This window comes from Oncorhynchus keta, unplaced genomic scaffold (assembly GCF_023373465.1).
Source record: "Oncorhynchus keta strain PuntledgeMale-10-30-2019 unplaced genomic scaffold, Oket_V2 Un_contig_255_pilon_pilon, whole genome shotgun sequence".
NCBI classification, from domain to species: domain Eukaryota; kingdom Metazoa; phylum Chordata; class Actinopteri; order Salmoniformes; family Salmonidae; genus Oncorhynchus; species Oncorhynchus keta.
The window spans coordinates 29,606-100,205 of NW_026284534.1; the positions used below are offsets into that span (position 1 = coordinate 29,606).

The window sequence follows — 70,600 nt, forward strand, 5'->3', positions numbered from 1 at the left end:
GCCTCACTTCCTCCCCAAACCCTATTCAATACTTCCTGAAGGCCTCACTTCCTCCCCAAACCCTATTCAATACTTCCTGAAGGCCTCACTTCCTCCCCAAACCCTATTCAATACTTCCTGAAGGCCTCACTTCCTCCTGTACTGTATGGATACGCCCCAAACCCTATTCAATACTTCCTGAAGGCCTCACTTCCTCCCCAAACCCTATTCAATACTTCCTGAAGGCCTCACTTCCTCCTGTCCTGTATGGATACGCCCCATGCCCTATTCAATACTTCCTGAAGGCCTCACTTCCTCCTGTACTGTATGGATACGCCCCATGCCCTATTCAATACTTCCTGAAGGCCTCACTTCCTCCTTACTGTATGGATACGCCCCAAACCCTATTCAATACTTCCTGAAGGACTCACTTCCTCCTGTCCTGTATGGATACGCCCCAAACCCTATTCAATACTTCCTGAAGGCCTCACTTCCTCCTGTACTGTATGGATACGCCCCAAACCCTATTCAATACTTCCTGAAGGCCTCACTTCCTCCCCAAACCCTATTCAATACTTCCTGAAGGCCTCACTTCCTCCCCAAACCCTATTCAATACTTCCTGAAGGCCTCACTTCCTCCTTACTGTATGGATACGCCCCAAACCCTATTCAATACTTCCTGAAGGCCTCACTTCCTCCTGTACTGTATGGATACGCCCCAAACCCTATTCAATACTTCCTGAAGGCCTCACTTCCTCCTGTACTGTATGGATACGCCCCAAACCCTATTCAATACTTCCTGAAGGCCTCACTTCCTCCTGTCCTGTATGGATACGCCCCAAACCCTATTCAATACTTCCTGAAGGCCTCACTTCCTCCCCAAACCCTATTCAATACTTCCTGAAGGTCTCACTTCCTCCTGTACTGTATGGATACGCCCCAAACCCTATTCAATACTTCCTGAAGGCCTCACTTCCTCCTGTACTGTATGGATACGCCCCAAACCCTATTCAATACTTCCTGAAGGCCTCACTTCCTCCTGTACTGTATGGATACGCCCCAAACCCTATTCAATACTTCCTGAAGGCCTCACTTCCTCCTTACTGTATGGATACGCCCCAAACCCTATTCAATACTTCCTGAAGGCCTCACTTCCTCCTGTCCTGTATGGATACGCCCCAAACCCTATTCAATACTTCCTGAAGGCCTCACTTCCTCCTTACTGTATGGATACGCCCCAAACCCTATTCAATACTTCCTGAAGGCCTCACTTCCTCCTGTCCTGTATGGATACGCCCAAACCCTATTCAATACTTCCTGAAGGCCTCACTTCCTCCTGTACTGTATGGATACTCCCAAACCCTATTCAATACTTCCTGAAGGCCTCACTTCCTCCCCAAACCCTATTCAATACTTCCTGAAGGCCTCACTTCCTCCCCAAACCCTATTCAATACTTCCTGAAGGCCTCACTTCCTCCTTACTGTATGGATACGCCCCAAACCCTATTCAATACTTCCTGAAGGCCTCACTTCCTCCTGTACTGTATGGATACGCCCCAAACCCTATTCAATACTTCCTGAAGGCCTCACTTCCTCCCCAAACCCTATTCAATACTTCCTGAAGGCCTCACTTCCTCCTGTCCTGTATGGATACGCCCATGCCCTATTCAATACTTCCTGAAGGCCTCACTTCCTCCTGTACTGTATGGATACGCCCCAAACCCTATTCAATACTTCCTGAAGGCCTCACTTCCTCCCCAAACCCTATTCAATACTTCCTGAAGGCCTCACTTCCTCCCCAAACCCTATTCAATACTTCCTGAAGGCCTCACTTCCTCCTTACTGTATGGATACGCCCAAACCCTATTCAATACTTCCTGAAGGCCTCACTTCCTCCTGTACTGTATGGATACGCCCCAAACCCTATTCAATACTTCCTGAAGGCCTCACTTCCTCCTGTCCTGTATGGATACGCCCCATGCCCTATTCAATACTTCCTGAAGGCCTCACTTCCTCCCCAAACCCTATTCAATACTTCCTGAAGGCCTCACTTCCTCCTGTACTGTATGGATACGCCCCAAACCCTATTCAATACTTCCTGAAGGCCTCACTTCCTCCCCAAACCCTATTCAATACTTCCTGAAGGCCTCACTTCCTCCTGTACTGTATGGATACGCCCCAAACCCTATTCAATACTTCCTGAAGGCCTCACTTCCTCCCCAAACCCTATTCAATACTTCCTGAAGGCCTCACTTCCTCCCCAAACCCTATTCAATACTTCCTGAAGGCCTCACTTCCTCCTGTACTGTATGGATACGCCCCCAAACCCTATTCAATACTTCCTGAAGGCCTCACTTCCTCCTGTACTGTATGGATACGCCCCAAACCCTATTCAATACTTCCTGAAGGCCTCACTTCCTCCTGTACTGTATGGATACGCCCCAAACCCTATTCAATACTTCCTGAAGGCCACACTTCCTCCTGTACTGTATGGATACGCCCCAAACCCTATTCAATACTTCCTGAAGGCCTCACTTCCTCCTGTACTGTATGGATACGCCCCCAAACCCTATTCAATACTTCCTGAAGGCCTCACTTCCTCCTGTCCTGTATGGATACGCCCCAAACCCTATTCAATACTTCCTGAAGGCCTCACTTCCTCCCCAAACCCTATTCAATACTTCCTGAAGGCCTCACTTCCTCCTGTACTGTATGGATACGCCCCAAACCCTATTCAATACTTCCTGAAGGCCTCACTTCCTCCTGTACTGTATGGATACGCCCCAAAACCTATTCAATACTTCCTGAAGGCCTCACTTCCTCCTGTACTGTATGGATACGCCCCAAACCCTATTCAATACTTCCTGAAGGCCTCACTTCCTCCTGTACTGTATGGATACGCCCCAAACCCTATTCAATACTTCCTGAAGGCCTCACTTCCTCCTGTACTGTATGGATACGCCCAAACCCTATTCAATACTTCCTGAAGGCCTCACTTCCTCCCCAAACCCTATTCAATACTTCCTGAAGGCCTCACTTCCTCCTGTACTGTATGGATACGCCCCAAACCCTATTCAATACTTCCTGAAGGCCTCACTTCCTCCCCAAACCCTATTCAATACTTCCTGAAGGCCTCACTTCCTCCTTACTGTATGGATACGCCCCAAACCCTATTCAATACTTCCTGAAGGCCTCACTTCCTCCTGTACTGTATGGATACGCCCCAAACCCTATTCAATACTTCCTGAAGGCCTCACTTCCTCCCCAAACCCTATTCAATACTTCCTGAAGGCCTCACTTCCTCCTGTCCTGTATGGATACGCCCCCATGCCCTATTCAATACTTCCTGAAGGCCTCACTTCCTCCTGTACTGTATGGATATGCCCCAAACCCTATTCAATACTTCCTGAAGGCCTCACTTCCTCCCCAAACCCTATTCAATACTTCCTGAAGGCCTCACTTCCTCCCCAAACCCTATTCAATACTTCCTGAAGGCCTCACTTCCTCCTTACTGTATGGATACGCCCCAAACCCTATTCAATACTTCCTGAAGGCCTCACTTCCTCCTGTACTGTATGGATACGCCCCAAACCCTATTCAATACTTCCTGAAGGCCTCACTTCCTCCCCAAACCCTATTCAATACTTCCTGAAGGCCTCACTTCCTCCTGTCCTGTATGGATACGCCCCATGCCCTATTCAATACTTCCTGAAGGCCTCACTTCCTCCCCAAACCCTATTAAATACTTCCTGAAGGCCTCAATTCCTCCTGTACTGTATGGATACGCCCCAAACCCTATTCAATACTTCCTGAAGGCCTCACTTCCTCCCCAAACCCTATTCAATACTTCCTGAAGGCCTCACTTCCTCCTGTCCTGTATGGATACGCCCCAAACCCTATTCAATACTTCCTGAAGGCCTCACTTCCTCCCCAAACCCTATTCAATACTTCCTGAAGGCCTCACTTCCGCCCCCAAACCCTATTCAATACTTCCTGAAGGCCTCACTTCCTCCTGTACTGTATGGATACGCCCAAACCCTATTCAATACTTCCTGAAGGCCTCACTTCCTCCTGTCCTGTATGGATACGCCCCAAACCCTATTCAATACTTCCTGAAGGCCTCACTTCCTCCCCAAACCCTATTCAATACTTCCTGAAGGCCTCACTTCCTCCTGTACTGTATGGATACGCCCCAAACCCTATTCAATACTTCCTGAAGGCCTCACTTCCTCCTGTACTGTATGGATACGCCCCAAACCCTATTCAATACTTCCTGAAGGCCTCACTTCCTCCTGTACTGTATGGATACGCCCCAAACCCTATTCAATACTTCCTGAAGGCCTCACTTCCTCCTGTACTGTATGGATACGCCCCAAACCCTATTCAATACTTCCTGAAGGCCTCACTTCCTCCTGTCCTGTATGGATACGCCCCAAACCCTATTCAATACTTCCTGAAGGCCTCACTTCCTCCCCAAACCCTATTCAATACTTCCTGAAGGCCTCACTTCCTCCTGTACTGTATGGATACGCCCCAAACCCTATTCAATACTTCCTGAAGGCCTCACTTCCTCCTGTACTGTATGGATACGCCCCAAACCCTATTCAATACTTCCTGAAGGCCTCACTTCCTCCTGTACTGTATGGATACGCCCCAAACCCTATTCAATACTTCCTGAAGGCCTCACTTCCTCCCCAAACCCTATTCAATACTTCCTGAAGGCCTCACTTCCTCCTGTACTGTATGGATACGCCCCAAACCCTATTCAATACTTCCTGAAGGCCTCACTTCCTCCTGTCCTGTATGGATACGCCCAAACCCTATTCAATACTTCCTGAAGGCCTCACTTCCTCCCCAAACCCTATTCAATACTTCCTGAAGGCCTCACTTCCTCCTGTACTGTATGGATACGCCCCAAACCCTATTCAATACTTCCTGAAGGCCTCACTTCCTCCTTACTGTATGGATACGCCCCAAACCCTATTCAATACTTCCTGAAGGCCTCACTTCCTCCCCAAACCCTATTCAATACTTCCTGAAGGCCTCACTTCCTCCTGTCCTGTATGGATACGCCCCATGCCCTATTCAATACTTCCTGAAGGCCTCACTTCCTCCCCAAACCCTATTCAATACTTCCTGAAGGCCTCACTTCCTCCTGTACTGTATGGATACGCCCCAAACCCTATTCAATACTTCCTGAAGGCCTCACTTCCTCCTGTCCTGTATGGATACGCCCCAAACCCTATTCAATACTTCCTGAAGGCCTCACTTCCTCCCCAAACCCTATTCAATACTTCCTGAAGGCCTCACTTCCGCCCCAAACCCTATTCAATACTTCCTGAAGGCCTCACTTCCTCCTGTACTGTATGGATACGCCCCAAACCCTATTCAATACTTCCTGAAGGCCTCACTTCCTCCTGTCCTGTATGGATACGCCCCAAACCCTATTCAATACTTCCTGAAGGCCTCACTTCCTCCCCAAACCCTATTCAATACTTCCTGAAGGCCTCACTTCCTCCTGTACTGTATGGATACGCCCCAAACCCTATTCAATACTTCCTGAAGGCCTCACTTCCTCCTGTACTGTATGGATACGCCCCAAACCCTATTCAATACTTCCCGAAGGCCTCACTTCCTCCTGTACTGTATGGATACGCCCCAAACCCTATTCAATACTTCCTGAAGGCCTCACTTCCTCCTGTACTGTATGGATACGCCCCAAACCCTATTCAATACTTCCTGAAGGCCTCACTTCCTCCTGTCCTGTATGGATACGCCCCAAACCCTATTCAATACTTCCTGAAGGCCTCACTTCCTCCCCAAACCCTATTCAATACTTCCTGAAGGCCTCACTTCCTCCTGTACTGTATGGATACGCCCCAAACCCTATTCAATACTTCCTGAAGGCCTCACTTCCTCCTGTACTGTATGGATACGCCCCAAACCCTATTCAATACTTCCTGAAGGCCTCACTTCCTCCTGTACTGTATGGATACGCCCCAAACCCTATTCAATACTTCCTGAAGGCCTCACTTCCTCCTGTACTGTATGGATACGCCCCAAACCCTATTCAATACTTCCTGAAGGCCTCACTTCCTCCTGTCCTGTATGGATACGCCCCAAACCCTATTCAATACTTCCTGAAGGCCTCACTTCCTCCCCAAACCCTATTCAATACTTCCTGAAGGCCTCACTTCCTCCTGTACTGTATGGATACGCCCCAAACCCTATTCAATACTTCCTGAAGGCCTCACTTCCTCCTGTACTGTATGGATACGCCCCAAACCCTATTCAATACTTCCTGAAGGCCTCACTTCCTCCTGTACTGTATGGATACGCCCCAAACCCTATTCAATACTTCCTGAAGGCCTCACTTCCTCCTGTACTGTATGGATACGCCCCAAACCCTATTCAATACTTCCTGAAGGCCTCACTTCCTCCTGTACTGTATGGATACGCCCCAAACCCTATTCAATACTTCCTGAAGGCCTCACTTCCTCCTGTACTGTATGGATACGCCCCAAACCCTATTCAATACTTCCTGAAGGCCTCACTTCCTCCCCAAACCCTATTCAATACTTCCTGAAGGCCTCACTTCCTCCTGTACTGTATGGATACGCCCCCAAACCCTATTCAATACTTCCTGAAGGCTTCACTTCCTCCCCAAACCCTATTCAATACTTCCTGAAGGCCTCACTTCCTCCTGTACTGTATGGATACGCCCAAACCCTATTCAATACTTCCTGAAGGCCTCACTTCCTCCTGTACTGTATGGATACGCCCCAAACCCTATTCAATACTTCCTGAAGGCCTCACTTCCTCCTGTACTGTATGGATACGCCCCAAACCCTATTCAATACTTCCTGAAGGCCTCACTTCCTCCCCAAACCCTATTCAATACTTCCTGAAGGCCTCACTTCCTCCTGTACTGTATGGATACGCCCAAACCCTATTCAATACTTCCTGAAGGCCTCACTTCCTCCTGTCCTGTATGGATACGCCCCAAACCCTATTCAATACTTCCTGAAGGCCTCACTTCCTCCCCAAACCCTATTCAATACTTCCTGAAGGCCTCACTTCCTCCTGTACTGTATGGATACGCCCCAAACCCTATTCAATACTTCCTGAAGGCCTCACTTCCTCCCCAAACCCTATTCAATACTTCCTGAAGGCCTCACTTCCTCCTGTACTGTATGGATACGCCCCAAACTCACCCTATTCAATACTTCCTGAAGGCCTCACTTCCTCCTGTCCTGTATGGATACGCCCCAAACCCTATTCAATACTTCCTGAAGGCCTCACTTCCTCCCCAAACCCTATTCAATACTTCCTGAAGGCCTCACTTCCTCCTGTACTGTATGGATACGCCCCAAACCCTATTCAATACTTCCTGAAGGCCTCACTTCCTCCTGTACTGTATGGATACGCCCCAAACCCTATTCAATACTTCCTGAAGGCCTCACTTCCTCCTGTACTGTATGGATACGCCCCAAACCCTATTCAATACTTCCTGAAGGCCTCACTTCCTCCTGTACTGTATGGATACGCCCCAAACCCTATTCAATACTTCCTGAAGGCCTCACTTCCTCCTGTCCTGTATGGATACTTCCCCCAAACCCTATTCAATACTTCCTGAAGGCCTCACTTCCTACTGTATGGATACCCCAAACCCTATTCAATACTTCCTGAAGGCCTCACTTCCTCCTGTACTGTATGGATACGCCCCAAACCCTATTCAATACTTCCTGAAGGCCTCACTTCCTCCTGTACTGTATGGATACGCCCCAAACCCTATTCAATACTTCCTGAAGGCCTCACTTCCTCCTGTACTGTATGGATACGCCCCAAACCCTATTCAATACTTCCTGAAGGCCTCACTTCCTCCCCAAACCCTATTCCTGAAGGCCTCACTTCCTCCTGTACTGTATGGATACGCCCCAAACCCTATTCAATACTTCCTGAAGGCCTCACTTCCTCCTGTCCTGTATGGATACGCCCCAAACCCTATTCAATACTTCCTGAAGGCCTCACTTCCTCCCCAAACCCTATTCAATACTTCCTGAAGGCCTCACTTCCTCCTGTACTGTATGGATACGCCCCAAACCCTATTCAATACTTCCTGAAGGCCTCACTTCCTCCTGTCCTGTATGGATACGCCCCAAACCCTATTCAATACTTCCTGAAGGCCTCACTTCCTCAAACCCTATTCAATACTTCCTGAAGGCCTCACTTCCTCCTGTACTGTATGGATACGCCCAAACCCTATTCAATACTTCCTGAAGGCCTCACTTCCTCCTGTACTGTATGGATGCCCCAAACCCTATTCAATACTTCCTGAAGGCCTCACTTCCTCCTGTCCTGTATGGATACGCCCCAAACCCTATTCAATACTTCCTGAAGGCCTCACTCCTCCTCCCCAAACCCTATTCAATACTTCCTGAAGGCCTCACTTCCTCCTGTACTGTATGGATACGCCCCAAACCCTATTCAATACTTCCTGAAGGCCTCACTTCCTCCTGTACTGTATGGATACGCCCCAAACCCTATTCAATACTTCCTGAAGGCCTCACTTCCTCCTGTACTGTATGGATACGCCCCAAACCCTATTCAATACTTCCTGAAGGCCTCACATCCTCCTGTACTGTATGGATACGCCCCAAACCCTATTCAATACTTCCTGAAGGCCTCACTTCCTCCTGTACTGTATGGATACGCCCCAAACCCTATTCAATACTTCCTGAAGGCCTCACTTCCTCCTGTCCTGTATGGATACGCCCCAAACCCTATTCAATACTTCCTGAAGGCCTCACTTCCTCCCCAAACCCTATTCAATACTTCCTGAAGGCCTCACTTCCTCCTGTACTGTATGGATACGCCCCAAACCCTATTCAATACTTCCTGAAGGCCTCACTTCCTCCCCAAACCCTATTCAATACTTCCTGAAGGCCTCACTTCCTCCCCAAACCCTATTCAATACTTCCTGAAGGCCTCACCCTACATAGTGCACTACTTCTGACCAGGGCACATAGGAACCATAGGGCTCTGGTCTAAATTAGTGCACTATATAGGATGGCATAGGGCTCTGGTCTAAAGTAGTGCACTATATAGGATGGCATAGGGTTCTGGTCTATAGTAGTGCATATGTGTGGTGTACCACAGGGCAGCTCTCTAGGCCCTCTACTCTGGTCAAAATAGAAATGACCTGCCGCTGGCATTAAACAAAGCATGTGTGTAAATGTATGCTGATGATTCAACCATATTCGCGTCAGCAACCACCGCTAATGAAGTCACTGAAACCATTAACAAAGAGGTTGCAGTCTGTTTTGGAATGGGTGGACAGCAATAAACTGGTCCTGGTTCACACTCCAGTCCAGTTGGTGGTGGTAAAACACCTTAAAGTTGGTTGCCAACCTCCATATAAAGAAGCCTGGAGGAGAGATCACTAGAAACAAACTCGGTTTCCCCTTTTATCTTTGGATTAGTTGTCGGAGTAGAGAACACACAATGTTTTGTGACTCAAAATGGGTAAAAAGTCTACAAAGATAAAGAAAAAAAAGGACTGCATTTCAGGTAAAAGAACAACCCAGTGTTTATTTTTGGGGCAGCAGGTAGCCTAGTGGTTAGAGGAGGCAGGTGGCCTAGTGGTTAGAGGAGGCAGGTGGCCTAGTGGTTAGAGGAGGCAGGTGGCCTAGTGGTTAGAGGAGGCAGGTGGCCTAGTGGTTAGAGGAGGCAGGTGGCCTAGTGGTTAGAGGAGGCAGGTGGCCTAGTGGTTAGAGGAGGCAGGTGGCCTAGTGGTTAGAGGAGGCAGGTGGCCTAGTGGTTAGAGGAGGCAGGTGGCCTAGTGGTTAGAGGAGGCAGGTGGCCTAGTGGTTAGAGGAGGCAGGTGGCCTAGTGGTTAGAGGAGGCAGGTGGCCTAGTGGTTAGAGGAGGCAGGTGGCCCAGGTGGTTAGAGGAGGCAGGTGGCCTAGTGGTTATTTTATTTTTATTTATTTCACCTTTATTTAACCAGGTAGGCTAGTTGAGAACAAGTTCTCATTTGCAACTGCGACCTGGCCAAGATAAAGCATAGCAGTGTGAACAGACAACACAGAGTTACACATGGAGTAAACAATTAACTAGTCAATAACACAGTAGAAAAAAATGGGCAATCTATATACAATGTGTGCAAAAGGCATGAGGAGGTAGGCGAATAATACAATTTTGCAGATTAACACTGGAGTGATAAATGATCAGATGCGCATGTACAGGTAGAGATATTGGTGTGCAAAAGAGCAGAAAAGTAAATAAATAAAAACAGTATAAAAACAGTATGGGAATGAGGTAGGTGAAAAGGGTGAGCTATTTACCTATAGACTATGTACAGCTGCAGCGTCGGTTAGCTGCTCGGATAGCTGATGTTTGAAGTTGGTGAGGGAGATAAAAGTCTCCAACTTCAGCGATTTTGCAATTCGTTCCAGTCACAGGCAGCAGAGTACTGGAACGAAAGGCGGCCAAATGAGGTGTTGGCTTTAGGGATGATCAGCGAGATACACCTGCTGGAGCGCGTGCTACGGATGGGTGTTGCCATCGTGACCAGTGAACTGAGATAAGGCGGAGCTTTACCTAGCATGGACTTGTAGATGACCTGGAGCCAGTGGGTCTGGCGACGAATATGTAGTGAGGGCCAGCCGACTAGAGCATACAAGTCGCAGTGGTGGGTGGTATAAGGGGCTTTAGTAACAAAACGGATGGCACTGTGATAGACTGCATCCAGTTTGCTGAGTAGAGTGTTGGAAGCCATTTTGTAGATGACGTCGCCAAAGTCGAGGATCGGTAGGATAGTCAGTTTTACAAGGGTAAGGTTGGCGGCGTGAGTGAAGGAGGCTTTGTTGCGGAATAGAAAGCCGACTCTGGATTTGATTTTTGATTGGAGATGTTTGATGTGAGTCTGGAAGGAGAGTTTGCAGTCTAGCCAGACACCTAGGTACTTATAGATGTCCACATATTCAAGGTTGGAACCATCCAGGGTGGTGATGCTAGTCGGGCATGCGGGTGCAGGCAGCGATCGGTTGAAAAGCATGCATTTGGTTTTACTCGCGTTTAAGAGCAGTTGGAGGCCACGGAAGGAGTGCTGTATGGCATTGAAGCTCGTTTGGAGGTTTGATAGCACAGTGTCCAATGACGGGCCGAAAGTATATAGAATGGTGTCGTCTGCGTAGAGGTGGATCAGGGAATCGCCCGCAGCAAGAGCAACATCATTGATATATACAGAGAAAAGAGTCGGCCCGAGAATTGAACCCTGTGGCACCCCCATAGAGACTGCCAAAGGACCGGACAGCATGCCCTCTGATTTGACACACTGAACTCTGTCTGCAAAGTAATTGGTGAACCAGGCAAGGCAGTCATCCGAAAAACCGAGGCTGTTGAGTCTGCCGATAAGAATTTGGTGATTGACAGAGTCGAAAGCCTTGGCGAGGTCAATGGAGACGGCTGCACAGTACTGTCTTTTATCGATGGCGGTTATGATATCGTTTAGGACCTTGACCGTGGCTGAGGTGCACCCGTGACCGGCTCGAAACCAGATTGCACAGCGGAGAAGGTACGGTGGGATTCGAGATGGTCAGTGACCTGTTTGTTGACTTGGCTTTCGAAGACCTTAGATAGTAATAAAGAATTTGTTCGTAACTGACTTGCCTAGTTAAAGAAATTATATAATTAAATAAATGTTTTTAAAAATATCCCAGGACACATTAGCTAGGAACAGCAAGCAAGCTAGCTAAATGTTCGAGAATGTGTTTTGACCTGTCCCCATATAAATATAGTTGGTTCAGAGTTGTTATTTCCATCTGCATGTCCTTATCACAACTGGTGTGGATGGACCAAATCAACGTGATGGCGATCTCACGCGCGTACCCGGGCTCGTCAGCATGTTAAACTGCAGACCTCAACAGAGCGGCACATTTTTTGCTCTTCATTTATCACAGGGCTGATATTCATAAGTCTCTCTTGGCTAAGAGTTGAGGAAAGACTTACTGCGTCACTTCTGGTTTTTATAAGAAACATTGTGTTGGAAATTACAAATTAATGTAAATGTACAGTATTGTACAGAACCACGAGTGAATGTAGCTCCCATCTCATATTGCTGAAATGAACAGCAAACCTGGTTGGCGGTCCTAATACATCTCGGGTATTATCCTCTTGAAGAAGTCCTAATACATCTCGGGTATTATCCTCTTGAAGAAGTCCTAATACATCTCAGGTATTATCCTCTTGAAGAAGTCCTAATACATCTCAGGTATTATCTCTAAATCAAACAGACAACGTGTGACTTCGTCTCAAGGAGTGAAATGTTCCAACCTCCCCGAGGAGGAGTGAAATGTTCCAACCTCCCTGAGGAGGAGGGAAATGTTCAACCTCCCCCCGAGGAGGAGTGAAATGTTCCAACCTCCCGAGGAGGAGTGAAATGTTCCAACCTCCCCGAGGAGGAGTGAAATGTTCCAACCTCCCCGAGGAAGAGTGAAATGTTCCAACCTCCCGAGGAAGAGTGAAATGTTCCAACCTCCCCGAGGAAGAGTGAAATGTTCCAACCTCCCCGAGGAGGAGTGAATGTTCCAACCTCCCCGAGGAGGAGTGAAATGTTCCAACCTCCCCGAGGAGGAGTGAAATGTTCCAACCTCCCCGAGGAGGAGTGAATGTTCCAACCTCCCGAGGAGGAGTGAAATGTTCCAACCTCCCGAGGAGGAGTGAAATGTTCCAACCTCCCCGAGGAGGAGTGAATGTTCCAACCTCCCGAGGAGGAGTGAAATGTTCCAACCTCCCCGAGGAGGAGTGAAATGTTCCAACCTCCCCGAGGAGGAGTGAATGTTCCAACCTCCCCCGAGGAGGAGTGAAATGTTCCAACCTCCCGAGGAGGAGTGAAATGTTCCAACCTCCCCGAGGAGGAGTGAAATGTTCCAACCTCCCGAGGAGGAGTGAATGTTCCAACCTCCCGAGGAGGAGTGAAATGTTCCAACCTCCCGAGGAGGAGTGAAATGTTCCAACCTCCCCGAGGAGGAGTGAAATGTTCCAACCTCCCCGAGGAGGAGTGAAATGTTCCAACCTCCCGAGGAGGAGTGAATGTTCCAACCTCCCCGAGGAGGAGTGAAATGTTCCAACCTCCCGAGGAGGAGTGAAATGTTCCAACCTCCCCGAGGAGGAGTGAATGTTCCAACCTCCCGAGGAGGAGTGAATGTTCCAACCTCCCCGAGGAGGAGTGAATGTTCCAACCTCCCCGAGGAGGAGTGAATGTTCCAACCTCCCGAGGAGGGAGTGAAATGTTCCAACCTCCCCGAGGAGGAGTGAAATGTTCCAACCTCCCCGAGGAGGAGTGAAATGTTCCAACCTCCCGAGGAGGAGTGAATGTTCCAACCTCCCGAGGAGGAGTGAAATGTTCCAACCTCCCGAGGAGGAGTGAAATGTTCCAACCTCCCCGAGGAGGAGTGAAATGTTCCAACCTCCCCCGAGGAGGAGGAAATGTTCCAACCTCCCCGAGGAGGAGTGAAATGTTCCAACCTCCCCGAGGAGGAGTGAAATGTTCCAACCTCCCCGAGGAGGAGTGAAATGTTCCAACCTCCCCGAGGAGGAGTGAAATGTTCCAACCTCCCCGAGGAGGAGTGAAATGTTCCAACCTCCCCGAGGAGGAGTGAAATGTTCCAACCTCCCCGAGGAGGAGTGAAATGTTCCAACCTCCCCGAGGAGGAGTGAAATGTTCCAACCTCCCCCGAGGAGGGTGAAATGTTCCAACCTCCCCGAGGAGGAGTGAAATGTTCCTCCCCGAGGAGGAGTGAAATGTCCTCCCGAGGAGGAGTGAAATGTTCCTCCCCGAGGAGGAGTGAAATGTTCCAACCCCCGAGGAGGAGTGAAATGTTCCAACCTCCCCGAGGAGGGGTGAAATGTTCCAACCTCCCCGAGGAGGGGTGAAATGTTCCAACCTCCCGAGGAGGGTGATGTTCTCCCCGAGGAGGGGTGAAACCTCCCCGAGGAGGGTGAAATGTTCCAACCTCCCCGAGGAGGGTGAAATGTTCCTCCCCGAGGAGGGGTGAAATGTTCCAACCTCCCGAGGAGGGTGAAATGTTCCAACCTCCCCGAGGAGGGGTGAAATGTTCCAACCTCCCCCGAGGAGGGGTGAAATGTTCCAACCTCCCCGAGGAGGGTGAATGTTCCAACCTCCCCGAGGAGGGGTGAAATGTTCCAACCTCCCGAGGAGGGGTGAAATGTTCCAACCTCCCCGAGGAGGGGTGAAATGTTCCAACCTCCCCGAGGAGGGTGAAATGTTCCAACCTCCCCGAGGAGGGTGAAATGTTCCAACCTCCCCGAGGAGGAGTGAAATGTTCCAACCTCCCCGAGGAGGGTGAAATGTTCCAACCTCCCCGAGGAGGGGTGAAATGTTCCAACCTCCCGAGGAGGAGTGAAATGTTCCAACCTCCCCGAGGAGGGGTGAAATGTTCCAACCTCCCGAGGAGGGTGAAATGTTCCAACCTCCCGAGGAGGAGTGAAATGTTCCAACCTCCCGAGGAGGAGTGAATGTTCCAACCTCCCGAGGAGGAGTGAAATGTTCCAACCTCCCGAGGAGGAGTGAAATGTTCCAACCTCCCCGAGGAGGTGAAATGTTCCAACCTCCCCGAGGAGGGTGAAATGTTCCAACCTCCCCGAGGAGGGGTGAAATGTTCCAACCTCCCCGAGGAGGGGTGAAATGTTCCAACCTCCCCGAGGAGGGGTGAAATGTTCCTCCCCAAGGAGTGAGGGAGTGAAATGTTCCAACCTCCCGAGGAGGAGTGAAATGTTCCAACCTCCCCAAGGAGGAGTGAAATGTTCCAACCTCCCCAAGGAGGAGTGAAATGTTCCTCCCCGAGGAGGGGTGAAATGTTCCTCCCTGAGGAGGAGTGAATGTTCCAACCTCCCCGAGGAGGGGTGAATGTTCCAACCTCCCCGAGGAGGGGTGAAATGTTCCTCCCCAAGGAGGAGTGAAATGTTCCTCCCAAGGAGGAGTGAAATGTTCCTCCCCAAGGAGGAGTGAAATGTTCCTCCCCAAGGAGGAGTGAAATGTTCCAACCTCCCCAAGGAGGGAAATGTGAAATGTTCCTCCCCAAGGAGGAGTGAAATGTTCCAACCTCCCAAGGAGGAGTGAAATGTTCCAACCTCCCCAAGGAGGAGTGAAATGTTCCAACCTCCCCAAGGAGGAGTGAAATGTTCCAACCTCCCCAAGGAGGAGTGAATGTTCCAACCTCCCCAAGGAGGAGTGAAATGTTCCAACCTCCCCAAGGAGGGGTGAAATGTTCCAACCTCCCCAAGGAGGGGTGAAATGTTCCAACCTCCCCAAGGAGGGGTGAAATGTTCCAACCTCCCCAAGGAGGGGTGAAATGTTCCAACCTCCCCAAGGAGGTGAAATGTTCCAACCTCCCCAAGGAGGGGTGAAATGTTCCAACCTCCCCAAGGAGGGGGTGAAATGTTCCTCCCCAAGGAGGAGTGAAATGTTCCTCCCCAAGGAGGAGTGAAATGTTCCTCCCAAAGGAGGAGTGAAATGTTCCAACCTCCCCAAGGAGGAGTGAATGTTCCAACCTCCCCAAGGAGGAGTGAAATGTTCCAACCTCCCCAAGGAGGAGTGAATGTTCCAACCTCCCCAAGGAGGGGTGAAATGTTCCAACCTCCCCAAGGAGGGGTGAAATGTTCCAACCTCCCCAAGGAGGGTGAAATGTTCCAACCTCCCAAGGAGGGTGAAATGTTCCAACCTCCCCAAGGAGGGGTGAAATGTTCCAACCTCCCCAAGGAGGGTGAAATGTTCCTCCCCAAGGAGGAGTGAAATGTTCCAACCTCCCCAAGGAGGAGTGAAATGTTCCAACCTCCCCAAGGAGGAGTGAAATGTTCCAACCTCCCCAAGGAGGAGTGAAATGTTCCAACCTCCCCAAGGAGGGGTGAAATGTTCCTCCCCAAGGAGGAGTGAAATGTTCCAACCTCCCAAGGAGGGGTGAAATGTTCCAACCTCCCCAAGGAGGGGTGAAAAGTTCCTCCCCAAGGAGGGGTGAAATGTTCCTCCCCAAGGAGGAGTGAAATGTTCCTCCCCAAGGAGGAGTGAAATGTTCCAACCTCCCCAAGGAGGAGTGAAATGTTCCAACCTCCCCAAGGAGGAGTGAAATGTTCCAACCTCCCCAAGGAGGGGTGAAATGTTCCAACCTCCCCAAGGAGGAGTGAAATGTTCCTCCCCAAGGAGGAGTGAAATGTTCCTCCCAAGGAGGAGTGAAATGTTCCTCCCCAAGGAGGAGTGAAATGTTCCAACCTCCCCAAGGAGGGGTGAAATGTTCCAACCTCCCCAAGGAGGTGAAATGTTCCAACCTCCCAAGGAGGGGTGAAATGTTCCTCCCCAAGGAGGAGTGAAATGTTCCAACCTCCCCAAGGAGGAGTGAAATGTTCCAACCTCCCCAAGGAGGAGTGAAATGTTCCAACCTCCCCAAGGAGGAGTGAAATGTTCCAACCTCCCAAGGAGGAGTGAAATGTTCCAACCTCCCCAAGGAGGGGTGAAATGTTCCTCCCAAGGAGGAGTGAAATGTTCCAACCTCCCCAAGGAGGAGTGAAATGTTCCAACCTCCCCAAGGAGGTGAAATGTTCCAACCTCCCCAAGGAGGGTGAAATGTTCCTCCCCAAGGAGGGGTGAAATGTTCCAACCTCCCCAAGGAGGAGTGAAATGTTCCAACCTCCCCAAGGAGGAGTGAAATGTTCCAACCTCCCCAAGGAGGAGTGAAATGTTCCAACCTCCCCAAGGAGGAGTGAAATGTTCCAACCTCCCCAAGGAGGAGTGAAATGTTCCAACCTCCCCGAGGAGGAGTGAAATGTTCCAACCTCCCCGAGGAGGAGTGAAATGTTCCAACCTCCCCAAGGAGGGGTGAAATGTTCCTCCCAAGGAGGAGTGAAATGTTCCTCCCCAAGGAGGAGTGAAATGTTCCAACCTCCCCAAGGAGGGGTGAAATGTTCCAACCTCCCCAAGGAGGGGTGAAATGTTCCAACCTCCCCAAGGAGGGGTGAAATGTTCCAACCTCCCCAAGGAGGGGTGAAATGTTCCAACCTCCCCAAGGAGGAGTGAATGTTCCAACCTCCCCAAGGAGGGTGAAATGTTCCAACCTCCCCAAGGAGGGGTGAAATGTTCCTCCCCAAGGAGGAGTGAAATGTTCCAACCTCCCCGAGGAGGAGTGAAATGTTCCAACCTCCCGAGGAGGGGTGAAATGTTCCAACCTCCCGAGGAGGGTGAAATGTTCCAACCTCCCCGAGGAGGGGTGAATGTTCCAACCTCCCCGAGGAGGAGTGAAATGTTCCAACCTCCCCGAGGAGGAGTGAAATGTTCCAACCCTCCCGAGGAGGAGTGAAATGTTCCAACCTCCCGAGGAGGAGTGAAATGTTCCAACCTCCCGAGGAGGAGTGAATGTTCCAACCTCCCCGAGGAGGAGTGAAATGTTCCAACCTCCCGAGGAGGAGTGAAATGTTCCAACCTCCCGAGGAGGAGTGAAATGTTCCAACCTCCCGAGGAGGGGTGAAATGTTCCAACCTCCCGAGGAGGGGTGAAATGTTCCAACCTCCCCGAGGAGGGGTGAAATGTTCCAACCTCCCCGAGGAGGGGTGAAATGTTCCAACCTCCCGAGGAGGAGTGAAATGTTCCAACCTCCCCGAGGAGGAGTGAAATGTTTCAACCTCCCCGAGGAGGGTGAAATGTTCCTCCCCGAGGAGGAGTGAAATGTTCCAACCTCCCCGAGGAGGAGTGAAATGTTCCAACCTCCCGAGGAGGGTGAATGTTCCAACCTCCCCGAGGAGGAGTGAAATGTTCCAACCTCCCCGAGGAGGAGTGAAATGTTCCAACCTCCCCGAGGAGGAGTGAAATGTTCCAACCTCCCCGAGGAGGAGTGAAATGTTCCAACCTCCCCGAGGAGGAGTGAAATGTTCCAACCTCCCCGAGGAGGAGTGAAATGTTCCAACCTCCCCGAGGAGGAGTGAAATGTGACATTGTCAGAAAATGCATAAATCAGAAGCTGCAACTTGGAAATAAATTAATTCTTTTGAGCATTTTGAACAAATATCAGAAGACAATTTGCCATTTTTAACACATTGTGCTACTATTCCTAACCCAGAAACATGGGTCTATTTTGTGTGTGTGTGTGTGTGTGTGTGTGTGTGTGTGTGCACGTAGCATCAAATATATCTAAAGTCTTCAAATCAAAATGTATTTGTCAAATGATTCATAAACAACAGGTGCAGACTAACCGTGAAGTGCTTACTTCTGACTCCATTTCCAACAATATAGTGACACAAGTAATGACAATAACCTGTCAAAATCACATGGCTATATACAGGAAGTACCATGGCTATATACAGGAAGTACCATGGCTATATACAGGAAGTACCATGGCTATATACAGGAAGTACCATGGCTATATACAGGAAGTACCATGGCTATATACAGGAAGTACCATGGCTATATACAGGAAGTACCATGGCTATATACAGGAAGTACCATGGCCATATACAGGAAGTACCATGGCCATATACAGGAAGTACCATGGCCATATACAGGAAGTACCATGGCCATATACAGGAAGTACCATGGCCATATACAGGAAGTACCATGGCCATATACAGGAAGTACCATGGCCATATACAGGAAGTACCATGGCCATATACAGGAAGTACCATGGCCATATACAGGAAGTACCAGGTAATAACATGGCTATAAACAGGAAGTACCAGGTAATAACATGGCTATAAACAGGAAGTACCAGATAATAACTTGGCTATAAACAGGAAGTACCAGATAATAACATGGCTATAAACAGGAAGTACCAGGTGACATGATGTTCCTTCACAAGGAATATGTATTTTATGTGACATGGTGTTGTGACTTCTCTACCTCAAACAGATTTGCCAATAACATGAATAATAACATTTGCATATTGTTTGTGTGTTTTCACACTTGACTTTAAGTTACTCAACAACTAAAACAATAATCTGCCCGCCTGCCTGCCCGGTAGATTTGTAAAAAAATCACAGTTTTTAATCAAGTGTATAAAAAATAAATACAAAATCTACAATCTAAGGGCTGGATTCAATCCGTAGCTCTGAAGAGCTGCTCTACGGCACGATGGAAGTTCAAAGGCAGTGCTCTTATGTTATCGAAGATTGTACAGTCGTGGCCAAAAGTTTTGAGAATGACACAAATATTAATTTTCACAAAGTCTGCTGCCTCAGTTTGTATGATGGCAATTTGCATGTACTCCACAAATGAATATTTGTGTCATTCTCAGAGCTTTTGGCCACGACTGTATTCACGGTAAACGGTGCTGCGTATGTAGACTCAATCTGAAATAACCTTTACCTTGAACTTCAGCGCTACAGATTGAATCTAGAGCCTTATTTTGGCGGAGTTAAGGCCTCTTGATTTTGCCTTTGGAACAATCTGTCAGTCCAATGGTTTCTGTCTGTCTCGTGGAATCAGTATATAACACAGGCTGTCTCAAATCACAAACTAAAAAAAAGTAGTGCACTATAAATAGGGAATAGGGCGCCATAGGGCTCTGGTCTAAAGTAGTGCACTATATAGGGGAATAGGGCTCTGGTCTGAAGTAGTGCACTATATAGGGAATAGGGTGCCATAGGGCTCTGGTCTAAAGTAGTGCACTATAGGGAATAGGGTGCCATAGGGCTCTGGTCTGAAGTAGTGCACTATATAGGGAATAGGGTGCCATAGGGCTCTGGTCTAAAGTAGTGCACTATATAGGGGATAGGGTGCCATAGGGCTCTGGTCTAAAGTAGTGCACTATATAGGGAATAGGGTGCCATAGGGCTCTGGTCAAAAGTAGTGCACTATATAGGGAAATAGGGTGCCATAGGGCTCTGGTCTAAAGTAGTGCACTATATAGGGAATAGGGTGCCATAGGGCTCTGGTCTAAAGTAGTGCACTATATAGGGAATAGGGTGCCATAGGGCTCTGGTCTAAAAGTAGTGCACTATATAGGGAATAGGGTGCCATAGGGCTCTGGTCTAAAGTAGTGCACTATATAGGGAATAGGGTGCCATAGGGCTCTGGTCTAAAGTAGTGCACTATATAGGGGATAGGGTGCCATAGGGCTCTGGTCTAAAGTAGTGCACTATATAGGGGATAGGGTGCCATAGGGCTCTGGTCTAAAGTAGTGCACTATATAGGGAATAGGGTGCCATAGGGCTCTGGTCAAAAGTAGTGCACTATATAGGGAATAGGGTGTCATAGGGCTCTGGTCTAAAGTAGTGCACTATATAGGGAATAGGGTGCCATAGGGCTCTGGTCTAAAGTAGTGCACTATATAGGGAATAGGGTGCCATAGGGCTCTGGTCTAAAGTAGTGCACTATATAGGGAATAGGGTGCCATAGGGCTCTGGTCTAAAGTAGTGCACTATATAGGGAATAGGGTGCCATAGGGCTCTGGTCAAAAGTAGTGCACTATATAGGGAATAGGGTGCCATAGGGCTCTGGTCAAAAGTAGTGCACTATATATAGGGAATAGGGTGCCATAGAGCTCTGGTCAGAAGTAGTGCACTATATATAGGGAATAGGGTGCCATAGAGCTCTGGTCAAAAGTAGTGCACTATATAGGGAATAGGGTGCCATAGGGCTCTGGTCAAAAGTAGTGCACTATATAGGGAATAGGGTGCCATAGGGCTCTGGTCAAAAGTAGTGCACTATATAGGGAATAGGGTGCCACTAGTTTCACCGTTCAGTCAAAACAAAATAAATGACATGAAATAAAGAGAATAATGGACAAATGTCTCACCAAGCAAAGTTCCCTCACGCCACACAACGTTCCTCCAATCAAAGTTCCTCACGCCACACAACGTTCCTCCAATCAAAGTTCCTCACGCCACACAACGTTCCTCCAATCAAAGTACCCTCACGCCACACAACGTTCCTCCAATCAAAGTACCCTCACGCCACACAACGTTCCTCCAATCAAAGTTCCCTCACGCCACACAACGTTCCTCCAATCAAAGTTCCCTCACGCCACACAACGTTCCTCCAATCAAAGTTCCCTCCACGCCACACAACGTTCCTCCAATCAAAGTTCCCTCACGCCACACAACGTTCCTCCAATCAAAGTTCCCCTCACGCCACACAACGCTCCTCCAATCAAAGTTCCCTCACGCCACACAACGTTCCTCCAATCAAACAGAACAACATGTTGTGCTACTCAACAGAAGGAATAGTGGAATGTCAGTCGAGGACCTGACCATGAACTTGGTTCAATTAATCCCACTGTCGGTAATGTTATGGATCATTATTGATAATTAACTACGGCGTTATATCTCGTTCCCCAAAGCATCACTGTCCTATACGAACACTGAGGATTACTGCAAATCACACTTCACATTGTATTCATTCAATTGGAACGGTCTGATTAAAAACCCTTAAATACTACCGATGGTTGACTCCCAAATTCTCTAAAATGGTTTCTGGAGTGGAGTGAACAAATGGAATGAGTTTCATTTCATTCTTTATAATTCTAGTTTCCATTTACTTTCACATCTCCAGTCCTGTCAGTTCAGTGGTCGTTTAAAAGTATTGGTAGACACGATAAGGTAAAACACATTTATTGATAATTTTTAACACTTCACATTGTGACTCCCGGGTGGACGCAGCGATCGAAGGCACTGCGGATTGTTCCGGGCTTTGTAACTGTCTACATCCTTGCCGTTCATCGCCGTTTCCATCTTCCCTGCGACCTGCCCTGTCAGGAACTGCGATGAGTAACAGCGTAGCCGGCGTTGCTACCATGACAATGACCATGAGGACAGTAATGTCTCTCCATCGCAGGTGAGGGGTCTTTTTAAATGAACGAAAGCAGTTTTACAACAAGAAAATATCTTAAAGTGTTTTGTCCAAATACTGCTGGAGTCAACTAATAAAAGAATGGACCTGACCAGAGAGGTCCAGAACCTGAAGAACAGGGTGCAGTTCTCCCAGGGTCAGCACGATGAGGAGAAACAGGAGAACAGCAGTTCTCCCAGGGTCAGCACGGTGAGTTGAAACAGGAGAACAGCAGTTCTCCCAGGGTCAGCTCGGTGAGTTGAAACAGGAGAACAGCAGTTCTCCCAGGGTCAGCACGATGAGGAGAAACAGGAGAACAGCAGTTCTCCCAGGGTCAGATGAGTGAGTTGAAACAGGAGAACAGCAGTTCTCCCAGGGTCAGCACGATGAGGAGAAACAGGAGAACAGCAGTTCTCCCAGGGTCAGCACGGTGAGTTGAAACAGGAGAACAGCAGTTCTCCCAGGGTCAGCACGATGAGGTGAAACAGGAGAACAGCAGTTCTCCCAGGGTCAGCACGGTGAGTTGAAACAGGAGAACAGGCAAGATGACAGCAATCTGTCAGCCATTGAGAGAGGACATCAGTTCTGTGTGTGAATCCATGATAACAATGACGGACCTCCCGGGTTAGACCCTCCCAGGGGGTAGATCGGTTAGACCCTCCCAGGGGTAGATCGGTTAGACCCTCCCGGGTTAGACCCTCCCAGGTGGTAGATCGGTTAAACCCTCCCGGGTGGTAGGTCAGTTAGACCCTCCCGGGTGTTAGATTGGTTAAACCCTCCCGGGTGGTAGATCAGTTAGACCCTCCTGGGCGGTAGATCGGTTAGACCCTCCCGGGTGGTAGATCAGTTAGACCCTCCCGGGCGGTAGATCGGTTAGACCCTCCCGTGTGGTAGATCGGTTAGACCCTCCCGGGTGGTAGATCGGTTAAATCCTCCCGGGTGGTAGATCGGTTAAATCCTCCCGGGTGGTAGATCGATTAGAGCCTCCCGGGTGGTAGATCGATTAGACCCTCCCGGGTGGTAGATTGATTAGACCCTCCCGCAAGGTCAAATGCTATTACTAGAGGGTTTGGGGTTAAGGTTATAATTAGGTTTAGGAGCTAGGATTAGTTTTAGGGTTAAGTTTAGGTTTAGGAGCTAGGATTAGTTTTAGGGTTAAGTTTAGGTTTAGGAGCTAGGATTAGTTTTAGGGTTAAGTTTAGGTTTAGGAGCTAGGATTAGTTTTAGGGTTAAGTTTAGGTTTAGGAGCTAGGATTAGTTTTAGGGTTAAGTTTAGGTTTAGGAGCTAGGATTAGTTTTAGGGTTAAGTTTAGGTTTAGGGGGTGAGAAGGATTACTTACCCTATCCTAGGTATTCCTTGAAGAGGTGGGGTTTCAGGTGTCTCCGGAAGGTGGTGATTGACTCCGCTGTCCTGGCGTCGTGAGTGAGTTTGTTCCACCATTGGGGGGCCAGAGCAGCGAACAGTTTTGACTGGGCTGAGCGGGAACTGTACTTCCTCAGTGGTAGGGAGGCGAGCAGGCCAGAGGTGGATGAACGCAGTGCCCTTGTTTGGGTGTAGGGCCTGATCAGAGCCTGGAGGTACTGAGGTGCCGTTCCCCTCACAGCTCCGTAGGCAAGCACCATGGTCTTGTAGCGGATGCGAGCTTCAACTGGAAGCCAGTGGAGAGAGCGGAGGAGCGGGGTGACGTGAGAGAACTTGGGAAGGTTGAACACCAGACGGGCTGCGGCGTTCTGGATGAGTTGTAGGGGTTTAATGGCACAGGCAGGGAGCCCAGCCAACAGCGAGTTGCAGTAATCAAGACGGAGATGACAAGTGCCTGGATTAGGACCTGCGCCGCTTCCTGTGTGAGGCAGGGTCGTACTCTGCGGATGTTGTAGAGCATGAACCTACAGGAACGGGACACCGCCTTGATGTTAGTTGAGAACGACAGGGTGTGTGTGTAACTATAAGGTAACAAAGCAAACAGGAGTTTTTTTTGTGTGCAGATGTGTGTGTCTTGCGATGGGGGCGTGTCGACACACCGTTAAGGTCCTTCAGTCCATCCAAAACTCCAGAATAATCCTGCTGCATCGTGAACGTAAAACGAAGAACTAAGAAACATCCTTACTTCCAATGGCAGTGACGGCCTTAGATTCAGGGGTTTTGGAGAAGTAGAGTACTTGTGTAACAGTACAACTTTAGACCGTCCCCTCGCCCATACCCGGGCGCGAACCAGGGACCCTCTGCACACATCAACAACAGTCACCCACGAAGCATCGTTACCAAGTTGACAAGTGACGTGACCGACTGAAACGCTATTTAGCGCGTACCTCCGCTGGCGAGCTAGCTATTTCACATCCGTTACACTTGGAACATGGAAGTCGTTGAGCAGGAGTCTGAGGAGGCGTTTACAGGATGGGTAAACGATGGTAGGTGGGTGGTGAGTTATCTCAATACCAAATCATTTCTGGGTAAAAAAAAATAAGCAGGGGCGCAACTTTGGTTTTAGAAGTGGTGGGGGGGGGGGACATCACTTTTTAATTACTATTACTTATTATTACTTAAAACACTCCAAATAGCCGACCCGACCACTCAGAGGTGTCCACATGGTCCTAAAGCACACCGTTGCCTCAATTAAAACTAGCGTCTTAGCAAAGAGCAATTTCACAAGAAAGAATTTTGCTCGGACTCTGGGAGTGGTCTGAGTGGATGGGAAAACTGAAAACTAGCTGTTATTGGCAGAGAGGTTTGGAACTCTCTTTCTTATTGGTCTATTAACTAATTTACTGCAAGGTGATGTCACAGTGGAACGCCAAAACTCCATCCCACCAAAACAGGCTGAAATGTCTGTTCTTTTCAAACAGCTCTTACACTAAATGGGCATTATCATAATGTTCATGAGTTCACAGTATTACTTCAACCTCATAGTGTGGAAATATACACTGCTCAAAAAAATGAAGGGAACACTAAAATAACACATCCTAGATCTGAATGAATGAAATATTCTTATTAAATACTTTTTTCTTTACAGTTGAATGTGCTGACAACAAAATCACACAAAAATTATCAACGTAAATCAAATGTATCAACCCATGGAGGTCTGGATTTGGAGTCACACTCAAAATTAAAGTGGAAAACCACACTACAGGCTGATCCAACTTTGATGTAATGTCCTTAAAACAAGTCAAAATGAGGCTCAGTAGTGTGTGTATGACCTCCCTACAACGCCTGGGCATGCTCCTGATGAGGTGGCGGATGGTCTGTGCCATCCTGGATGAGCTGCACTACCTGAGCCACTTGTGTGGGTTGTAGACTCCGTCTCATGCTGCCACTAGAGTGAAAGCACCGCCAGCATTCAAAAGTGACCAAAACATCAGCCAGGAAGCATAGGAACTGAGAAGTGGTCTGTGGTCCCCACCTGCTGAACCACTCCTTTATTGGGGGTGTCTTTGCTAATTGCCTATAATTTCCACCTGTTGTCTATTCCATTTGCACAACAGCATGTGAAATGTATTGTCAATCAGTGTTGCTTCCTAAGTGGACAGTTTGATTTCACAGAAGTGTGATTGACTTGGAGTTACATTGTGTTGTTTAAGTGTTCCCTTTATTTTTTTGAGCAGTGTATATGTATATATATCAATATACACACACACACTAAATAAAAAGGGGCACAGTGCATTAGGAATGGACACAGTGAACAAAACATTAAGAACACCTTCCTAATATTGTGTTGCACCCTCTTTTTCCCTCAGAACTGCCTCAATTCATCAGGGAAATGGACTCTACAAGGTGTCTAAAGCGTTCCACAGGGATGCTGGCCCATGTTGACTCTATAAGGTGTCGAAAGCGTTCCACAGGGATGCTGGTCCATGTTGACTCTATAAGGTGTCTAAAGCGTTCCACAGGGATGCTGGTCCATGATGACTCTACAAGGTGTCTAAAGCGTTCCACAGGGATGCTGGCCCATGTTGACTCTACAAGGTGTTGAAAGCGTTCCACAGGGATGCTGGCCCATGTTGACTCTACAAGGTGTGGAAAGCGTTCCACAGGGATGCTGGTCCATGTTGACTCTACAAGGTGTGGAAAGCGTTCCACAGGGATGCTGGCCCATGTTGACTCTACAAGGTGTGGAAAGCGTTCCACAGGGATGCTGGCCCATGTTGACTCTACAAGGTGTCGAAAGCGTTCCACAGGGATGCTGGCCCATGTTGACTCTACAAGGTGTCTAAAGCGTTCCACAGGGATGCTGGCCCATGTTGACTCTACAAGGTGTGGAAAGCGTTCCACAGGGATGCTGGCCCATGTTGACTCTACAAGGTGTGGAAAGCGTTCCACAGGGATGCTGGCCCATGTTGACTCTACAAGGTGTGGAAAGCGTTCCACAGGGATGCTGGCCCATGTTGACTCTACAAGGTGTGGAAAGCGTTCCACAGGGATGCTGGCCCATGTTGACTCTACAAGGTGTCTAAAGCGTTCCACAGGGATGCTGGCCCATGTTGACTCTACAAGGTGTGGAAAGCGTTCCACAGGGATGCTGGCCCATGTTGACTCTACAAGGTGTGGAAAGCGTTCCACAGGGATGCTGGCCCATGTTGACTCTACAAGGTGTGGAAAGCGTTCCACAGGGATGCTGGCCCATGTTGACTCTACAAGGTGTTGAAAGCGTTCCACAGGGATGCTGGCCCATGTTGACTCTACAAGGTGTTGAAAGCGTTCCACAGGGATGCTGGCCCATGTTGACTCTACAAGGTGTGGAAGCGTTCACAGGGATGCTGGCCCATGTTGACTCTACAAGGTGTTGAAAGCGTTCCACAGGGATGCTGGCCCATGTTGACTCTACAAGGTGTGGAAGCGTTCCACAGGGATGCTGGCCCATGTTGACTCTACAAGGTGTTGAAAGCGTTCCACAGGGATGCTGGTCCATGTTGACTCTACAAGGTGTCTAAAGCGTTCCACAGGGATGCTGGTCCATGTTGACTCTACAAGGTGTTGAAAGCGTTCCACAGGGATGCTGGTCCATGTTGACTCTACAAGGTGTCGAAAGCGTTCCACAGGGATGCTGGTCCATGTTGACTCTACAAGGTGTCTAAAGCGTTCCACAGGGATGCTGGTCCATGTTGACTCTATAAGGTGTCTAAAGCGTTCCACAGGGATGCTGGTCCATGTTGACTCTATAAGGTGTCTAAAGCGTTCCACAGGGATGCTGGCCCATGTTGACTCTATAAGGTGTCTAAAGCGTTCCACAGGGATGCTGGTCCATGTTGACTCTATAAGGTGTCTAAAGCGTTCCACAGGGATGCTGGCCCATGTTGACTCTACAAGGTGTCGAAAGCGTTCCACAGGGATGCTGGCCCATGTTGACTCTACAAGGTGTTGAAAGCGTTCCACAGGGATGCTGGCCCATGTTGACTCTACAAGGTGTTGAAAGCGTTCCACAGGGATGCTGGCCCCATGTTGACTCTACAAGGTGTCTAAAGCGTTCCACAGGGATGCTGGCCCATGTTGACTCTACAAGGTGTCTAAAGCGTTCCACAGGGATGCTGGTCCATGTTGACTCTACAAGGTGTTGAAAGCGTTCCACAGGGATGCTGGTCCATGTTGACTCTACAAGGTGTTGAAAGCGTTCCACAGGGATGCTGGTCCATGTTGACTCTACAAGGTGTTGAAAGCGTTCCACAGGGATGCTGGTCCATGTTGACTCTACAAGGTGTTGAAAGCGTTCCACAGGGATGCTGGCCCATGTTGACTCTACAAGGTGTTGAAAGCGTTCCACAGGGATGCTGGTCCATGTTGACTCTACAAGGTGTCTAAAGCGTTCCACAGGGATGCTGGCCCATGTTGACTCTACAAGGTGTCGAAAGCGTTCCACAGGGATGCTGGTCCATGTTGACTCTACAAGGTGTGGAAAGCGTTCCCACAGGGATGCTGGCCCATGTTGACTCTACAAGGTGTTGAAAGCGTTCCACAGGGATGCTGGCCCATGTTGACTCTACAAGGTGTGGAAAGCGTTCCACAGGGATGCTGGCCCATGTTGACTCTACAAGGTGTTGAAAGCGTTCCACAGGGATGCTGGCCCATGTTGACTCTACAAGGTGTGGGAAAGCGTTCCACAGGGATGCTGGTCCATGTTGACTCTACAAGGTGTCTGAAAGCGTTCCACAGGGATGCTGGCCCATGTTGACTCTACGAGGTGTTGAAAGCGTTCCACAGGGATGCTGGTCCATGTTGACTCTACGAGGTGTCTGAAAGCGTTCCACAGGGATGCTGGTCCATGTTGACTCTACAAGGTGTCTAAAGCGTTCCACAGGGATGCTGGCCCATGTTGACTCTACAAGGTATTGAAAGCGTTCCACAGGGATGCTGGTCCATGTTGACTCTATAAGGTGTCTAAAGCGTTCTACAGGGATGCTGGCCCATGTTGACTCTACAAGGTGTCCAAAGTGTTCCACAGGGATGCTGGCCCATGTTGACTCTACGAGGTGTTGAAAGCGTTCCACAGGGATGCTGGTCCATGTTGACTCTATAAGGTGTCTAAAGCGTTCCACAGGGTGCTGGCCCATGTTGACTCTACAAGGTGTTGAAAGCGTTCCACAGGGATGCTGGCCCATGTTGACTCAATGCTTCCCACAGTTGTGTCCAGTTGTCTGGATGTGTTTTGGGTGGTGGACCATTCTTGATAAACACGGGAAACTGTTGAGTGGAAAAACCCAGCAGCGTTGCAGTTCTTGACAGAACCAGTGTGCCTAGCACCTACTACCATACCTCGTTCAAAGGCACTTAAATCTTTGATCATTTACCCTCTCAAAGGCACCCATACACAATCTATGTCTCCAGGCTTAAAAAGCCTTCTTTAAACTTGTCTCCTCACCTTCATCTACACTGAATGGTCAGGGTTAATCTGCAGCATAGAAAGAGCAGGTGTTCCTAATGTTTTGTCCACTCTGTGTTTAACACAACCACAAACAGTAACAAAGAGTCATTTTTTATTTTAATAGTAAGACACTTATTTAAAAAAAAAAAAGTTTAATAAAAGGGGACATTTTCTTTAAATACAAACATTTTAATAAAATGTAAGCTGCCTTACCCTTACCCCCCTTCCCTCTAGAAAACTAAAAAAACTAAAATAGCCTGGATTCATAGCATCATTCAACCCTCCCTTTCCAAACGCTCCGGAGTGAAGGTTCCCCTATCTACAGATCCAAGCCCCCCCCCCCCCAAAAAAAAGTAAACCATTGGTAGGGAAAACCAAGCATCTAGGGGCAAATTCCCCTGATGGTCGCGTTCCAGGCAGCCTACATTGCAGATGTTCACCATCCACCAATGGTTGGGCAACAGATTGCTATAACATAAGATGTGCTTAGCGGACATGTTAAACACCTGTCCAGGTTGTTGTGAGATCCAGGCGTCTGCAGTGCAGTCGTTCTGGAACTGGGCTGTAAAGGTCTCATTTCCCAGCCTGTTGGGCCTGACGCCGCAGCAGCACGTAAATCTTCTCCTTGATCCAGTCCTTGTTGTGCGGCTGGTACGTCTGTGTGTCGGCACGGTACCTAAGGAGGAGACAGACGGAACGATTTATTAAAACATGGGCTGGTACGTCTGTGTGTCGGCACGGTACCTAAGGAGGAGACAGACGGAACGATTTATTAAAACATGGGCTGGTACGTCTGTGTGTCGGCACGGTACCTAAGGAGGAGACAGACGGAACGATTTATTAAAACATGGGCTGGTACGTCTGTGTCGGCACGGTACCTAAGGAGGAGACAGACGGAACGATTTATTAAAACATGGGCTGGTACGTCTGTGTGTCGGCACGGTACCTAAGGAGACAGACGGAACGATTTATTAAAACATGGGCTGGTACGTCTGTGTGTCGGCACGGTACCTAAGGAGGAGACAGAACGATTTATTAAAACATGGGCTGGTACGTCTGTGTCGGCACGGTACCTAAGGAGGAGACAGACGGAACGATTTATTAAAACATGGGCTGGTACGTCTGTATGTCGGCACGGTACCTAAGGAGGAGACAGACGGAACGATTTATTAAAACATGGGCTGGTACGTCTGTGTGTCGGCACGGTACCTAAGGAGACAGACGGAACGATTTATTAAAACATGGGCTGGTACGTCTGTGTCGGCACGGTACCTAAGGAGGAGACAGACGGAACGATTTATTAAAACATGGGCTGGTACGTCTGTGTGTCGGCACGGTACCTAAGGAGGAGACAGACGGAACAATTTATTAAAACATGGGCTGGTACGTCTGTGTGTCGGCACGGTACCTAAGGAGGAGACAGACGGAACGATTTATTAAAACATGGGCTGGTACGTCTGAGTCTGCACGGTACCTAGGAGGAGACAGACGGAACGATTTATTAAAACATGGGCTGGTACGTCTGTGAGTCTGCACGGTACCTAGGAGGAGACAGACGGAACGATTTATTAAAACATGGGCTGGCACGTCTGAGTCTGCACGGTACCTAGAGGAGACAGACGGAACGATTTATTAAAACATGGGCTGGTACGTCTGTGTGTCCGCTCGGTACCTAGGAGGAGACAGACGGGCGATTTATTAAAACATGGGCTGGTACGTCTGAGTCCGCACAGTACCTAGGAGGAGACAGACGGACCGATTTATTAAAACATGGGCTGGTACGTCTGTGAGTCTGCACGGTACCTAGGAGGAGACAGACGGAACGATTTATTAAAACATGGGCTGGTACGTCTGTGAGTCTGCACGGTACCTAGAGGAGACAGACGGAACGATTTATTAAAACATGGGCTGGTACGTCTGTGTGTCCGCTCGGTACCTAGGAGGAGACAGACGGAACGATTTATTAAAACATGGGCTGGTACGTCTGAGTCTGCACGGTACCTAGGAGGAGACAGACGGAACGATTTATTAAAACATGGGCTGGTACGTCTGTGAGTCTGCACGGTACCTAGAGGAGACAGACGGAACGATTTATTAAAACATGGGCTGGTACGTCTGTGTGTCCGCTCGGTACCTAGGAGGAGACAGACGGAACGATTTATTAAAACATGGGCTGGTACGTCTGTGAGTCTGCACGGTACCTAGGAGGAGACGGGCTGGTATGTCTGTGTGTCCGCACGGTACCTAGAGGAGACAGACGGAACGATTTATTAAAACATGGGCTGGTACGTCTGTGTGTCCGCTCGGTACTTAATGGAGAAAACACTAGCCTACGTCAATCTACTATCCCCCGTAGTACAAAAGTTGACCTATTATATTCTGCGTGAGAAATAAATATTCCAAACATAGTCTGGGACAGTTGTGGGATGCGATAGATCCCCAAATGAATACAACCACTAGTAGTGGTAGTGACTGGTTATAGTAGTGGTAGTGAGTGACTGGTTATAGTAGTGGTAGTGAGTGACTGGTTATAGTAGTGGTAGTGACTGGTTATAGTAGTGGTAGTGACTGGTTATAGTCAGTGGTAGTGACTGGTTATAGTTATAGTAGTGGTAGTGACTGGTTATAGTAGTGACTGGTTATAGTAGTGGTAGTGACTGGTTATAGTAGTGGTAGTGATGTTGTGTCTGTGTCCAAACATTATGCTTTATATTCAGGACAAAGTTAATAGCCACAGCCACAACATGGATAATCCTGAATGAATCGTGAATAATGACTGAGAAAGTTAGAGGGTCAAAGTTCATACCTCCAAGACATGCTAACCTCCCCTGTTATTGGTAATGGTGAGAGGTTAGATCATACCTCCAAGACATGCTAACCTCCCCTGTTATTGGTAATGGTGAGAGGTTAGATCATACCTCCAAGACATGCTAACCTCCCCTGTTATTGGTAATGATGAGAGGTTAGATCATACCTCCAAGACATGCTAACCTCCCCTGTTATTGGTAATGGTGAGAGGTTAGATCATACCTCCAAGACATGCTAACCTCCCCTGTTATTGGTAATGGTGAGAGGTTTGACCATACCTCCAAGACATGCTAACCTCCCCTGTTATTGGTAATGGTGAGAGGTTAGATCATACCTCCAAGACATGCTAACCTCCCCTGTTATTGGTAATGGTGAGAGGTTAGATCATATCTCCAAGACATGCTAACCTCCCCTGTTATTGGTAATGGTGAGAGGTTAGATCATACCTCCAAGACATGCTAACCTCCCCTGTTATTGGTAATGGTGAGAGGTTAGATCATACCTCCAAGACATGCTAACCTCCCCTGTTATTGGTAATGGTGAGAGGTTAGATCATACCTCCAAGACATGCTAACCTCCCCTGTTATTGGTAATGGTGAGGTTAGACCATACCTCCAAGACATGCTAACCTCCCCTGTTATTGGTAATGGTGAGAGGTTAGATTATACCTACAAGACATGCTAACCTCCCCTGTTATTGGTAATGGTGAGAGGTTAGACCATACCTCAAGACATGCTAACCTCCCTGTTATTGGTAATGGTGAGAGGTTAGATCATATCTCCAAGACATGCTAACCTCCCTGTTATTGGTAATGGTGAGAGGTTAGATCATACCTCCAAGACATGCTAACCTCCCCTGTTATTGGTAATGGTGAGAGGTTAGTTCATACCTCCAAGACATGCTAACCTCCTGTTATTGGTAATGATGAGAGGTTAGCTCATACCTCAAGACATGCTAACCTCCCTGTTATTGGTAACGGTGAGAGGTTAGATTATACCTCAAGACATGCTAACCTCCCTGTTATTGGTAATGGTGAGAGGTTAGATTATACCTCCAAGACATGCTAACCTCCCTGTTATTGGTAATGGTGAGAGGTTAGATTATACCTCCAAGACATGCTAACCTCCTGTTATTGGTAATGGTGAGAGGTTAGATCATACCTCCAAGACATGCTAACCTCCCCTGTTATTGGTAATGGTGAGAGGTTAGATCATACCTCCAAGACATGCTAACCTCCCCTGTTATTGGTAATGGTGAGAGGTTAGATCATACCTCCAAGACATGCTAACCTCCCCTGTTATTGGTAATGGTGAGAGGTTAGTTCATACCTCCAAGACATGCTAACCTCCCCTGTTATTGGTAATGGTGAGAGGTTAGATCATACCTCCAAGACATGCTAACCTCCCCTGTTATTGGTAATGGTGAGAGGTTAGATCATATCTCCAAGACATGCTAACCTCCCCTGTTATTGGTAATGGTGAGAGGTTAGATCATATCTCCAAGACATGCTAACCTCCCCTGTTATTGGTAATGGTGAGAGGTTTGACCATACCTCCAAGACATGCTAACCTCCCCTGTTATTGGTAATGGTGAGAGGTTAGATCATATCTCCAAGACATGCTAACCTCCCCTGTTATTGGTAATGGTGAGAGGTTAGATCATACCTCCAAGACATGCTAACCTCCCCTGTTATTGGTAATGGTGAGAGGTTAGATCATACCTCCAAGACATGCTAACCTCCCCTGTTATTGGTAATGGTGAGAGGTTAGTTCATACCTCCAAGACATGCTAACCTCCCCTGTTATTGGTAATGGTGAGAGGTTAGATCATATCTCCAAGACATGCTAACCTCCCCTGTTATTGGTAATGGTGAGAGGTTAGATCATACCTCCAAGACATGCTAACCTCCCCTGTTATTGGTAATGGTGAGAGGTTAGTTCATACCTCCAAGACATGCTAACCTCCCTGTTATTGGTAATGGTGAGAGGTTAGCTCATACCTCCAAGACATGCTAACCTCCCTTGTTATTGGTAATGATGAGAGGTTAGATCATACCTCAAGACATGCTAACCTCCCCTGTTATTGGTAATGGTGAGAGGTTAGATCATACCTCCAAGACATGCTAACCTCCCCTGTTATTGGTAATGGTGAGAGATTAGATCATATCTCCAAGACATGCTAACCTCCCCTGTTATTGGTAATGGTGAGAGGTTAGATTATATCTCCAAGACATGCTAACCTCCCCTGTTATTGGTAATGGTGAGAGGTTAGATTATACCTCCAAGACATGCTAACCTCCTGTTATTGGTGAGAGGTTAGTTCATACCTCCAAGACATGCTAACCTCCCTGTTATTGGTAATGGTGAGAGGTTAGATCATACCTCCAAGACATGCTAACCTCCCCTGTTATTGGTAATGGTGAGAGGTTAGTTCATCATAAATCACCTGTACAGCAGGTTTGAAACCTAGGACGGCTCTTAACAGAGTAATACAAACTTCGGTAAACACTTAAAAAGTCTGTGGATATAAAGCATTTTTACACGTTATACGCATAGACACACTTGCCATAATTACAATTCACAACACAATCGCAGGTTAATAATATATATTAATTCCCAGACAAAAATAAATGGATTTGATCCCGTTCAGACAGGGACCTTGTACTGTGGGGAAATACCAGGTCATCATCACTACAGCACCACACTACAGCACCACACTACACTACAGCACCACAATACAGCACCACTACACTACAGCACCACCACACTACAGCACCACCACACTACAGCACCACCACACTACAGCACCACCACACTACAGCAACCACAATACAGCACCACCACACTACAGCACCACACTACAGCACCACCACACTACAGCACCACACTCCATTCTACAGTACCACACTACAGCACCACACTACAGCACCACACTCCATTCTACAGTACCACACTACAGCACCACCACACTACAGCACCACACTACAGCACCACCACACCACCACACTCCATTCTACAGTACCACACTACAGCACCACACTACACCACCACACCACAGCACCACTCTACAGCACCACACTCCATTCTACAGTACCACACTACAGCACCACACTACAGCACCACCACACTACAGCACCACCACACTACAGCACCACCACACTACAGCACCACCACACTACAGCACCACACTACACTACAGCACCACACTACAGCACCACCACACTACAGCACCACCACACTACAGCACCACAATCCATTCTACAGCACCACACTACAGCACCACACTACAGCACCACACTCCATTCTACAGCACCACACTCCATTCTACAGCACCACACTACAGCACCACACTCCATTCTACAGCACCACACTCCATTCTACAGCACCACACTCCATTCTACAGCACCACACTCCATTCTACAGCACCACACTCCAGCACCACACTCCATTCTACAGCACCACACTCCATTCTACAGCACCACAGCCAATGATATAGAAAGTCAACATTTCACACAGTAGGGTATATGAAATACTTGTCAACCTGTTTTAAAACTGATCCTCTGTGTCTCACTGGAAACTGTTAAGTCTCGGTGTACGGTGTCCACTGTTTTACGAACGACTCCCGTTGTTGTCACCTCAGAGAGAGTGTAACGTTGGCCCGGCCCGACAGCAACGTTGGCCCGGCCCGACAGCAACGTTGGCCCGGCCCGACAGCAACGTTGGCCCGGCCCGACAGCAACGTTGGCCCGGCCCGACAGCAACGTTGGCCCGGCCCGGCAGCAACGTTAGCCCGGCCCGGCAGCAACGTTAGCCCGGCCCGGCAGCAACGTTAGCCCGGCCCGGCAGCAACGTTAGCCCGGCCCGGCAGCAACGTTAGCCCGGCCCGACAGTAACGTTAGCCCGGTGTTAAAACCTGAGCACACACCTGCTGGTGATTAAGTTTCAGCCTTGCTTAACAGATAGGTGGAGAATTGGGACGCAACCTAAAGTATGTACACGTTTTCGTATTTATTTAAACTTTTATTTAACTAGACAAGTCAGTTAAGAACAAGTTCTTATTACCAATGACGGCCTAGGAACAGTGGGTTAACTGCCCGTTCAGGGGCAGAACGACTAGGAACAGTACCTCGTTCTGCCGACAGATTTTTACCTTGTCAGCTTGGAGATTCGATCCAGCAACCTTTCGATTACTGGCCCAACGCTCTAACCACCGGGCCACCTGCCTCCTCTAACCACCGGGCCACCTGCCTCCTCTAACCACCGGGCCACCTGCCTCCTCTAACCACCGGGCCACCTGCCTCCTCTAACCACTAGGCCACCTGCCTCCTCTAACCACTAGGCCACCTGCCTCCTCTAACCACCGGGCCACCTGCCTCCTCTAACCACCGGGCCACCTGCCTCCTCTAACCACCGGGCCACCTGCCTCCTCTAACCACTAGGCCACCTGCCTCCTCTAACCACTAGGCCACCTGCCTCCTCTAACCACTAGGCCAATTTACGCTTTTAAATCTTTGACAGGGACGGCGAACTTCAGGAAAAGGTTGGAAAATCCAGACACGTCGAAATCCGTGTGAAAAACCAAGTACAGCAGTTTGACTTACACCAAGCAGCTGAGGTCAGCCAGGTCATGGATGAAGTCAAACAGTTGACTGATGTCATAGGTGATGGATGGTGTGTTGGGGTTCATTCTCTTCAGGTGCTCCTCGTACATCTTACACACGCCTGGAAGGAGAGACATACATCCGTCACAGGCATCAAAATTCACCCACAAATGACAACAGGTCTAGGCATAATTGAGAAAGTGATTAGGTCATTTTATGAATTGCCCAGCATGCAACACCATTAAAAAGAGGATTGTTAGCCTTTTGGTTACCCCACAGTGCACAATAATGAAGTCTATTCCTGCTGAAATGGTAAACCACTACTTTAAGATGAAGCACCCCCAAGCATTCAGATGGGACAAGGACTGGGTATTTAGCCTATGGGGTGGAGCTCTCAACCCTGTTCCCAGAGAGCTGCCCTCCTATAGGTTCACTCCAAGCCTGTTCCTGTAGAGCTACGATCCTATAGGTTCACTCCAAGCCTGTTCCTGTAGAGCTACGATCCTATAGGTTCACTCCAAGCCTGTTCCTGTAGAGCTACCCTCCTATAGGTTCACTCCAAGCCTGTTCCTGTAGAGCTACCCTCCTATAGGTTCACTCCAAGCCTGTTCCTGTAGAGCTACCCTCCTATAGGTTCACTCCAAGCCTGTTCCTGTAGAGCAACCCTCCTATAGGTTCACTCCAAGCCTGTTCCTGTAGAGCTACCCTCCTATAGGTTCACTCCAAGCCTGTTCCTGTAGAGCTACCCTCCTATAGGTTCACTCCAAGCCTGTTCCTGTAGAGCTACCCTCCTATAGGTTCACTCCAAGCCTGTTCCTGTAGAGCAACCCTCCTATAGGTTCACTCCAAGCCTGTTCCTGTAGAGCTACCCTCCTATAGGTTCACTCCAAGCCTGTTCCTGTAGAGCAACCCTCCTATAGGTTCACTCCAAGCCTGTTCCTGTAGAGCTACGATCCTATAGGTTCACTCCAAGCCTGTTCCTGTAGAGCTACCATCCTATAGGTTCACTCCAAGCCTGTTCCTGTAGAGCTACCATCCTATAGGTTCACTCCAAGCCTGTTCCTGTAGAGCTACCCTCCTATAGGTTCACTCCAAGCCTGTTCCTGGAGAGCTACCATCCTATAGGTTCACTCCAAGCCTGTTCCTGTAGAGCTACCATCCTGTTCACTCCAAGCCTGTTCCTGTAGAGCTACCATCCTATAGGTTCACACCAACCCTGTTCCTGTAGAGCTACCATCCTATAGGTTCACACCAACCCTGTTCCTGTAGAGCTACCGTCTATAGGTTCACTCCAAAACCAGCACACCTGGGGGCTGTCAATTTACCTTCCATGCACTCGTTGACTGATTCATAGTCAGCATACGTCCGTCCCTCTGGTCTCTTAGTGGGCTGGACCAACAGGATCGTATGAGACTGTAACAATAACAGAACGCCCAGTAGGCGTGTCAGTAACAGAACGCAGTAGGCGTGTCAGTAACAGAACGCAGTAGGCGTGTCAGTAACAGAACGCAGTAGGCGTGTCAGTAACAGAACGCAGTAGGCGTGTCAGTAACAGAACGCAGTAGGCGTGTCAGTAACAGAACGCAGTAGGCGTGTCAGTAACAGAACGCAGTAGACGTGTCAGTAACAGAACGCAGTAGACGTGTCAGTAACAGAACGCAGTAGGCGTGTCAGTAACAGAACGCAGTAGGCGTGTCAGTAACAGAACGCAGTAGGCGTGTCAGTAACAGAACGCAGTAGGCGTGTCAGTAACAGAACGCAGTAGGCGTGTCAGTAACAGAACGCAGTAGGCGTGTCAGTAACAGAACGCAGTAGGCGTGTCAGTAACAGAACGCAGTAGGCGTGTCAGTAACAGAACGCAGTAGACGTGTCAGTAACAGAACGCAGTAGACGTGTCAGTAACAGAACGCAGTAGACGTGTCAGTAACAGAACGCAGTAGACGTGTCAGTAACAGAACGCAGTAGACGTGTCAGTAACAGAACGCAGTAGACATGTCAGTTCTCAAATCAACTTTTCAGTTTCAGTAAGATTAATACAACTCAAATACCAGGTTAGTGGTATTTTATAGCATCTCTGTCAGGCAGTAGAACACGCAGCCCCGTCGAGCAGTAGAACGCGCAGCCCCGTCGAGCAGTAGAACGCGCAGCCCCGTCGAGCGCAGTAGAACGCGCAGCCCCGTCGAGCGCAGTAGAACGCGCAGCCCCGTCGAGCGCAGTAGAACGCGCAGCCCCGTCGAGCGCAGTAGAACGCGCAGCCCCGTCGACGCAGTAGAACGCGCAGCCCCGTCGAGCGCAGTAGAACGCGCAGCCCGTCGAGCGCAGTAGAACGCGCAGCCCGTCGAGCGCAGTAGAACGCGCAGCCCCGTCGGCGCAGTAGAACGCGCAGCCCCGTCGGCGCAGTAGAACGCGCAGCCCCGTCGGCGCAGTAGAACGCGCAGCCCCGTCGAGCGCAGTAGAACGCGCAGCCCCGTCGAGCGCAGTAGAACGCGCAGCCCGTCGAGCGCAGTAGAACGCGCAGCCCCGTCGAGCGCAGTAGAACGCGCAGCCCCGTCGAGCGCAGTAGAACGCGCAGCCCCGTCGAGCGCAGTAGAACGCGCAGCCCCGTCGAGCGCAGTAGAACGCGCAGCCCCGTCGGCGCAGTAGAACGCGCAGCCCGTCGAGCGCAGTAGAACGCGCAGCCCGTCGAGCGCAGTAGAACGCGCAGCCCCGTCGAGCGCAGTAGAACGCGCCAGCCCCGTCGGCGCAGTAGAACGCGCAGCCCCGTCGAGCGCAGTAGAACGCGCAGCCCCGTCGAGCGCAGTAGAACGCGCAGCCCCGTCGAGCGCAGTAGAACGCGCAGTAGAACGCGCAGCCCCGTCGAGCAGTAGAACGCGCAGCCCCGTCGAGCAGTAGAACGCGCAGCCCCGTCGGGCAGTAGAACGCGCAGCCCCGTCGGGCAGTAGAACGCGCAGCCCGTCGAGCAGTAGAACGCGCAGCCCCGTCGAGCAGTAGAACGCGCAGCCCCGTCGAGCAGTAGAACGCGCAGCCCCGTCGAGCAGTAGAACGCGCAGCCCCGTCGAGCAGTAGAACGCGCAGCCCCGTCCCGAGCAGTAGAACGCGCAGCCCCGTCGAGCAGTAGAACGCGCAGCCCCGTCGAGCAGTAGAACGCGCAGCCCGTCGAGCAGTAGAACGCGCAGCCCCGTCGAGCAGTAGAACGCGCAGCCCCGTCGAGCAGTAGAACGCGCAGCCCCGTCGAGCAGTAGAACGCGCAGCCCCGTCGAGCAGTAGAACGCGCAGCCCCGTCGAGCAGTAGAACGCGCAGCCCCGTCGAGCAGTAGAACGCGCAGCCCCGTCGAGCAGTAGAACGCGCAGCCCCGTCGAGCAGTAGAACGCGCAGCCCCGTCGAGCAGTAGAACGCGCAGCCCCGTCGAGCAGTAGAACGCGCAGCCCCGTCGAGCAGTAGAACGCGCAGCCCCGTCGAGCAGTAGAACGCGCAGCCCCGTCGAGCAGTAGAACGCGCAGCCCCGTCGAGCAGTAGAACGCGCAGCCCCGTCGAGCAGTAGAACGCGCAGCCCCGTCGAGCAGTAGAACGCGCAGCCCAGACACTGTAGCAGTTTCACACAGATCCACAAGGTGCCTCCAGTTGAGGAACCACACTTTCTCCCGAATTAGGCGTGTGTTCAGTGCATGCTCCATTACACAGGTGGCCGCCGCTGTCTGTCTTCCATAAAACATGCGCTGTAACATGGATATATGGCCGTGTGGAAACAAGGTGAGTATCTTTTTCACCTTTTTATTATTTCTCGCTGATATGAAAGAGAAGGAAGGTCCTTATGCCTCCAAACCCGTACCGTACCGCAAGCGACGCGTTTTAATGTTCAGATTGAGTTTCGGGATTTTTAACTAAACCTCCCCTTACACGAGACGCCTTTGTCCAATGACGAATGTAATGTGGAACAGAGTGATGACAAAGGGCTACAGTAACTCGGAATACAACACAGGATGACAATGACTGGTTAATTAACACGCAGACTGAACATATATAACTGAACGTTATTATAACACGATGTAATATAAGAAGCTGGTATACGACCGTCATATGTTTAAAAACGACTCACTTCATTAGCAAACTAGTTAACGTTCATCCGTTCGTTGATTGACATGTGTGCAGTTTTAAAACAAGGCTAGCTGGTAATCTACTCAATCATTTCCCCCAGGTAAACTACTCGAATGCAAATCTATTGATGTTATTTAAAAAAAATACAACTAACCATAATTCCTTCGCCGTGCTCTTGAAGTAAGTAAGATTTCTCGTGCTACGCGATTTAGATTTGATGGCACAACAAGACCGGAAGTGACTTTTGATACCGGAAGAATTACTTTCGGAACGCGAGAAGGGTTTAGTGCTATTTTCTAATCCTTGGGACGTTCCTAAACGAGTGTTACCATGTTTGCGGTTTTCAAGCTAAAATTGGACTGCTTTGAAAACGATGTCGCGGGTGAAAATGTATTGGTGGCTGTCTGCGGGCTTTGGGGCTATTTCTAACTTGCACCGCGGTCACCATGGCATTTTTCTTAAATATACACATATTTGTGTGACCTGCTGTATGTAGACTGTCAGGCACGCTGTTCCTCAGTAGCCCATTCCAGCAGGCCATTGGGAAACACAAGCACTTCTTTTCTCGAAATCGCCTCGCTATTCATGTTGAATAAATTAATCTGTTAATTTTAGCTAAGAACGCTGCTTAAATCGTTCAGTTTACATCTTGTCAAGTCTACTGTATACTATCTGAAATGAGATGTAGGCCTATCAGGGGCTGTAGGCTACCTACCTTTTATCTAAGCAAACCATGGCAAAATTGAATGACAATCATAAACCCTGATTTTTGTTAGTAGCCTATGCCTATTCAAATTACAAGTCAATCTCTGAAAATTTATAACGGTTTTTAGTCTGAACATCTGGCACATAATAACAGCAGAATTGCCAAGTGTTCATCGAAGTGTTTCTTGCTCAGAGATTGAGATCCAATGCCCAACGTTCATCACTCAAACTCTTCTGTCAGATGTACTATGGTTATGCACAATGCGCAAAGGGGATTTATTTACAAGTATAAACCTGGTTCGAAACCTTGAATACTGATTGGCTGAAAGCCGTGCTATATTTAAGAATTAAAGCCCGAGGGGGTGTGATATATGGACAATATACCACAGCTAAGGTCTGTTCTTAAGCTCGACGCAAGCGGAGTGCCTGGATACAGCCCTTAGTTGTGGTATATTGGTCATATATCCCAAATCCCGAGGTGCCTTATTGCTAATATAAACTGGTTACCAACCTACTTAGAGCAGTAAAAATGCATGTTTTGTCCTACCCGTGTTATACGGTCTGATATACTACGGCTGTCAGCCAATCAGCATTCAGGTTTCGAACCAACCAGTTTATAACAGACCATATACCACAGGTTTGACAAAACACACCGTTTTACTGTTCTAATTACGTTGGTAACCAGTATATAATAGCAATAAGGCACCCCCAGGGGCTTGTGGAAGACGTCCCTAACCCATTGAAGTTAAGAAAATATTAAAAGGTTACAGTGAGGGTTAGGTAAGGGTTAATGGTTAAGGTAGGGGGTTAAAAGGGATACTTCGAGATTCTGGCAATGAAGCCGTTTATCTACTTCCCCAGAGTCTGATGAACTCATGGATACCATCCAGTATGAAGGAAGTTTCACAAGCCAATGCTAACTAGCGTTAGCGCAATGTATGCAAGTCTATATTATCTACTATTATGCTAGCTGATACCATACACGTCCAGTCATTGCGCTAACGCTAATTAGCAATTGCGCTAACTCTTGGTGTTTTGTATTTTATTTGGAATCCCCATTAGCTGTTTCAAAAGCAGCGGTTACTCTTCCTGGGGTCCAACACAAAACATGAAACATGACATAATACAGGACATTAATAAACAAGAACAGCTCAAGGACAATACGATGTGTATTTTTTTAAAGGCACATATCAATACATAAACACAGACTATCAAGGAGGGGAGTGCCTTGAAGTGTTGCTTTCTCTGCCCTCATATCAATACATAAACACAGACTATCTAGGTCCAATAGGGGAGAGGTGTTGCTTTCTCTGCCCTCATATCAATACATAAACACAAACTATCTAGGTCCAATAGGGGAGAGGTGTTGCTTTCTCTGCCCTCATATCAATACATAAACACAAACTATCTAGGTCCAATAGGGGAGAGGTGTTGCTTTCTCTGCCCTCATATCAATACATAAACACAGACTATCTAGGTCCAATAGGGGAGTGGTGTTGCTTTCTCTGCCCTCATATCAATACATAAACACAAACTATCTAGGTCCAATAGGGGAGAGGTGTTGCTTTCTCTGCCCTCATATCAATACATAAACACAGACTATCTAGGTCCAATAGGGGAGAGGTGTTGCTTTCTCTGCCCTCATATCAATACATAAACACAGACTATCTAGGTCCAATAGGGGAGAGGTGTTGCTTTATCTGCCCTCATATCAATACATAAACAGACTATCTAGGTCCACTAGGGGAGAGGTGTTGCTTTATCTGCCCTCATATCAATACATAAACACAAACTATCTAGGTCCAATAGGGGAGAGGTGTTGCTTTCTCTGCCCTCATATCAATACATAAACACAAACTATCTAGGTCCACTAGGGGAGAGGTGTTGCTTTCTCTGCCCTCATATCAATACATAAACACAAACTATCTAGGTCCAATAGGGGAGAGGTGTTGCTTTCTCTGCCCTCATATCAAGACATAAACACAAACTATCTAGGTCCACTAGGGGAGAGGTGTTGCTTTCTCTGCCCTCATATCAATACATAAACACAGACTATCTAGGTCCAATAGGGGAGAGGTGTTGCTTTCTCTGCCCTCATATCAATACATAAACACAGACTATCTGGGTCCACTAGGGGAGAGGTGTTGCTTTCTCTGCCCTCATATCAATACATAAACAGACTATCTAGGTCCACTAGGGGAGAGGTGTTGCTTTCTCTGCCCTCATATCAATACATAAACACAAACTATCTAGGTCCACTAGGGGAGAGGTGTTGCTTTCAGGATCGTATGAGACTGGACCAACAGGATCGTATGAGACTGGACCAACAGGATCGTATGAGACTGGACCAACAGGATCGTATGAGACTGGACCAACAGGATCGTATGAGACTGGACCAACAGGATCGTATGAGACTGGACCAACAGGATCGTATGAGACTGTAACAACACCATAGTCTTAGCCAAGAGAGACTGGCAGCATAGTATTTATGTAATCTCTCTGATTACAATGAAGAGCAAGACGTGCAGCTCTGTTCTGGGCCAGCTGCAACTTAGGTCTTTCCTTGCAGCACTGGAGCACACGACTGGACAATAATCAAGATTAGATACAACTAGAGCCTGCAGGACTTGACTACAACTGGACAATAATCAAGATTAGACTAAACTAGAGCCTGCAGGACTTGACTACAACTGGACAATAATCAAGGTTAGATAAAAACTAGAGCCTGCAGGACTTGACTACGACTAGACAATAATCAAGATTAGATCAAACTAGAGCCTGCAGGACTTGACTACGACTAGACAATAATCAAGATTAGATCAAACTAGAGCCTGCAGGACTTGACTACAACTGGACAATAATCAAGGTTAGATAAAAACTAGAGCCTGCAGGACTTGACTACGACTGGATAATAATCAAGATTAGATAAAACTAGAGCCTGCAGGACTTGACTACGACTGGACAATAATCAAGATTAGATAAAACTAGAGCCTGCAGGACGTGACTACGACTAGACAATAATCAAGATTAGACAATACTAGAGCCTGCAGGACTTGACTACGACTGGACAATAATCAAGATTAGATAAAACTAGAGCCTGCAGGACTTGACTACAACTGGACAATAATCAAGATTATATAAAACGAGAGCCTGCAGGACTTGACTACGACTAGACAATAATCAAGATTAGACTAAACTAGAGCCTGCAGGACTTCCGTTTTGGAGAGTGGTGTCAGAAAAGTAGCGCATCTATTTTTCCCCATCAAGATTTACATGCTAAAATCGCTGCATTTAAAGTACACCAACATTTTTTCCCATCATTCTTTATGTCATTGATCTTGGCTTCATAATACAGTTTCTTGTTCTTCTTGTTGTTGAGTTTAGTCACATAATTTCTCAGTTTGCAGTAAATCAGCCAATCAGATGTGCAGCCAGACTTATTAGCCACTCCTTTTGCCCCCATTTCTTTCAATCATATAGTTTTTAAATTCCTCATCAATCCATGGAGCCTCAACAGTTCTAACGGTCAGTTTCTTAACAGGTTCATGTTTATCAATAACTGGAAGAAGCAATTTCAGAAGTTCATCAAGTGCAGCGTCTGGATGCTCCTCATTAATCACATCAGACCAACAAATATTTTATATGTTTAGTGAGTCCTCCAGATCAGAGGCAGTAGGGATGACCAGGGATGTTCTCTGTTTAGCGAGTCCTCCAGATCAGATGCAGTAGGGATGACCAGGGATGTTCTCTGTTTAGTGAGTCCTCCAGATCAGAGGCAGTAGGGATGACCAGGGATGTGTTCTGTTTAGCGAGTCCTCCAGATCAGAGGCAGTAGGGATGACCAGGGATGTTCTCTGTTTAGTGAGTCCTCCAGATCAGAGGCAGTAGGGATGACCAGGGATGTTCTCTGTTTAGTGAGTCCTCCAGATCAGAGGCAGTAGGGATGACCAGGGATGTTCTCTGTTTAGTGTGTCCTCCAGATCAGAGGCAGTAGGGATGACCAGGGATGTTCTCTGTTTAGCGAGTCCTCCAGATCAGAGGCAGTAGGGATGACCAGGGATGTTCTCTGTTTAGTGAGTCCACCAGATCAGAGGCAGTATGGATGACCAGGGATGTTCTCTGTTTAGCGAGTCCTCCAGATCAGAGGCAGTAGGGATGACCAGGGATGTTCTGTTTAGCGAGTCCACCAGATCAGAGGCAGTCGGGATGACCAGGGATGTTCTCTGTTTAGCGAGTCCTCCAGATCAGAGGCAGTAGGGATGACCAGGCATGTTCTCTGTTTAGCGAGTCCTCCAGATCAGAGGCAGTAGGGATGACCAGGGATGTTCTCTGTTTAGCGAGTCCTCCAGATCAGAGGCAGTAGTGATGACCAGGGATGTTCTCTGTTTAGCGAGTCCGCCAGGTCAGGAGCAGTAGGGATGACCAGGGATGTTCTCTGTTTAGTGAGTCCTCCAGATCAGAGGCAGTAGTGATGACCAGGGATGTTCTCTGTTTAGCGAGTCCGCCAGATCAGAGGCAGTAGGGATAACCAGGGATGTTCTCTGTTTAGTGAGTCCTCCAGATCAGAGGCAGTAGGGATAACCAGGGATGTTCTCTGTTTAGTGAGTCCTCCAGATCAGAGGCAGTAGGGATGACCAGGGATGTTCTCTGTTTAGTGAGTCCTCCAGATCAGAGGCAGTAGGGATGACCAGGGATGTTCTCTGTTTAGTGAGTCCTCCAGATCAGAGGCAGTAGGGATGACTAGGGATGTTCTCTGTTTAGCGAGTCCTCCAGATCAGAGGAGGTAGGGATGACCAGGGATGTTCTCTGTTTAGCGAGTCCTCCAGATCAGAGGCAGTAGGGATGACCAGGGATGTTCTCTGTTTAGTGAGTCCTCCAGATCAGAGGCAGTAGGGATGACCAGGGATGTTCTCTGTTTAGCGAGTCCTCCAGATCAGAGGCAGTAGGGATGACCAGGGATGTTCTCTGTTTAGCGAGTCCTCCAGATCAGAGACAGTCGGGGATGACCAGGGATGTTCTCTGTTTAGTTAGTCCTCCAGATCAGAGGCAGTAGGGATGACCAGGGATGTTCTCTGTTTAGCGAGTCCTCCAGATCAGAGGCAGTAGGGATGACCGGGGATGTTCTCTGTTTAGTGAGTCCTCCAGATCAGAGGCAGTAGGGATGACCAGGGATGTTCTCTCGATAAGTGTGTGAATTGGACCATTTTCCTGTCAAAATGTAACGAGTACTTTTGTGTGTCAAGAAAAATGTATGGAGTAAAAAGTACATCATTTTCTTTAGGTAATGTAGTGAACTAAAAGTACAAGTTGGTAAAAACATAAATAGTAAAGTAAATAACAGATACCCCCCAAAAAACAACTGAAGTATTACTTTCAAGTATTTTTACTTAAGTACTTTACACCACTGATATTCAGGTCCCTAAAAAGTAAGACCTCTCTGTTTCCAGAACATACTATAAGAGAGACCCAGACACGGGAGGCAGATGGTTTGAGTCTTGATATCTATTAAACAATCCAAAAGGGGGAGGCAAGAGAATGGTCGTGGACAGGTCAAAGGTCAAAACCATTTCAGAGACCAGGAGGTACAGAGTGACAGGCAGGCAGGCAGGTATGGAGTCCAGAAAACAGGTCAGGGTCAAAATTAGGAGGACTAACAAAAGAGAATAGAAGCAGGAGTACGGGAAAAACACTGGTTGACTTGAAAAACATACAAGACGAACTGGCACAGAGAGACAGGAAACACAGGGATAAATACACTGGTACAGAGAGACAGGAAACACAGGGATAAATACACTGGTACAGAGAGACAGGAAACACAGGGATAAATACACTGGTACAGAGATACAGGAAACACCTCCCCTCTAAGCATTACAGGGATATGGCTCTGAATATATACAGCAACACCTCCCCTATAAACATTACAGGGATATGGCTCTGAATATATACAGTAACACCTCCCCTATAAACATTACAGGGATATGGCTCTGAATATATACAACACCTCCCCCATAAACATTACAGGGATATAGCTCTGAATATATACAGCAACACCTCCCCTATAAACATTACAGGGATATGGCTCTGAATATATACAACACCTCCCCCATAAACATTACAGGGATATAGCTCTGAATATATACAGCAACACCTCCCCTATAAACATTACAGGGATATGGCTCTGAATATATACAGTAACACCTCCCCTATAAACATTACAGGGATATGGCTCTGAATATATACAACACCTCCCCTATAAACATTACAGGGACATGGCTCTGAATATATACAACACCTCCTCTATAAACATTACAGGGATATGGCTCTGAATATATACAACAACACCTCCCCTATAAACATTACAGGGATATAGCTCTGAATATATACAGCAACACCTCCCCTATAAACATTACAGGGATATGGCTCTGAATATATACAGTAACACCTCCCTATAAACATTACAGGGATATGGCTCTGAATATATACAACAACACCTCCCCTATAAACATTACAGGGATATGGCTCTGAATATATACAACACCTCCCCTATAAACATTACAGGGATATGGCTCTGAATATATACAACACCTCCCTATAAACATTACAGGGATATGGCTCTGAATATATACAGCAACACCTCCCCTATAAACATTACAGGGATATGGCTCTGAATATATACAGCAACACCTCCCCTATAAACATTACAGGGATATGGCTCTGAATATATACAGCAACACCTCCCCTATAAACATTACAGGGATATGGCTCTGAATATATACAGCAACACCTCCCCTATAAACATTACAGGGATATGGCTCTGAATATATACAGTAACACCTCCCCTATAAACATTACAGGGATATGGCTCTGAATATATACAACACCTCCCCCATAAACATTACAGGGATATAGCTCTGAATATATACAGCAACACCTCCCCTATAAACATTACAGGGATATGGCTCTGAATATATACAACACCTCCCCCATAAACATTACAGGGATATAGCTCTGAATATATACAGCAACACCTCCCCTATAAACATTACAGGGATATGGCTCTGAATATATACAGTAACACCTTCCCTATAAACATTACAGGGATATGGCTCTGAATATATACAACACCTCCCCTATAAACATTACAGGGACATGGCTCTGAATATATACAACACCTCCTCTATAAACATTACAGGGATATGGCTCTGAATATATACAACAACACCTCCCCTATAAACATTACAGGGATATAGCTCTGAATATATACAGCAACACCTCCCCTATAAACATTACAGAGATATGGCTCTGAATATATACAGTAACACCTCCCCTATAAACATTACAGGGATATGGCTCTGAATATATACAACAACACCTCCCCTATAAACATTACAGGGATATGGCTCTGAATATATACAACACCTCCCCTATAAACATTACAGGGATATGGCTCTGAATATATACAACACCTCCCCTATAAACATTACAGGGATATGGCTCTGAATATATACAGCAACACCTCCCCTATAAACATTACAGGGATATGGCTCTGAATATATACAGCAACACCTCCCCTATAAACATTACAGGGATATGGCTCTGAATATATACAGCAACACCTCCCCTATAAACATTACAGGGATATGGCTCTGAATATATACAGCAACACCTCCCTATAAACATTACAGGGATATGGCTCTGAATATATACAGCAACACCTCCCCTATAAACATTACAGGGATATGGCTCTGAATATATACAGCAACACCTCCCCTATAAACATTACAGGGATATGGCTCTGAATATATACAACACCTCCCCCATAAGCATTCCTGTCTCTTCTATAGATGTTATATCCTTGTATTTATACTGCTGTATCATCAAATGAATTATCCAAGTGAGTCTCAGAAATGGCTAATATATTAATGTTATCTGATGTTAGCAAGTTATTGATTTCATGAACCTTATTTCTAAGGCTACATGTATTAATATGGTCTGTTTCCGGTCCTTTCCTGGGTAGCTGATCAGAGACAGACATGATATGGACAAGAACAAAGAAAGCAAGAGAAACAGAATATTAATTCAGCAGTCCATTCATCAGTTGGTGTATGTGTGTGCTGTAGGGTTGAAGCAACGAACCCACAGGCTTGGCTCTCTCATCCCTTCCAGGCTTCCGGGGAGGGAGGGTGGACAATGAGCCTGTCATAGCGGATGTAAGCAATGTCCCCACGCGCTCTGCTCTGGCAGCTTTCATGGCTGGGATCAGTTATTTCCTCTAGTTAGAAACTTCCTTAAAACTACACACAACATGACAAATGTATCCACGAGTCTGACTCTGGGGATGTAGACAAAAAAAAAAAAGCTTAATTTCTAAAAATAAAATAAAAATCCCGATTCCCGAAGTAACCCTTTATTAATAAGGTTCGGTGTTTTTCGGTATGAACTTCCCAAACATCCCAGATAGCACTGACCATAGGGGAAAGTACGGCAGCCTAATGGTGTCTTGAACACAGAAAGGAACAACAAGGAAGACAATTACCGCGTTTCAACCGCAGAATTTCAACACATTCAACCTTTTTCTTTTAAAATTAAATCATTGAAGCAAGCAAGCAAGCCAGTACCGCCTTGTGATAGTAGGTAAGAAACAGCAGCAAAATGTGCCTGTCAGTAAACTCGACCTTCTCTAAACAAAGCAGAAACGGATGTTAGTCGAGCTAAGCTAAAATAGCTGCGAATCGGGAAGAGGAAAAGTGAATTATTTACCTAACAGTAACGTTAGCTACTGACCACGCCTTTGTTATGGAAAGGAAATGGTTGAATTCAATGCTGATTTGAGTATTTTGTGTGTCCCCCACATCTAGCTTTGGGGCTAATATAATCTAGTTTGTTATACCATGCATTATGCTAGTTACTAGCGAGACAGGAGGAGGGACGACTGGTGAATTTCTCGACCAGACGCCTTTTTTGGCGTATTGCCTCCGATCGCAATGTACATTCCACCTTGTGACAAAACAAATAAATAAACGCAGTACCATCTAACCCTGCACTTATACACTATCCCCCCCCCCAAACCCCTTCCCAGTGGCTCCCTGGGCGAACCCCGCCTTCGGTTCTGCACTACCTGTCATTTCTATTCAGATATTTTGGAACAACACAAATAAATAATCTTACCATTTAACACTATATAATATATCTATATATATACAAAAATAAGACTCGTACATATCAAAAATAAGTAGCAAAGACAAATAGAAACAAATTTGTGTTGATTTGGCACTCGAGCATTACCCATCCCCCAACACTGTCAACCAAGAGTCGAGACTAAACCCATTCACCTTGGTGCTGTGTAGACTCGTTTTATATTATTCTTAACGATTTCACACAAACCAGGAAAAAAAATTCAACAATATGTCTGTGAAACTATATATTCACAGTATTATGACTGAAGTGAAGTGTGGTTTATTTGGTAGCATTTCATAGTGTGACTGATTTTACTAATTGCATTAGTACTGTACAAAGTTAGAGGTGTGCTATTTGATAGATTCCCCCGTTCCCCCTACCCTGGGCTTCCAGTGGGGAGACCTGAGGTCAACCTACCCCCTCCCCATCTCGTACTTCTGAGTGAGAGACCTTCCCAGGCAGTAGCCTCCCTAGCTCAAAAACTAGAATCAGGGCGCCCACTCCGACAAGGTTAATTAACCCACAGTCCCAAACGGTGACAAGATATCATTGATGTGACAAGGCAAATGAACAATAGAAAACCGATCGCGCAAAATATCACCATTCCGATTTTATTGTTGTTGTTGGGCGGTTGTTCTGTTTCGCCCCCCCTGACAAGATGCCACGCTGGGTGGCTGCCCCCCTGACAAGATGCCACGCTGGGTGGCTGCCCATGTCGCTGGGTGGCTGCCCCCCTGACAAGATGCCACGCTGGGTGGCTGCCCATGTCGCTGGGTGGCTGCCCCCCTGACAAGATGCCACGCTGGGTGGCTGCCCATGTCGCTGGGTGGCTGCCCCCCTGACAAGATGCCACGCTGGGTGGCTGTCCCCCTCACAAGATGCCACGCTGGGTGGCTGCCCCCCTGACAAGATGCCACGCTGGGTGGCTGTCCCCCTGACAAGATGCCACGCTGGGTGGCTGCCCCCCTGACAAGATGCCACGCTGGGTGGCTGTCCCCCTGACAAGATGCCACGCTGGGTGGCTGTCCCCCTGACAAGATGCCACGCTGGGTGGCTGGCCCCCTGACAAGATGCCACGCTGGGTGGCTGCCCCCCTGACAAGATGCCACGCTGGGTGGCTGCCCCCCTGACAAGATGCCACGCTGGGTGGCTGCCCCCCTGATAAGATGCCACGCTGGGTGGCTGCCCCCCTGACAAGATGCCACGCTGGGTGGCTGCGCCCCTGACAAGATGCCACGCTGGGTGGCTGCCCCCCTGACAAGATGCCACGCTGGGTGGCTGCCCCCCTGACAAGATGCCACGCTGGGTGGCTGCCCCCCTGACAAGATGCCACGCTGGGTGGCTGCCCCCCTGACAAGATGCCACGCTGGGTGGCTGCCCCCCTGATAAGATACCACGCTGGGTGGCTGCCCCCCTGACAAGATGCCACGCTGGGTGGCTGCCCCCCTGACAAGATGCCACGCTGGGTGGCTGCCCCCCTGACAAGATGCCACGCTGGGTGGCTGCCCCCTGACAAGATGCCACGCTGGGTGGCTGCCCCCCTGACAAGATGCCACGCTGGGTGGCTGCCCCCCTGATAAGATGCCACGCTGGGTGGCTGCCCCCCTGACAAGATGCCACGCTGGGTGGCTGCCCCCCTGACAAGATGCCACGCTGGGTGGCTGCCCCCCTGACAAGATGCCACGCTGGGTGGCTGCGCCCCTGACAAGATGCCACGCTGGGTGGCTGCCCCCCTGACAAGATGCCACGCTGGGTGGCTGCCCCCCTGATAAGATACCACGCTGGGTGGCTGCCCCCCTGACAAGATGCCACGCTGGGTGGCTGCCCCCCTGATAAGATACCACGCTGGGTGGCTGCCCCCCTGATAAGATACCACGCTGGGTGGCTGCCCCCCTGATAAGATACCACGCTGGGTGGCTGCCCCCCTGACAAGATGCCACGCTGGGTGGCTGCCCCCCTGATAAGATACCACGCTGGGTGGCTGCCCCCCTGACAAGATGCCACGCTGGGTGGCTGCCCCCCTGATAAGATACCACGCTGGGTGGCTGCCCCCCTGACAAGATGCCACGCTGGGTGGCTGCCCCCCTGATAAGATGCCACGCTGGGTGGCTGCGCCCCTGACAAGATACCACGCTGGGTGGCTGCGCCCCTGACAAGATGCCACGCTGGGTGGCTGCCCCTCTGACAAGATGCCACGCTGGGTGGCTGCCCCCCTGACAAGATGCCACGCTGGGTGGCTGCCCCCCTGATAAGATGCCACGCTGGGTGGCTGCCCCCCTGACAAGATGCCACGCTGGGTGGCTGCCCCCCTGACAAGATGCCACGCTGGGTGGCTGCGCCCCTGACAAGATGCCACGCTGGGTGGCTGCCCCTCTGACAAGATGCCACGCTGGGTGGCTGCGCCCCTGACAAGATGCCACGCTGGGTGGCTGCCCCCCTGACAAGATGCCACGCTGGGTGGCTGCCCCTCTGACAAGATGCCACGCTGGGTGGCTGCCCCCCTGACAAGATGCCACGCTGGGTGGCTGCGCCCCTGACAAGATGCCACGCTGGGTGGCTGCCCCCCTGACAAGATGCCACGCTGGGTGGCTGCCCCTCTGACAAGATGCCACGCTGGGTGGCTGCCCCCCTGACAAGATGCCACGCTGGGTGGCTGCGCCCCTGACAAAATGCCACGCTGGGTGGCTGCGCCCCTGACAAGATGCCATGCTGGGTGGTTGCCCATGTCGCCTATGCCTAAATCCACCACTTTCCAATCCCACTACTCGGACCTAAATGATCCTACACCAGGCCGTGGGCCTGGGAGGATGGAACCCCCTTCTCTCATAACCTACTGTAGATCTTCTGGACAGAAATCTCCCAATATTTCTCTGTTGCTGCAACTACCACATATCTTGTGTGATTTCCACCTTTCTAAAACTCATCCTCTCTGGCTGTCTCATCAGGGCTACTCAACGGCGGGGCCTCCCAGTCAACTCACTCATACATGGGCTGTCCTCTACTCTCTTCACTGCCTCAGCATAGGACATTTTCTGCCCCAGCTGCATGGGGGACCCCCACAGTTGACACAGTGCTTTCTCAATCCCAACTGTACACCCCTTCTGATTATACCTGTCGCCACAAATAGACCCAGTTTATCCTGGAATGGCTCTATCTCAAATTACACCTGTCGCCACAAATAGACCCAGTTTATCCTGGAATGGCTCTATCTCAAATTACACCTGTCGCCACAAATAGACCCAGTTTATCCTGGAATGGCTCTATCTCAAATTACACCTGTCGCCACAAATAGACCCAGTTTATCCTGGAATGGCTCTATCTCAAATTACACCTGTCGCCACAAATAGACCCAGTTTATCCTGGAATGGCTCTATCTCAAATTACACCTGTCGCCACAAATAGACCCAGTTTATCCTGGAATGGCTCTATCTCAAATTACACCCGTCGCCACAAATAGACCCAGTTTATCCTGGAATGGCTCTACCTCAGAGCTCTCACTACTGCCGTCTGACACCATTTCCAGATTCTCAAGAGAGCATGAAGACCTGTAAGTCATTACCTGGTTTTGTAGTGAGGAGAACGATGTACTGTATCGCCTTCCCGCGTATCATGCATGTACAGATGCTCTAGTCTCTACTCCAAAATTAAACACATTCAGTTGGCCTACAATTATTAGTGATTTGGTATTGGATTTTGAATAGCCTCGTAATAGTTAGAACATTTGAAACGTTCCCTAATAGGCCTACAGCATTACCTCTAGCTACAGAATGTGTCACCACCGTGCGGTTCCACCTCCTCACCTCTCTTCTTCATTCCTTTCTTTTTTTTTTCGCGGGCTGTCAACAGTTGAAATGAAATATATATATATTTTTTTTTTTTTTGCGAACATGTTACTATTGATGTTCCTGAACAGATTTAACTTGACTTCCCAAATTAAGCCAAATGGTTAGCTGCAGGAAACAGGGTTGGCGCAGAGCCCATGGTATACAGAGTTCGTGCAGAATATCAGCTGTTACGCTGCAGCAAGAGGCCGCATGCTTCTCAAACAGTGGTTGAGGTGTGAACTAACCGGAGGAGCTTCCTCACAGGGGTGAACTAACCGGAGGAGCTTACCCACAGGAGTGAACTAACTGGAGGAGCTTACCCACAGGAGTGAACTAACCGGAGGAGCTTACCCACAGGAGTGAACTAACCGGAGGAGCTTACCCACAGGAGTGAACTAACCAGAGGAGCTTACCCACAGGAGTGAACTAACCAGAGTAGCTTACCCACAGGAGTGAACTAACCGGAGGAGCTTACCCACAGGAACTTACCCACAGGAGTGAACTAACTGGAGGAGCTTACCCACAGGAGTGAACTAACCGGAGGAGCTTACCCACAGGAGTGAACTAACTGGAGGAGCTTACCCACAGGAGTGAACTAACCGGAGGAGCTTACCCACAGGAGTGAACTAACCAGAGGAGCTTACCCACAGGAGTGAACTAACCAGAGTAGCTTACCCACAGGAGTGAACTAACCGGAGGAGCTTACCCACAGGAACTTACCCACAGGAGTGAACTAACCAGAGTAGCTTACCCACAGGAGTGAACTAACCGGAGGAGCTTTACCCACAGGAGTGAACTAACCGGAGGAACTTACCCACAGGAGTGAACTAACCAGAGGAGCTTACCCACAGGAGTGAACTAACCGGAGGAGCTTACCCACAGGAGTGAACTAACCGGAGGAGCTTACCCACAGGAGTGAACTAACCAGAGTAGCTTACCCACAGGAGTGAACTAACCGGAGGAGCTTTACGCACAGGAGTGAACTAACCGGAGGAACTTACCCACAGGAGTGAACTAACCAGAGGAGCTTTACCCACAGGAGTGAACTAACCGGAGGAACTTACCCACAGGAGTGAACTAACCAGAGGAGCTTACCCACAGGAGTGAACTAACCGGAGGAGCTTACCCACAGGAGTGAACTAACCGGAGGAGCTTACCCACAGGAGTGAACTAACCAGAGTAGCTTACCCACAGGAGTGAACTAACCAGAGTAGCTTACCCACAGGAGTGAACTAACCGGAGTAGCTTACCCACAGGAGTGAACTAACCGGAGGAGCTTTACCCACAGGAGTGAACTAACCAGAGGAGCTTACCCACAGGAGTGAACTAACCGGAGGAGCTTACCCACAGGGAGTGAACTAACCAGAGTAGCTTACCCACAGGAGTGAACTAACCGGAGGAGCTTACCCACAGGAGTGAACTAACCGGAGGAGCTTTACCCACAGGAGTGAACTAACCAGAGGAGCTTACCCACAGGAGTGAACTAACCGGAGGAGCTTACCCACAGGAGTGAACTAACCGGATGAGCTTTACCCACAGGAGTGAACTAACCGGAGGAGCTTACCCACAGGAGTGAATTAACCAGAGGAGCTTCCTCACAGGAACTTACCCACTGAAACATACCCACAGGAGTGAACTAACCAGAGGAGCTTACCCACAGGAGTGAACTAACCGGATGAGCTTTACCCACAGGAGTGAACTAACCGGAGGAGCTTACCCACAGGAGTGAACTAACCAGAGGAGCTTCCTCACAGGAACTTACCCACTGAAACATACCCACAGGAGTGAACTAACCAGAGGAGCTTCCCCACAGGAGTGAACTAACCAGAGGAGCTTCCCCACAGGAGTGAACTAACCAGAGGAGCTTTACCCACAGGAGTGAACTAACCAGAGGAGCTTACCCACAGGAGTGAACTAACCAGAGGAGCTTACCCACAGGATTGAACTAACCGGAGGAGCTTTACCCACAGGAGTGAACTAACCGGAGGAGCTTACCCACAGGAGTGAACTAACCAGAGGAGCTTCCTCACAGGAACTTACCCACTGGAACATACCCACAGGAGTGAACTAACCAGAGGAGCTTACCCACAGGAGTGAACTAACCATAGGAGCTTACCCACAGGAGTGAACTAACCAGAGGAGCTTACCCACAGGAGTGAACTAACCGGAGGAGCTTACCCACAGGAGTGAACTAACCGGAGGAGCTTACCCACAGGAGTGAACTAACCAGAGGAGCTTACCCACAGGAACTTACCCACAGGAGTGAACTAACCGGAGGAGCTTACCCACAGGAGTGAACTAACCGGAGGAGCTTACCCACAGGAGTGAACTAACCAGAGGAGCTTACCCACAGGAGTGAACTAACTGGAGGAACTTACCCACAGGAACTTACCCACAGGAGTGAACTAACCACAGGAGCTTACCCACAGGAGTGAACTAACCGGAGGAACTTACCCACAGGAGTGAACTAACCGGAGGAACTTACCCACAGGAGTGAACTAACTGGAGGAGCTTACCCACAGGAGTGAACTAACTGGAGGAACTTACCCACAGGAGTGAACTAACTGGAGGAACTTACCCACAGGAGTGAACTAACTGGAGGAACTTACCCACAGGAGTGAACTAACCGGAGGAACTTACCCACAGGAGTGAACTAACTGGAGGAACTTACCCACAGGAGTGAACTAACTGGAGGAACTTACCCACAGGAGTGAACTAACCGGAGGAACTTACCCACAGGAGTGAACTAACCGGAGGAACTTACCCACAGGAACTTACCCACAGGAGTGAACTAACCGGAGGAACTTACCCACAGGAGTGAACTAACCGGAGGAACTTACCCACAGGAGTGAACTAACTGGAGGAGCTTACCCACAGGAGTGAACTAACCGGAGGAACTTACCCACAGGAGTGAACTAACTGGAGGAGCTTACCCACAGGAGTGAACTAACTGGAGGAGCTTACCCACAGGAGTGAACTAACCAGAGGAGCTTACCCACAGGAACTTACCCACAGGAGTGAACTAACCGGAGGAGCTTACCCACAGGAGTGAACTAACCGGAGGAGCTTACCCACAGGAGTGAACTAACCGGAGGAACTTACCCACAGGAACTTACCCACAGGAGTGAACTAACCGGAGGAGCTTACCCACAGGAGTGAACTAACCGGAGGAGCTTACCCACAGGAGTGAACTAACCAGAGGAGCTTACCCACAGGAGTGAACTAACCAGAGGAGCTTACCCACAGGAGTGAACTAACCGGAGGAACTTACCCACAGGAACTTACCCACAGGAGTGAACTAACCGGAGGAGCTTACCCACAGGAGTGAACTAACCAGAGGAGCTTACCCACAGGAGTGAACTAACCGGAGGAACTTACCCACAGGAGTGAACTAACCGGAGGAGCTTACCCACAGGAGTGAAAAACAAAATTCCAATGGATACGGATGACATTTATTTATTTTTTATAATGGAGCATTTAATGGACCATTTCTAAATTGAAACTAACTTGATATATTAGTAAAGACAAGATTACATTCGGTATAGTCTGATGGGGTGAAAATCACTTGATGAGAGAACAGCGTGTGCTGCCTGAGGCAAGGAACAAGCTGTTTTTCAACTTTCTCAAGTCACAAATAGCCCATAGTCACATCATGAAGCCCATATGTTTGGATTTCTAAATCGAGCATGTAGGACCTGTTTCAAATAATCACTTTGATGCTCAACATAGACATTTCGTTCTGTTTGTGACGCATTGATGCCCTGCAAGTCCCGCCTCTCCCATCTCCTCATTGGTTTTTAGGAGCATATACCCACGTGGGTGATTGAAAGATGAACTGAGGTCCATACTCCAGTCCAGTTGGTGGTGGTAAAGCACCTTAAAGTTGGTTGCCAACCGCCATATAAAGACCACAGAAGAAGAAGCCTGGAAACAAATTCAGTTTGCCCATTTCTCTGTGGATTAATTGACGGAGTAGAGGACCTTGGTTATTTCAGGTAAAATAACAACCCAAAGTTTATATCCCAGGAAAAATTTGCCAGCAAGCTAGCTAGCTGAATTGCGTTGACTCTTTCATGCGTTTCCACCTGTCCCCAAATTAATATAGTTGGTTCAGAGTTTGTTTTGATATTTCAACCTGCGTGTCCTGATCGCGTGTCCTGATCGCGTGTCCTGATCGCGTGTCCTGATCGCGTGTCCTGATCGCGTGTCCTGATCGCGCCTAGTGTGGATGGACAGAATCAACATGCTCGTGCCTGATCTAGTCAGCATGTTCGTTGTTACTTTTCAACCCCGTTTGGAGCCGATGTCTTAAATAGTCGAACATGTTATTACTACAACCTCGTGAAATGGACAAACTGACACGTTTTAATTTGAGTCAAAAACAACTTTTTATATCGAATGGAGTGCCTTTTTTTATTATGACATCTTAACGTGTTTCCTCTCTGGTCGGTACCGTGTTTCCTCTCTGGGTCGGTGCCGTGTTTCCTCTCTGGGTCGGTACCGTGTTTCCTCTCTGGGTCGGTACCGTGTTTCCTCTCTGGGTCGGTACCGTGTTTCCTCTCTGGGTCGGTGTCGTGTTTCCTCTCTGGGTCGGTGTCGTGTTTCCTCTCTGGGTCGGTACCGTGTTTCCTCTCTGGGTCGGTACCGTGTTTCCTCTCTGGGTCGGTACCGTGTTTCCTCTCTGGGTCGGTACCGTGTTTCCTCTCCGGTCGGTACCGTGTTTCCTCTCTGGGTCGGTACCGTGTTTCCTCTCTGGTCGGTGCCGTGTTTCCTCTCTGGGTCGGTGTCGTGTTTCCTCTCTGGGTCGGTTCCGTGTTTCCTCTCTGGGTCGGTACCGTGTTTCCTCTCTGGGTCGGTGCCGTGTTTCCTCTCTGGGTCGGTGCCGTGTTTCCTCTCTGGGTCGGTGCCGTGTTTCCTCTCTGGGTCGGTACTGTGTTTCCTCTCTGGGTCGGTGCCATGTTTCCTCTCTGGGTCGGTACCGTGTTTCCTCTCCGGTCGGTACCGTGTTTCCTCTCCGGTCGGTACCGTGTTTCCTCTCTGGGTCGGTTCCGTGTTTCCTCTCTGGGTCGGTACCGTGTTTCCTCTCTGGGTCGGTGCCGTGTTTCCTCTCTGGGTCGGTGCCGTGTTTCCTCTCTGGGTCGGTGCCGTGTTTCCTCTCTGGGTCGGTACTGTGTTTCCTCTCTGGGTCGGTGCCATGTTTCCTCTCTGGGTCGGTACCGTGTTTCCTCTCCGGTCGGTACCGTGTTTCCTCTCCGGTCGGTACCGTGTTTCCTCTCCGGTCGGTTCTGTGTTTCCTCTCCGGTCGGTACCGTGTTTCCTCTCTGGGTCGGTACCGTGTTTCCTCTCCGGTCGGTACCGTGTTTCCTCTCTGGGTCGGTACCGTGTTTCCTCTCTGGGTCGGTGCCGTGTTTCCTCTCTGGGTCGGTACCGTGTTTCCTCTCCGGTCGGTTCCGTGTTTCCTCTCCGGTCGGTACCGTGTTTCCTCTCCGGTCGGTTCCGTGTTTCCTCTCCGGTCGGTGCCGTGTTTCCTCTCCGGAAGCTATCCGTTATGTTTGGGAGAACCCTACCCTAAACCTTAAAGGGATACTTCAGGATTTTGGCAATTAAGCCCTTTATCTTCAAGCCCTTTATCTACAAGCCCTTTATCTACAAGCCCTTTATCTTCAAGCCCTTTATCTACAAGCCCTTTATCTACAAGCCATTTATCTACAAGCCCTTTATCTACAAGCCCTTTATCTACAAGCCCTTTATCTACAAGCCCTTTATCTACAAGCCCTTTATCTACAAGCCCTTTATCTACAAGCCCTTTATCTACAAGCCCTTTATCGACAAGCCCTTTATCTACAAGCCCTTTATCTACAAGCCCTTTATCTACAAGCCCTTTATCTACAAGCCCTTTATCTTCAAGCCCTTTATCTACAAGCCCTTTATCTACAAGCCCTTTATCTACAAGCCCTTTATCTTCAAGCCCTTTATCTTCAAGCCCTTTATCTACAAGCCCTTTATCTACAAGCCCTTTATCTACAAGCCCTTTATCTTCAAGCCCTTTATCTACAAGCCCTTTATCTACAAGCCCTTTATCTACAAGCCCTTTATCTACAAGCCCTTTATCTACAAGCCCTTTATCGACAAGCCCTTTATCTACAAGCCCTTTATCTACAAGCCCTTTATCTACAAGCCCTTTATCTACAAGCCCTTTATCTTCAAGCCCTTTATCTACAAGCCCTTTATCTACAAGCCCTTTATCTACAAGCCCTTTATCTACAAGCCCTTTATCTACAAGCCCTTTATCTTCAAGCCCTTTATCTACAAGCCCTTTATCTACAAGCCCTTTATCTACAAGCCCTTTATCTACAAGCCCTTTATCTTCAAGCCCTTTATCTACAAGCCCTTTATCTACAAGCCCTTTATCTACAAGCCCTTTATCTACAAGCCCTTTATCTACAAGCCCTTTATCTACAAGCCCTTTATCTACAAGCCCTTTATCTACAAGCCCTTTATCTACAAGCCCTTTATCTACAAGCCCTTTATCTACAAGCCCTTTATCGACAGTGTCCCACCGTCAGCTCGGGGATTCGATCCAGCAACCTTTCGGTTTCTGGCCCAACGCTCTAACCACTAAGCTACCAAAACCACCATTATATGGTTCTGTTATTATATGGTTCTGTTATTATATGGTTCTGTTATTATATGGTTCTGTTATTATATGATTCTGTTATTATATGGTTCTGTTATTATATGGTTCTGTTATTATATGCTGTGGTTCTGTTATTATATGGTTCTGTTATTATATGGTTCTGTTATTATATGGTTCTGTTATTATATGCTGTGGTTCTGTTATTATATGGTTCTGTTATTATATGCTGTGGTTCTGTTATTATATGGTTCTGTTATTATATGGTTCTGTTATTATATGGTTCTGTTATTATATGCTGTGGTTCTGTTATTATATGGTTCTGTTATTATATGGTTCTGTTATTATATGGTTCTGTTATTATATGGTTCTGTTATTATATGGTTCTGTTATTATATGATTCTGTTATTATATGGTTCTGTTATTATATGGTTCTGTTATTATATGGTTCTGTTATTATATGGTTCTGTTATTATATGGTTCTGTTATTATATGGTTCTGTTATTATATGCTGTGGTTCTGTTATTATATGGTTCTGTTATTATATGGTTCTGTTATAATATGGTTCTGTTATTATATGCTGTGGTCCTTCTGTAGTTCAGTTGGTAGAGCATGGTGCTTGTAACGCCAGGGTAGTGGGTTCGATTCCCGGGACCACCCATACGTAGAATGTATGCACATATGATGACTGTAAGTCGCTTTGGATAAAAGCGTCTGCTAAATGGCATATATTATATGGTTCTGTTATTATATGGTTCTGTTATTATATGCTGTGGTTCTGTTATTATATGGTTCTGTTATTATATGGTTCTGTTATTATATGGTTCTGTTATTATATGGTTCTGTTATTATATGGTTCTGTTATTATATGCTGTGGTTCTGTTATTATATGGTTCTGTTTATTATATGGTTCTGTTATTATATGGTTCTGTTATTATATGGTTCTGTTATTATATGGTTCTGTTATTATGTGGTTCTGTTATTATGTGGTTCTGTTATTATATGGTTCTGTTATTATATGGTTCTGTTATTATGTGGTTCTGTTATTATGTGGTTCTGTTTATTATATGGTTCTGTTATTATATGGTTCTGTTATTATGTGGTTCTGTTATTATATGGTTCTGTTATTATATGCTGTGGTTCTGTTATTATATGGTTCTGTTATTATGTGGTTCTGTTATTATATGGTTCTGTTATTATATGCTGTGGTTCTGTTATTATATGGTTCTGTTATTATATGGTTCTGTTATTATGTGGTTCTGTTATTATATGGTTCTGTTATTATATGCTGTGGTTCTGTTATTATATGGTTCTGTTATTATATGGTTCTGTTATTATATGGTTCTGTTATTATATGCTGTGGTTCTGTTATTATATGGTTCTGTTATTATATGGTTCTGTTATTATGTGGTTCTGTTATTATGTGGTTCTGTTATTATATGGTTCTGTTATTATATGGTTCTGTTATTATATGCTGTGGTTCTGTTATTATATGGTTCTGTTATTATATGGTTCTGTTATTATATGCTGTGGTTCTGTTATTATATGGTTCTGTTATTATATGGTTCTGTTATTATATGGTTCTGTTATTATGTGGTTCTGTTATTATGTGGTTCTGTTATTATATGGTTCTGTTATTATATGGTTCTGTTATTATATGCTGTGGTTCTGTTATTATATGGTTCTGTTATTATATGGTTCTGTTATTATATGCTGTGGTTCTGTTATTATATGGTTCTGTTATTATATGGTTCTGTTATTATGTGGTTCTGTTATTATATGGTTCTGTTATTATATGCTGTGGTTCTGTTATTATATGGTTCTGTTATTATATGCTGTGGTTCTGTTATTATATGGTTCTGTTATTAAATGGTTCTGTTATTATATGCTGTGGTTTTGTTATTATATGGTTCTGTTATGTGGTTCTGTTAATATATGCTGTGGTTTTGTTATTATATGGTTCTGTTATTATATGGTTCTGTTATTATATGCTGTGGTTCTGTTATTATATGGTTCTGTTATTATATGCTGTGGTTCTGTTATTATATGGTTCTGTTATGTGGTTCTGTTAATATATGCTGTGGTTTTGTTATTATATGGTTCTGTTATGTGGTTCTGTTAATATATGCTGTGGTTTTGTTATTATATGGTTCTGTTATTATATGGTTCTGTTATTATATGGTTCTGTTATTATATGGTTCTGTTATTATATGGTTCTGTTATTATATGGTTCTGTTATTAAATGGTTCTGTTATTATATGCTGTGGTTCTGTTATTATATGGTTCTGTTATTATATGGTTCTGTTATTATATGCTGTGGTTCTGTTATTATATGGTTCTGTTATTATATGGTTCTGTTATTATATGGTTCTGTTATTATATGGTTCTGTTATTATATGGTTCTGTTATTATATGCTGTGGTTCTGTTATTATATGGTTCTGTTATTATATGGTTCTGTTATTATAAATGTCGTGTATTAACCAGGATTCTGTTCTACCAGGCCAAACTGAACAACTGGGCTTGTATGTGAGTCTGTTCTGTCAACCATGGCCAACAACGTGGAGGATATCGAGAACAGCACGGTGAGTTACTTCTACATCACAGCAGAAGTATGAGAAGGAGAGCATGCTGGTCTGGGTTTAGTCACTTGCGGATTGTAACCTACTGTAGTAAAGGCACATTCACGGCGGTGACATTTGCAGTAACAAAGTAAATCATTAGTCACGTGTCATGGAATATATTTCACATGCTCTTTCGTTGCCGTCATTCGTTCTGCTCCTGAAGATTTGAAGGGTGTCGGCTGGCCATTACAGAGGTCAAAGTCCTTCTCGGCTGTTTCTCTGCTGACCCTTAACCCACACGAAGCCGCTCAACTGCCAACATGTATATAACACCGATGAAAGACGGTTTATATCACTGCACTGTTGGAGCTAGAAACACCAAGCGTTTCGCTACACCCGCAATAACATCTGCTAAACATGGGCATGTGACCAATAACATCTGCTAAACATGGGCATGTGACCAATGACATCTGCTAAACATGGGCATGTGACCAATGACATCTGCTAAACATGGGCATGTGACCAATAACATCTGCTAAACATGGGCATGTGACCAATGACATCTGCTAAACATGGGCATGTGACCAATGACATCTGCTAAACATGGGCATGTGACCAATGACATCTGCTAAACATGGGCATGTGACCAATGACATCTGCTAAACATGGGCATGTGACCAATGACATCTGCTAAACATGGGCATGTGACCAATGACATCTGCTAAACATGGGCATGTGACCAATGACATCTGCTAAACATGGGCATGTGACCAATAACATCTGCTAACCACGGGCATGTGACCAATAACATCTGCTAAACATGGCATGTGACCAATGACATCTGCTAAACATGGGCATGTGACCAATGACATCTGCTAAACATGGGCATGTGACCAATGACATCTGCTTAACATGGGCAGGTGACCAATAACATCTGCTAAACATGGGCATGTGACCAATGACATCTGCTAAACATGGGCATGTGAACAATGACATCTGCTAAACATGGGCATGTGACCAATGACATCTGCTAAACATGGGCATGTGACCAATGACATCTGCTTAACATGGGCATGTGACCAATGACATCTGCTAAACATGGGCATGTGACCAATGACATCTGCTAAACATGGGCATGTGACCAATGACATCTGCTAAACATGGGCATGTGACCAATGACATCTGCTAAACATGGGCATGTGACCAATGACATCTGCTTAACATGGGCATGTGACCAATGACATCTGCTAAACATGGGCATGTGACCAATGACATCTGCTAAACATGGGCATGTGACCAATGACATCTGCTAAACATGGGCATGTGACCAATGACATCTGCTAAACATGGGCATGTGACCAATGACATCTGCTAAACATGGGCATGTGAACAATGCCATCTGCTTAACATGGGCATGTGACCAATGACATCTGCTTAACATGGGCATGTGACCAATGACATCTGCTTAACATGGGCATGTGACCAATGACATCTGCTAAACATGGGCATGTGACCAATGACATCTGCTAAACATGGGCATGTGACCAATGACATCTGCTAAACATGGGCATGTGACCAATGACATCTGCTAAACATGGGCATGTGACCAATGACATCTGCTAAACATGGGCATGTGACCAATGACATCTGCTAAACATGGGCATGTGACCAATGACATCTGCTAAACATGGGCAGGTGACCAATGACATCTGCTAAACATGGGCAGGTGACCAATGACATCTGCTAAACATGGGCAGGTGACCAATGACATGCCTGCCTTCTCAGCCTCAGTTCTTAATAAAAACGTTCAGTGAAGGATAGCGGCTGTGACCGGTTCGATGGAGCCAATTCTTCCTGGTGATTTATTGAAGTCCCCACAGCCTTGGCACCTCAACACTCTCCCTAGATGGGCCTGTCTGTCCCCACAGCCTTGGCACCTCAACACTCTCCCTAGATCACTCTCCCTAGATGGGCCTGTCTGTCCCCACAGCCTTGGCACCTCAACACTCTCCCTAGATCACTCTCCCTAGATGGGCCTGTCTGTCCCCACAGCCTTGGCACCTCAACACTCTCCCTAGATCACTCTCCCTAGATGGGCCTGTCTGTCCCCACAGCCTTGGCACCTCAACACTCTCCCTAGATGGGCCTGTCTGTCCCCACAGCCTTGGCACCTCAACACTCTCCCTAGATGGGCCTGTCTGTCCCCACAGCCTTGGCACCTCAACACTCTCCCTAGATCACTCTCCCTAGATGGGCCTGTCTGTCCCCACAGCCTTGGCACCTCAACTCTCTCCCTAGATCACTCTCCCTAGATGGGCCTGTCTGTCCCCACAGCCTTGGCACCTCAACACTCTCCCTAGATGGGCCTGTCTGTCCCCACAGCCTTGGCACCTCAACACTCTCCCTAGATCACTCTCCCTAGATGGGCCTGTCTGTCCCCACAGCCTTGGCACCTCAACACTCTCCTCCACTCTCTTTAGTTCTATTTAGTTCTGTGGTGGTCTCTTTAGTTCTATTTAGTTCTGTGGTGGTCTATTTAGTTCTATTTAGTTCTGTGGTGGTCTATTTAGTTCTATTTAGTTCTGTGGTGGTCTTTAGTTCCGTGGTGGTCTTTAGTTCCGTGGTGGTCTTTAGTTCTGTGGTGGTCTATTTAGTTCTATTTAGTTATTTGGTGGTCTTTAGTTCTGTGGTGGTCTTTAGTTCTGTGGTGGTCTTTAGTTCTGTGGTGGTCTATTTAGTTCTATTTAGTTATTTGGTGGTCTTTAGTTCTGTGGTGGTCTTTAGTTCCGTGGTGGTCTTTAGTTCCGTGGTGGTCTTTAGTTCTGTGGTGGTCTATTTAGTTCTATTTAGTTATTTGGTGGTCTTTAGTTCTGCGGTAGTCTCTTTAGTTCTATTTAGTTATTTGGTGGTCTTTAGTTCTGTGGTGGTCTTTAGTTCTGTGGTGGTCTTTAGTTCCGTGGTGGTCTTTAGTTCTGTGGTGGTCTCTTTAGTTCTATTTAGTTATTTGGTGGTCTTTAGTTCTGCGGTAGTCTCTTTAGTTCTATTTAGTTATTTGGTGGTCTTTAGTTCTGTGGTGGTCTTTAGTTCCGTGGTGGTCTTTAGTTCTGTGGTGGTCTCTTTAGTTCTATTTAGTTATTTGGTGGTCTTTAGTTCTGTGGTGGTCTTTAGTTCTGTGGTGGTCTTTAGTTCTGTGGTGGTCTTTAGTTCCGTGGTGGTCTTTAGTTCTGTGGTGGTCTTTAGTTCTGTGGTGGTCTCTTTAGTTCTATTTAGTTATTTGGTGGTCTTTAGTTCTGTGGTAGTCTCTTTAGTTCTATTTAGTTATTTGGTGGTCTTTAGTTCTGTGCTGGTCTATTTAGTTCTGTGGTGGTCTAACCCTGACCCCTAACCCTGACCCTAACCCTGACCCTAACCCCTAACCCTGACCCCAACCCCTAACCCCTAACCCTAACCCCTAACCCCTGACCCTAACCCCTACCCCTGACCCCTGACCCCTGACCCTAACCCCTAACCCCTGAACCCTAACCCCTGAACCCCTAACCCTAACCCCTGAACCCTGAACCCTAACCCTAACCCCTAACTCTAACCCTAACCCCTAACCCCTGACCCTAACCCCTAACCCCTGACCCTAACTCTAACCCTAACCCTTATTGCTATAGACCAACCTTGTTCTTATTTTTTCTTACTTGTTTTTCCTGTTGTTTTTTGAATCTCTTAATTGCGTTTATTTTTGTCATTTTAAAGCTTTTACATTCCACTCTGGTGGTAGTGGTAGTCTAGCTGTTCGGTTGGGCCAGTGACCCGAAAGGTTGCTGGTTCAAATCCCCTGACCGAGTAGATGAAAAATCAGTCTGTGCCCTTGAGCAAGGCACTTAACCCTACTTGGTCCTGTATGTGGCTCTGGATCAGAGAGTCTGTTAAATGACTCACTACTGTAGTGGCTCTGGCTCAGAGAGTCTGTTAAATGACTCACTACTGTAGTGGCTCTGGATAAGAGAGTCTGTTAAATGACTCACTACTGTAGTGGCTCTGGATAAGAGAGTCTGCTAAATGACTCACTACTGTAGTGGCTCTGGATAAGAGAGTCTGCTAAATGACTCACTACTGTAGTGACTCTGGATAAGAGAGTCTGCTAAATGACTCACTACTGTAGTGGCTCTGGATAAGAGAGTCTGTTAAATGACTCACTACTGTAGTGGCTCTGGATCAGAGAGTCTGCTAAATGACTCACTACTGTAGTGACTCTGGATCAGAGAGTCTGCTAAATGACTCACTACTGTAGTGGCTCTGGATCAGAGAGTCTGCTAAATGACTCACTACTGTAGTGGCTCTGGATCAGAGAGTCTGTTAAATGACTCACTACTGTAGTGGCTCTGGATCAGAGAGTCTGTTAAATGACTCACTACTGTAGTGGCTCTGGATAAGAGAGTCTGTTAAATGACTCACTACTGAGTGGCTCTGGATCAGAGAGTCTGCTAAATGACTCACTACTGTAGTGGCTCTGGATCAGAGAGTCTGTTAAATGACTCACTACTGTAGTGGCTCTGGATCAGAGAGTCTGTTAAATGACTCACTACTGTAGTGGCTCTGGATCAGAGAGTCTGTTAAATGACTCACTACTGAGTGGCTCTGGATCAGAGAGTCTGTTAAATGACTCACTACTGAGTGGCTCTGGATCAGAGAGTCTGCTAAATGACTATAATGTAAATGTTTCCTTGTTCTGCAAACTGACCCTAGAGGTGTGTATTTATGTCCCCTTCTGTTCCTCCTCCAGGTGACTGAGGCTCCGGTACCAACCCAGATCCAGCACCCTGAGCCTGGGGTGACTGGGGTGCGGTCCAGGGGTGGAGGGGGTGGGGCGGAACAGAACGGACAGGCTCCCCCACAACGCACCCCGCAGGTGGTAGAGAGTGAGGAAGACGAAGATGAGGAGCTGACGCTGAAGTACGGGGCCAAACACGTCATCATGCTGTTCGTCCCTGTCACGCTCTGCATGGTGGTCGTCGTGGCAACCATCAAGTCCGTCAGCTTCTACACCCAGAACGATGGACAGAGGCTGTAAGTACCGACAACGTTTTGGTTGTCCCCGGGGTTAGGGTTAGGGTTGGTGGAACCCTGAGACGAGGCTTCATGTTGTCTCCGGGGTTAGGGTTGTTGGAACCCTGAGACGAGGCTTCATGTTGTCCCCGGGGTTAGGGTTGTTGGAACCCTGAGACGAGGCTCCAGGTTGTCTCCGGGGTTAGGGTTGTTGGAACCCTGAGACGGGGCTTCATGTTGTCCCCAGGGTTAGGGTTGTTGGAACCCTGAGACGAGGCTTCATGTTGTCCCTGGGGTTAGGGTTGTTGGAACCCTGAGACGAGGCTTCATGTTGTCTCTGGGGTTAGGGTTGTTGGAACCCTGAGACGAGGCTCCAGGTTGTCTCTGGGGTTAGGGTTGTTGGAACCCTGAGACGAGGCTCCAGGTTGTCCCCGGGGTTAGGGTTGTTGGAACCCTGAGACGAGGCTTCATGTTGTCTCTGGGGTTAGGGTTGTTGGAACCCTGAGACGAGGCTTCATGTTGTCTCTGGGGTTAGGGTTGTTGGAACCCTGAGACGAGGCTTCATGTTCTCCCCGGGGTTAGGGTTGTTGGAACCCTGAGACGAGGCTCCAGGTTGTCCCCGGGGTTAGGGTTGTTGGAACCCTGAGACGAGTCTCCATGTTGTCTCTGGGGTTAGGGTTGTTGGAACCATGAGACGAGTCTCCATGTTGTCCCCGGGGTTAGGGTTGTTGGAACCCTGAGACGAGGCTCCAGGTTGTCTCCGGGGTTAGGGTTGTTGGAACCCTGAGACGAGGCTTCATGTTGTCCCCGGGGTTAGGGTTGGTGGAACTATGAGACGAGTCTCCATGTTGTCTCTGGGGTTAGGGTTGTTGGAACCCTGAGACGAGGCTCCAGGTTGTCTCTGGGGTTAGGGTTGTTGGAACCCTGAGACGAGGCTTCATGTTGTCTCTGGGGTTAGGGTTGTTGGAACCCTGAGACGAGGCTTCATGTTGTCTCTGGGGTTAGGGTTGTTGGAACCCTGAGACGAGGCTCCAGGTTGTCTCCGGGGTTAGGGTTGTTGGAACCCTGAGACGAGGCTCCAGGTTGTCTCTGGGGTTAGGATTGTTGGAACCCTGAGACGAGGCTCCAGGTTGTCTCTGGGGTTAGGGTTGTTGGAACCCTGAGACGAGGCTTCATGTTGTCTCTGGGGTTAGGGTTGGTGGAACCCTGAGACGAGGCTTCATGTTCATGTTGTCTCTGGGGTTAGGGTTGTTGGAACCCTGAGACGAGTCTCCATGTTGTCCCCGGGGTTAGGGTTGTTGGAACCATGAGACGAGTCTCCATGTTGTCTCTGGGGTTAGGGTTGTTGGAACCCTGAGACGAGGCTCCATGTTGTCTCCGGGGTTAGGGTTGTTGGAACCCTGAGACGAGGCTTCATGTTGTCTCTGGGGTTAGGGTTGTTGGAACCCTGAGACAAGGCCTCAGGTTGTCTCTGGGGTTAGGGTTGTTGGAACCCTGAGACGGGGCTTCATGTTGTCCCCAGGGTTAGGGTTGTTGGAACCCTGAGACGAGGCTTCATGTTGTCCCTGGGGTTAGGGTTGTTGATGCAGTTGACTAGCAGAGCCACTAGATGGCGATAGTGCGACACACAACACATTGATGACAAAATATCAGCATACATCTACAGTATTTACTAACAGAAGTACAGGAATTGTGGCTGGCCTGCTAACGAAGAAGATACATTGTTCAGTTTGTTTACCTATGGGCTGTTCATCATAAATCAGTTGGAAACACAGACAAGATAATCAAGCAGCTGGAGAAAAACAGACAAGATAATCAAGCAGCTGGAGAAAAGCAGACAAGATAATCAAGCAGCTGGAGAAACAGACAAGATAATCAAGCAGCTGGAGAAAAACAGACAAGATAATCAAGCAGCTGGAGAAACAGACAAGATAATCAAGCAGCTGGAGAAAAACAGACAAGATAATCAAGCAGCTGGAGAAAAACAGACAAGATAATCAAGCAGCTGGAGAAAAACAGACAATATTATTATAATAACAATAGCAGCAAAGTGAGGATTCACAAAGGATGGTGTTTTGAGTATTTCTGATGGTTGTCTGACATTAACATATCTGAAACATCTGAAATGATCTAATGTGATGAGTCTAATCTTCTGTTATGAGTTGTCCAGGATGTTGATACCTGTCTGACATGTGATGTGTTTTCCAGGATATACACCCCATTCCCCGAGGACACAGACACAATAGGGCAGCGAGCCCTCAACTCAGTCCTCAACGCCACCATCATGATCAGTGTCATCATAGTCATGACCATGGTGCTGGTGCTGCTATACAAGTACCGCTGCTACAGGGTAAGAGATGCTATACAAGTACCGCTGCTACAGGGTAAGAGATGCTGCAGGGTAAGAGATGCTGCAGGGTAAGAGATGCTACAGGGTAAGAGATGCTGCAGGGTAAGAGATGCTATACAAGTACCGCTGCTACAGGGTAAGAGATGCT

At 47.9% G+C, this 70,600-nt stretch overlaps 4 protein-coding genes and 3 long non-coding RNA genes across 24 annotated transcripts in view; 4 read left to right on the forward strand and 3 right to left on the reverse strand.

Moving 5' to 3' along the window:
- Window positions 1-11,873: 11,873 nt before the first annotated feature.
- LOC127922411 (uncharacterized) lies at window positions 11,874-20,151 on the reverse strand. Of its 13 annotated transcripts, XR_008111190.1 has the most exons (5): window positions 17,782-20,151; window positions 16,802-16,859; window positions 13,481-13,712; window positions 13,000-13,057; window positions 11,874-12,315 (listed from the first exon to the last, which is right to left on the reverse strand). It is a non-coding gene; the product is annotated as an uncharacterized LOC127922411 (long non-coding RNA). The 13 variants fall into 13 exon arrangements; XR_008111186.1 differs by lacking the exon at window positions 13,000-13,057 and having other exon boundaries at window positions 11,881-12,315; XR_008111187.1 differs by lacking the exon at window positions 13,000-13,057 and having other exon boundaries at window positions 11,882-12,315; window positions 13,510-13,712.
- A 3,605-nt stretch (window positions 20,152-23,756) lies between these two features.
- Window positions 23,757-28,252, forward strand: LOC127922407 (uncharacterized). The gene is made up of 10 exons (XM_052506110.1): window positions 23,757-25,580; window positions 25,629-25,772; window positions 25,869-25,916; window positions 26,061-26,204; window positions 26,301-26,444; window positions 26,826-27,161; window positions 27,259-27,354; window positions 27,595-27,642; window positions 27,788-27,835; window positions 28,079-28,252. Exons 1-10 carry the CDS (start codon window positions 25,567-25,569, stop codon window positions 28,131-28,133), a joined length of 1,077 nt encoding a protein of 358 aa, XP_052362070.1. The 5' UTR covers window positions 23,757-25,566; the 3' UTR covers window positions 28,134-28,252.
- Window positions 28,253-29,421: 1,169 nt separating this feature from the next.
- On the reverse strand, window positions 29,422-40,450 carry LOC127922408 (enhancer of rudimentary homolog). 5 transcript variants are annotated; one of them, XM_052506114.1, is made up of 4 exons: window positions 40,321-40,450; window positions 37,396-37,483; window positions 36,071-36,191; window positions 29,422-29,474 (listed from the first exon to the last, which is right to left on the reverse strand). In XM_052506114.1, exons 1-4 carry the CDS (start codon window positions 40,321-40,323, stop codon window positions 29,435-29,437), a joined length of 252 nt encoding a protein of 83 aa, XP_052362074.1. In that variant the 5' UTR covers window positions 40,324-40,450; the 3' UTR covers window positions 29,422-29,434. The 5 variants fall into 5 exon arrangements, with proteins under 5 accessions (XP_052362074.1, XP_052362073.1, XP_052362076.1 ...); XM_052506113.1 differs by lacking the exon at window positions 29,422-29,474 and adding an exon at window positions 29,554-29,608; XM_052506116.1 differs by lacking the exon at window positions 29,422-29,474 and adding an exon at window positions 29,621-29,673.
- Window positions 30,920-34,263, forward strand: LOC127922409 (uncharacterized). 2 transcript variants are annotated; one of them, XR_008111183.1, is made up of 4 exons: window positions 30,920-31,568; window positions 31,905-32,070; window positions 32,617-32,786; window positions 33,840-34,263. It is a non-coding gene; the product is annotated as an uncharacterized LOC127922409 (long non-coding RNA). The 2 variants fall into 2 exon arrangements; XR_008111182.1 differs by lacking the exon at window positions 30,920-31,568 and having other exon boundaries at window positions 31,878-32,070.
- Window positions 32,612-33,384, reverse strand: LOC127922410 (uncharacterized). The gene is made up of 3 exons (XR_008111184.1): window positions 33,320-33,384; window positions 33,096-33,207; window positions 32,612-32,759 (listed from the first exon to the last, which is right to left on the reverse strand). It is a non-coding gene; the product is annotated as an uncharacterized LOC127922410 (long non-coding RNA).
- Window positions 40,451-49,265: 8,815 nt separating the features above from the next.
- LOC127922415 (presenilin-1-like) overlaps window positions 49,266-70,600 on the forward strand; it is a 23,822-nt gene continuing 2,487 nt past the window's right edge. Inside the window, exons 1-4 of the mRNA XM_052506119.1 lie at window positions 49,266-49,505; window positions 63,008-63,089; window positions 67,840-68,123; window positions 70,311-70,452. Coding sequence (XP_052362079.1) covers window positions 63,054-63,089; window positions 67,840-68,123; window positions 70,311-70,452 — 462 coding nt within the window. The 5' untranslated portion in view covers window positions 49,266-49,505; window positions 63,008-63,053. The remainder of the gene's footprint in view (window positions 49,506-63,007; window positions 63,090-67,839; window positions 68,124-70,310; window positions 70,453-70,600) is intronic.
- Window positions 59,067-63,037, forward strand: LOC127922414 (uncharacterized). Its single transcript, XM_052506118.1, has 3 exons — window positions 59,067-59,081; window positions 59,496-60,433; window positions 62,992-63,037. The coding sequence occupies exons 1-3, from the start codon at window positions 59,067-59,069 to the stop codon at window positions 63,035-63,037; spliced, it is 999 nt and encodes a 332-aa protein (XP_052362078.1).

Bases quoted from the DNA above. Each gene is read 5' to 3' on its own strand.
- LOC127922407 (XM_052506110.1), top strand. The intron at 25,773-25,868 runs GTGTTGAAAGCG...TGACTCTACAAG, and splicing joins GCCCATGTTGACTCTACAAG to GTGTGGAAAGCGTTCCACAG. The intron at 27,162-27,258 runs GTGTTGAAAGCG...TGACTCTACAAG, and splicing joins GCCCATGTTGACTCTACAAG to GTGTCTAAAGCGTTCCACAG.
- LOC127922414 (XM_052506118.1), top strand. The intron at 60,434-62,991 runs GTCAGCTCGGGG...TGTATTAACCAG, and splicing joins TTTATCGACAGTGTCCCACC to GATTCTGTTCTACCAGGCCA.
- LOC127922408 (XM_052506114.1), bottom strand. The intron at 36,192-37,395 runs GTAAATTGACAG...CTCTCCTTCCAG, and splicing joins AGTCAACGAGTGCATGGAAG to GCGTGTGTAAGATGTACGAG. The intron at 29,475-36,070 runs GTAAGTCAAACT...TCTCCTCCTTAG, and splicing joins GCTGACCTCAGCTGCTTGGT to GTACCGTGCCGACACACAGA.